The 72,089-nt window shown below is 41.8% G+C and overlaps 3 protein-coding genes across 14 annotated transcripts; all 3 read left to right on the forward strand.

Moving 5' to 3' along the window:
• The first annotated feature begins 1,409 nt into the window (after positions 1–1,409).
• On the forward strand, positions 1,410–9,232 carry LOC139375155 (cytochrome c oxidase assembly factor 8). The gene is made up of 5 exons (XM_071116670.1): positions 1,410–1,881; positions 7,671–7,868; positions 8,501–8,564; positions 8,669–8,759; positions 9,081–9,232. The coding sequence occupies exons 1-5, from the start codon at positions 1,735–1,737 to the stop codon at positions 9,196–9,198; spliced, it is 618 nt and encodes a 205-aa protein (XP_070972771.1). The 5' UTR covers positions 1,410–1,734; the 3' UTR covers positions 9,199–9,232.
• An 842-nt stretch (positions 9,233–10,074) lies between these two features.
• Positions 10,075–47,840, forward strand: LOC139375156 (kinesin light chain 1-like). 7 transcript variants are annotated; one of them, XM_071116673.1, is made up of 17 exons: positions 10,113–10,181; positions 10,678–10,775; positions 22,684–22,954; positions 23,225–23,455; positions 23,568–23,646; positions 32,015–32,243; positions 33,349–33,436; positions 33,947–34,048; positions 37,275–37,448; positions 37,595–37,694; positions 37,928–37,980; positions 38,425–38,492; positions 38,584–38,692; positions 38,931–39,095; positions 43,100–43,230; positions 44,841–44,907; positions 45,773–47,840. In XM_071116673.1, exons 3-17 carry the CDS (start codon positions 22,685–22,687, stop codon positions 45,836–45,838), a joined length of 1,932 nt encoding a protein of 643 aa, XP_070972774.1. In that variant the 5' UTR covers positions 10,113–10,181; positions 10,678–10,775; position 22,684; the 3' UTR covers positions 45,839–47,840. The 7 variants fall into 7 exon arrangements, with proteins under 7 accessions (XP_070972777.1, XP_070972774.1, XP_070972772.1 ...); XM_071116671.1 differs by lacking the exon at positions 10,113–10,181 and adding an exon at positions 10,369–10,386; XM_071116672.1 differs by lacking the exon at positions 10,113–10,181 and adding an exon at positions 10,369–10,386 and having other exon boundaries at positions 38,931–39,068.
• A 5,124-nt stretch (positions 47,841–52,964) lies between these two features.
• Positions 52,965–62,109, forward strand: LOC139375157 (zinc finger FYVE domain-containing protein 21-like). Of its 6 annotated transcripts, none has more exons than XR_011627756.1 (8): positions 52,965–53,152; positions 56,305–56,355; positions 56,554–56,722; positions 57,155–57,230; positions 57,422–57,513; positions 58,898–59,028; positions 59,209–59,700; positions 61,009–62,109. XR_011627756.1 is itself a non-coding variant. In XM_071116678.1 (8 exons), the coding sequence occupies exons 1-8, from the start codon at positions 53,027–53,029 to the stop codon at positions 59,242–59,244; spliced, it is 735 nt and encodes a 244-aa protein (XP_070972779.1). In that variant the 5' UTR covers positions 52,965–53,026; the 3' UTR covers positions 59,245–62,109. The 6 variants fall into 6 exon arrangements, 2 of the variants coding, with proteins under 2 accessions (XP_070972779.1, XP_070972780.1); XR_011627757.1 differs by having other exon boundaries at positions 59,209–59,651; positions 61,023–62,109; XR_011627758.1 differs by having other exon boundaries at positions 59,209–59,651; positions 61,090–62,109.
• The last annotated feature ends 9,980 nt before the right edge of the window (positions 62,110–72,089 follow it).

A 72,089-nucleotide genomic window follows, 5' to 3' on the forward strand; every position in this document is an offset into this window, starting at 1 on the left:
ACAGTCACTCCAAGAATATGGTTGCTAAAAGATTGAAATGGGAAAATAATGTAGGCCTACCTGTGAAAAAACTATGAAATAACTCCCCAATTCAGTCTTATGCAGACTATATATTTAATGTATTACATGAATGGTGACCACAGTTCTTCCGAAAATACATTTAAATAGTTTTTTTAAATGCGATTTTTCCACTCTGCTCCATGTATACAATGTATTGTATACAATGTATTGTATTTCAAATTTGGCTCCCAGTGTGGCTCGTTCCAGGGGTATTTTAACTCATCTGACAGTTCCTTCTCTGTATGTTCCTAGACTGTTACCTTCTAGCTCCCATCTCAAATGAGCATCATCTACAGGCCTATAAGACCTCCATCTGAGTCACCTTGGAGTCTTTTTCCAACTCATGGATTGTGCTCAGTAGTGCACAACATTGCCAAATCTGTTTTCTTATTGAACATATTCATGTAATTCTGAGCAGGAAGTCGCCCACTTTTATGATGTCAAACTGCTAACTCTATCTTCAAAAGTCCAAAGGCATCATTACAATTCCTTTAAAGTGCACCTTTCCTTCCTCAGTAATTACTGACTGATGACACATGATAGGACATGTCAACACACCGGCTCCACCAGATTACTTTTACCTGTCCAGTTATTTTGAAGTTCTAATCAGTGATGGAAGGGGGAAGGAAAGCTGTACCTAGCTACTTTTTGTAGAATTTTAACGGGGCTCCAAATGTTGGAAAGGACAATGATCCTCTTTGGAACAAGTGCACCGCTGGTCAACAAAGGACTCCCAGTCACCTCACCTGTCCCTTGACAGCAATTTTGCTCTCTGAGAACATAACATGTCAGTCAAAGTGCAATAAATCCACACATATGAATGAAAACATTACTGTGGCGTAATTTTTGGTTGTCTTTTAGGTACAAGCTAAATGTAGGCTAGCATGTAAGCTAGCTATCTAAGTTGTAGATATCTTAACGGTGTTAGCTAAATAAATCAATTTGAAATAATAGGGATAGCTACTATTATAATTTTTCAGGAATATATGATAAGCTACATGTCCTCATGCTTACCTGCATAACCAACGTACAGCCATAATAGGGAAAAGATCGATATAATGCTAAACATTACCAAGCACAACCACAATATGATATTTAGCTACCAGCTAGCTGGCTACTACTAGCTTTTTTCAAGGCGAATGCGATCACGGCTAGATGGTATACGGTTAAGGTCAAATTGATATATAAAGTTGAAAAAAATGTAGCATTTTAGTTAACCCAAATCCTTTTCCTAACCTTAACCTAATTCTCCTAAACTGCTACGTTAATTCTCATAACCTGATACGAAAAGTACATTCTGGACAATTCTGACTAACTGTATCCTATCTAGTCGATATCGTGGAAATACGAGGAATGACAGGCTGGCCAAAAGAGATATATGAAAGCCGTGTTGGGCGTTACATTAAATACACATGTGGACAATGCTAATAAATTACACTCGCGCTTCCGCAGACAAATGGTTATGTTAAAGATTTTGACTAAGTAAACAGAAAGACGTCGTGATATACCTTGGTCGTCCAACCTAATTTAAATACAGGAAGTACATGGAACGTTCTCTGTCAAGTGGTAGCGTTGCAAGTTGGTCACAGACGAACTAAACAGTGGCTATTTTCATGTTACTTACGTCTAGAATGTCGACGATGCTGTAAAATACATTGTAGAAGAGGCCCTGAAATGAGTGGCAAAACGACAGGATATTTTCTGCGGAGGTCACTATGGCCTTGTAATCTTTTAGGTCCATTGCATATGCGGCGCATATCAGCGAACGCCAGCCGTCGATGCAGTTCGAGTGAACCAACAAAGCAAGGGAACTCAGTGAAGGTGCGTGGGCCACTCACTAGCTAGTTTCTCATCAATGAGTTGATTTCATGTGCTTCTTTATTGCACGTCTCTGGTCTGAGTTTCAGAGACCTACCTCCAGAAGCATTGTTTGCTAATGTTGGTTGATGAGAATTTGTATGTATTTTATTTAACTAGGCAAGTCAGTTAAGATCAAATAATTTACAATGATTGCCTAGCAAAAGGCCTCCTGATGGGACGGGGGCTAGGATTAAAAATATAGGACAAAACACACATCACGATGAGAGACAACACTACATAAAGAGAGACCTAAGACGACAACTGCATGGCAGCAATTCATGACAACACAGCACAACTGTCAGTAAGACTGAGTCTTTGAATGAAGAGATGGAGATACAACTGTCCAGTTTGAGTGTTTTTTTGCAGCTCGTTCTAGTCGCTAGCAGCAGCGAACTGAAAAGAGGAGACACCCAGGGATGTGTATTTTGGGGATATTTAACAGAACATGACTGGCAGAATGGGTGTTGTATGTGTAGGATGAGGGCTGCAGTAGATATCTCAGATAGGGGGGAGCGAGGTCTAAGAAGGTTTTATAAATAAGCATCAACTAGTGGGTCTTGTGATGAGTATACAGAGATGACCAGTTTACACAGGAGTATAACGTGCAGTGATGTGTCCTATAAGGAGCATTGGTGGCAAATCTGATGGCCGAATGGTAAAGAACATCTAGCCGCTTGAGAGCACCCTTACCTGCCGATCTATAAATTACGTCTCAGTAATCTAGCATGGGTAGGATGGTCTACACCCTCAGAGGTACTAATCACACCAGTGGGGAGAGGGGCATTAATCTTACCAAAACCACATAACCTTGTTCTGAACATCTCCAAAACAAAGGTTAAGGGCAGAGGATGCTTGTTGGATACTAAGAAAGCTTTGTTGGAGAGCGTTTAACACAAAATACGGGGAGGGGCCAGCTGAGTACAAGACTATCATCTGCATATAAATGGATGAGCGAGCTTCCTACTGCCTGAGGAGGCATGGCTTAGTCAAATGGGAATCCTGACTTTATTAAGTGGTGATTAAAGAGCTCAGCCATATACTCCTATAACCACATCATCAACATTAAGGGACATGGGCAGCTGTGAGGAGGAGGGTTTATTCTCCAGATCTTTAACCGTTTTCTAGAACTAACCCAAGTGCACTTATTTCTCATTTGCCTGAATGAGAGCCAGTCAGCCTGAGTATGTGTGTGCTAGGGCTGGGCGATATGGCCAAAATATTATATCACGGTATTTAAAAAAAGAATTGGACGGTATTTTTAGTTTTTGAATAATACAAGTTTTACATATGCTTTATGATTAGTAAGTGATCCTAGGGAGGCAACACATACATTCTAAGTGATTTCAATGAGTCTTTCTCCTTTCTGATTGTTTTATACTGTTCAATTCAACTTCAACCCAAACTAATTTCAGCACTTATCATTTCTGCATTTCCTGCAGTGGTGTAAAAAGTACCCAATTGTCATAAAAGTAGATACGTTAATAGAAAATTACTCAAGTGAAAGTCAACCAGTAAAATACTACTTGAGTAAAAGTCTTAACGTATTTGGTTTTAAATATACTTAAGCATCAAAAGTAATTGATAAAATATACGTAAGTATCAAAAGTAAAAATTATTTTAAATTCCTTAACCAGATGGCACCATTTTTATTTACAGATAGCCAGGGGCACACTCCAACACTCAGACATAATTTACTAACCAAGCATTGGTGTTTAGTGAGTCCTCCAGATCAGAGGCAGTAGATGACCAAGGATGTTCTCTTGACACGTGCGTGAATTGGACCGTTTTCCTGTCCTGCTAAGCATTCAAAATGTAACAAACTTTTAGGTGTCAGGGAAAATGTATGGAGTATTTTCTTTAGGAATGTAGTGAAGTAAAAGTAGTCAAAAAAATAAAAATAGTAATGTATAGATACCAAAAAACGACTTAAGTAGTACTTGAAAGTATTTTTACTTAAGTACTTTACACCACTGCTCAATTGAGAATTTCCACACTGCCACATAGGGCTGCACGATATGGGCAAATGTATGGATATGGACTTATTTTTAACCAAATGTTGCAAATTAGAGCAAAACTGTTGGACTCAAGGAAATATAACTACTGTTCTAATTCTATAGTTAGAATAAAATGGTGGGAAATTTGAATACACTGTTTGAGATGAAAACGAATTAAAATACCAGGGAGGAGTTATTGTGACAGGGTAAGAACGAAATTGTTGATACGTGTTTCCTAGGGGACCCTATAAACGTTGGCTACCTTGCATGTTTTCTCTTAGCTACTTCATATAGCTAACATATTCCTCTTTGATTTAGAAGATACTGTTGCACAAAAATGCTAGTTTAGGTCAACACCATCACTGGTATTATCAGGTTGTATTAGCTAGCTACGTTTGCTTTTACTCAGTGAATGTATTAGCTAGCTAGATAGCTATTAGCATTAGCGTCTAGCAATTAGCGTCTTACAATATTTAGGGCAACTAGCTAAGATAATACAAACTAGCTGTTTGCTGATGTAAGAAACATAAACGAATAGTGTCATTATAATAATCATTATCATTATAATCAACTAAGAAGCAAAGTGAAAACAGCATTGTCATCAACATTGTTGCATGTGCTGCATTGACCATGCAGACTGAACGCAAGTGTCTCGTTGAGGAACCACAAATGCGCTCCTAGAGTGACAGGTGGCGTGGCTAGGTCTGTGTGGAAAGTAGCACAGAGAGAAAGAGCGAAGAGAGATGACTCAAGTAGCGAAGTAAACTATACAAATTGACATTACACATGGCGTATCACATTTAACAAACCAAACATTAAAATACCAGTATAGAAGGTAAAGTAAAAACCCAAACCGGTCCCTGCATCAATACCAGTATATCATAAAATACGGTATACCGCCCAGCCCTAGCGTATGCCGATCCTTTATCCAAATGGAATTCTTGAAGGGGAGTCGGTCGAACCAGGGGATGAACCTGTTTTTAATTATCATTTTCTTTATGGGGGTGTGTTTGTTAACAATACCACGGGAAATATTAAAAAAAGAAGGTACAAGCGTCTTCGTCAGAGGGGATAAAGCTGATTCTATACCAATTTACAGTGGCCAGGTCATTAGGGAAGGCTTGCTCATTAAAGTTTTTTTTAGCAAGCGTCTAGGACAGGTCGTTTCACTGAGCAGCCATTACGAAAACAAGCTGTAAAACAGTGATCGCGATTAGGATTCTTTGTAAGGATAACATCAATGAGAGTAGCCTTTTCTGGGTGTTTGGAGTCATGCCTTGTGGGATTGGTAATAATCTGAGAACGATGTAGGATTTGGTAAAGTGGTTTAAACACGTCCCAGTTTAGGCCACCTAGCAGGACAAATTCAGAGTGTAAGGGTCCAGGAGAGAGCGTATTCCTACTGCTAGTAACAAGTCATGGCATCATCATACACAATAGGGCGATTTAAAAAAAAAAAATTTTAAAAACTTCCTGCTTACAAAAATATTTGCCGAGAATCCTATTGCCTCTTCCTAATGTGAACATGCCTAAAGAGAGGGTGCAAATTGGTAAGGCCAATAGGGGTTGGCAGAATTGAATTGTTGATTTCTGTATGCAGGATGTCACTCTGCTTTATACAGTACCAGTCAAAAGTTTGGACACACCTACTCATTCAAGGGTTTTTATTTATTTAGACTATTTTCTACATTGTAGAATAATAACACATATGGAATAATGTAGTAACCAAAAAAGTGTTAAACAAATCAAAATATTTGATATTTGAGATTCTTCAAAGTAGCCATCCTTTGCCTTGATGAAAGCTTTGCGCACTCTTGGCATTCTCTCAACTAGCTTCATGAGGTAGTCACCTGGGATGCATTTCAATTGACAGGTGTGCCTTGTTACAAGTTCATTTGTGGAGTTTTTTTCCTTAATGCGTTTAAGCCAATCAGTTGTGTTGTAACAAGGGGTAGTATACAGAAGATAGCCCTATTTGGTAAAAGAAGAAGTCCATATTATGGCAAGAACAGATCAAATAAGCAGAGAGAAACTACAATCCATCAGACATGAAGGTCTTTCAATCTGGAAAATGTCAAGAATTTTGAAAGTTTCTTCAAGTGCAATCGCAAAAACCATCACGCTCTCATGGCCGCCACAGGAATGAAAGACCTAGAGTTACTTCTGCTGCAGAGGATAAGTTCATTAGTTACCAGCCTCAGCAATTGCAGCCCAAATAAATGCTTCACAGAGTTCAAGTAACAGACACATCTCAAGATCAACTGTTCAGAGGAGACTGCGTGAATCAGGCCTTTGTGGTAAAATTGCTGCAAAGAAACCACTACTAAAGGACACCAATAATAAGAAGAGACTTGCTTGGTCCAAGAAACACGAGCAATGGACATTAGGCCCGGTGGAAATATGGCCTTTGCTCTGATGAGTACAAATGTGAGATTTTTGGTTCCAACCGCCGTGTTGTTTTTATGAGACGCGGAGTAGGTGAAAGGATGATCTACGCATGTGTGTTTCCCACCGTGAAGCATGGAGGAGGAGGTATTATGGTGTGTGGGTGCTTAGCTGGTGACACTCAGATTTATTTAGAATTCAAGGCACACTTAACCAACATGGCTACCACCGCATTCTGCAGCAATACGCCATCCCATCTGGTTTAGTGGGACTATCATGTGTTTTTCAACAGGACAATGACCCAACACACCTCTAGGCTGTGTAAGGGCTATTTGACCAAGAAGGAGAGTGATGGAGTGCTCCATCAGATGACCTGGCCTCCACAATCACCCGACCTCAACCCAATTGAGATGGTTTGGGGTGAGTTGGACCACAGAGTGAAGGAAAAGCAGCCAACAAGTGCTCTGCATATGTGGGAACTCCTTCAAGGTTGTTGGAAAAGCATTCCTCATGAAGCTGGTTGAGAGAAAGCCAAGCGTGTGCAAAGTTGTCATCAAGGCAAAGGGGGGCTCCTTTAAAAAAAATATATTTTTTTTCTCCCCGGTTTCTTTTCAATTTCGTGGTATCCAATTGGTAGTTAGTCTTGTCTCATCGCCGCAACTACCGTACGGATTCGGGAGAGGCGACAGTCAAAAGCCGTGCATCCTCCGAAACACAACCCAACCAAGCCGCACCGCTTCTTAACACAATGCCCACTTAACCCAGCCTCACCAATGTGTCGGAGGAAATACCGTGCACCTGGCGACCGTTTCAGCGTGCACTGCGCCCAGCCCGCCACAGGAGTCGCTAGTCGTCCCATCGCGCACATCCCTGCCGGCCAAACCCTCCCCTAACCGGACGACGTTGGGCCAATTGTGCGCCTCCCCATTGGTCTCCCGGTCGCGGCCGACTGCGACAGAGCCTGGACTTGAACCCAGAATCTCTAGTGGCACAGCTAGCACTGCGATAAAGGCTTGATACTTTGAAGAATCTAAAATGTATTTTGATTTAACACTTTTTTTGGATACTAATGATTCAATTTGTGTTATTTCATAGTTTTGTCTTCACTGTTATTCTACAATGTAGGCGTGTCCAAACCTTTTACTGGTACTGTATAATGTCATAAAACAAAGCTCAAATGATGCAAGGCGCTACCAGGCTATACTGTTGCCTAATAACCAAACCCCCTCAATAAGAACATTGCCTGGCTTTAAATATTGAATTGATATGAGGGGATGGTTAAAATACATCCTATGTGTCATCCCCTTTGCTGTGTACTGTCTGTTTATAGAAGTAACATGATTTAGGATGTTTTATTTATCTTTTAAACAGAGATCCCAGTTCATCCCAGCTGCTGAATCTAAGCATGACTGGGTTGGTCCCCCTCACAGGCTGTCAAACCTGCGACCAATCATATACCACATCCCTGAGAATGAGACTGAATTGGAGAAGCAGCTTAGAACCTTGAGGCAAGAGACGGAGGATTGGAACCATGCATTCTGGACCAATCAGAATATCACTTTTAACAAGGTTTGCTTCCTTAATTATCCATTTACTCAACAGTATCCTTAATTATCTGTTGACTCATCTCAGAGACACCTAACGCAGTAGTGCAATCACAAATTATTTACTACTTAGCTCAGCTGTTGTTGTTACACTTTTTCTGTGATTTTCTTATTGATTTTACTTAATTTCAGTAGTCTCTGGCTAGCATAAGCCTCATTGTACCCAAAATGAAATGTAATCGAAGTTGTAACTGCCAAGCTAAGCAAAAACCCATCAGTAAATGTGTATTGAGTTAGCTATAATAGATTATAAACTGGGTGGTTCAAGCCCTCAATGCTGATTGGCTGAAGGCTGTGGTATATCAGACCGTATACGATGGGTATGGCAAAAAATTACTTTGTACTGTTGTAATTTCATTGGTAACCAGTTTATAATAGCAATAAGGCACCTCTGGGGTTTGTGGTATATGGCCAATATAGCATAGGTTAGAATTTAGACAACACATTTTGTCCACCAGAGGGCAGCACTTCACTGATCTCAAATATTGAGGTAAATATATATATATTTTTCCAGTACTGTAGTAGTGTAGACATTTTTTAAATGATTATTTTTTTAATTTGTTTCTGTTCAAAGGCTATTTCTGTTTTCTCATTTAGGAGAAGGATGCCTTCGTCCTCTCACAACTGAAGGAGAAAGGCTTGACTGAGAGAGATGAGAAAGGTTAGCTGATATTGTGATTTGAAATGATGAAGGATATCAAACTGATGGATGACAGGGGTGGTTGGAATGTGTCTTAATGTTTGTTGTTCCTTATATTTTCTCAGGAAGGAAAAGGGCTTTAAACAGTGAAGAAATGGCAGTCTTTTACAAACATTTCCTGGATGAAAACTGCATAAGACATGCCAATTACAATAAGTAAGTTTGGGAACTATTGCTTACAGTTCATCAAACAGGTGCAAAAGGATGCCCTGTATCTTCCTACTGGTTAATGGGGGGTGAGATAGCAGGTCATCAATAGCAGGTCTTGAAATATCATTATTAATTAATGTGATATAACTCATGCACAGAGTCAAAAAAAAAATGTATTGGCCCTTTATTTAACCAGACATTAACTAGGCATTGCTGTATATGTAAAACTAGTATGTGCATAAGCAAGCCATTCTGTGAATATAATGAGTTCTCTCCTATTTATTACGGTATTGTTGTCTCTTTTCCCTCCCTTCATCTCATTGACAGGGATTGGTACAGACGTAACTTCACAATCACCTTGCTTATGGGCAGAGTGGCTTTCCACAGCGTCTGGAGAACGCTTGCTGAGAGAAGAGGCTGGAAGAAAGGCGGCCCTACCACATGATACTCCATTAAATACGTTATCTTCTATTCTCTCACCTTAGTGTTTGTCTTTTATTTGATTTGGTGCAACAGTTGAGTGAGGAACTCCCACAACACTCCCCCCACCTGTCATGATAATACTTTTACTAACCCAGTCATTTGTTCTAGGATCGGGAATGAAAAGAGAACAGAAGAGGGTTAGACATCTAATAAATAGGGGGGTGCTTATATTTGTCCTGTTTCACATATGTGCAAGTGTGTAACTTGTACAAGTGTATGTGTGTGGTGTGAAATGTAAAAGTTTGTATTTATTTTTTGCATATCCCTCTCCCCCTGAGACACCCTCAGAGAGTGGCGTCACACCCAGGGCTCAGACATTATTGATGGTGACATTGGCACAATTAGGGTAAAGTGCCATGCACAAGGGCATATCCTCAGATTTTTCACCTAGTCAGCTCAGGGATTCGAACTAGCAACCACTAGGCTTCCTGCCACCCAGTTTTATATTGTGGTTTTGATTGAATGACAGCACTTTTGTGCATACAATCATTCATTCAAATTGATGGCAATACTGTATTACTCTAAATAAACCTGGCCTGAAGTAAATGAAATCCCTCACGTGATATAATCGGTGATGCTAGCCAGAGACGGTATAGAAACCATCTAAAATCTCTTGAGTTTGCTATCACAATAAATGTCAGTGTCACTGCCAGTTTAATCTGAACTGGATGACATCATGATAAATGAAGGGGAGTTGGGGCGCGAGGACTGTGACGCTAAAGACAGTACATTGTGAAGATAGGCTAAAACTGCTTCTCCAAAAGAAATCCCCGTTCACGCTTGTAGGCGACGTTGGCTAGCTAAACTCATGCGTAGACACGTCACCGGGTCTACTCTCGTCTAGCGTCGAACTGCGCATGTGTTGGCCGTTAAATCAAAGGCACTCCTTCAATATAAAGCTGTTTTGACGAAAAGGAGAACCTGTCCGTTTATCACTTTCACGAGGTTTGACTAATATAATGTTTAACTACGTAATACATTGGCTCGAATTTAGGTTGTGCCTTTTATATTTTTAGAAGATTAACAACTAAGGAATAATTTTTTTTCACTTCTCTTATTGACTTCTCGAACCCCAACCTGGGCTGTTTGGTCTGTTTCGCAAGCGTTCCCAAAGTCTCGCGATGTTGCGCCTCTGAGTTTAGAAACTATGGTAACGCCATTTTCGCCCAGCAGTTCAGTAGCCAACAAATGTGTTTCTAGAGATATAAGACCAAGTTAAATGAAACGTTGTCTATTTAACATGAAAGATCATGTAATAATTTTTTGGTTCAGATATCACTTCCCGTACATGTAGCTAGCTAGTCACCGATGATGCAGCGATAAGCAATAAAGCCGTGACAGCTACCTGTGGTCAGTCAGGAAGAACAGCGCAAGAGACAAGACAAGCTTCGTTTCTGTTCTCGCAAAGTCGATCTAACAAAAACATAACTTGTTGTTTCAGAATATATACAACATTTCAGTGTTTTCAATCGGAAACTGCATTGAAGTCGGACTAACTCCTCACTGTACTGTGTTGGGCAACGGATGTCCAACAGAACGGTAAGGTTTGACTACCTGGGACTGGGAGTCTGTCACTGGCAGCTAATTAACGTTAGCTAGCTACGGACTGATGCCGAGATTGCGTCTAAAACAATCTTTTTCTGTTCAATTCACACAAGTCAATTTTTGTAATTCATCTGACAAATGTTTTCTTGTTGACACTTGTTATTGACTTCTCATGAGATTAGGTTGCTAGGACGATTGAGGAAGCTTGTTATGCTAGCTAGCTAACGTTAGCTGCTATAACGTTATTAACCAGTAATAACCACGCACTAGGCTGAACTGCGGCTAGGTAAGTTTGAGGACACTGAACTGGTTCTACAGGTTCATCAATTTATATAATTGTTAACTAGAAAACTGAGAAGGGGACCTTACTGAAAACACCAGTTCAGTTGGCCAAATATCCATACATGTTTGTGTTCTTACCCAGAGCTACTTTTATTTCGATGCCTGCTTGCCTAGCCTAGTGTTGATGGTTTTCATTGAAATTCACAATTTATTTAACCAGGCAAGTCAGTTAAGAACAAGTTCTTATTTACAACGACGGCATAGGAACAGTGGGTTAACTGCCTTATTCAGGCTGCAGAACGACAGATTTGTACTTTGTCAGCTCGGGGATTCGATCTAGCAACCTTTTAAACTAGGCTACCTGCCATCCCAATGTTATATCGCTTGGAGGAAGGACTCTTGTGCCCTCTGAAAGCGTGCCTATGTTGATGAGGGGGTATTGTACTAAACTCCACTTCATTGTAAAGGAAGTTTCACACAACTACAGAGGACAAGCATAGGTACAAGGTGGGCGTTTCCTTATATATTATTATTAAAAATATTGACATTAGGTGAGTCGATGTATTCTGCGCTAGAGTCAACAAAACCTGGTCTCGGCTCCACTCCTTGGTGAAGTTACTCAGAAAGGAGGATGCAGATGCTGTGTTGGCCAGGGATACTGAGACCAGTGTATTTGGGCTGACAGCTGGGGGTTTGAAAGTCAGGCCCTGCTGAAATGTGGCAGTGAATGTTAATTATACTAGGCTGCTCTTCAGTAGGGGAGGCATGCCAACAGTCAGGTCTCTGCTCCCTTTCCCCTTGTTGGTGGTTCAGACTTCACTCTGTGGTTATTTCTGGTTTGAGGTGAATATGTTTCTGGCTGGTGGGCGTACACACCCACATGCTGCAGACCCAGAGGAAGCTGCCATCTATAACGTTAAAATGTGGATGCTGTGTTGTGCGTGAGATGTGACTCTCTCTGTTTCTGTGTGGTGTCTGGTTGGGTGGAGAAGTTTCTCCCAGCAACCTCGCTCCTGAGTCATAGTTGATGATTATCAGCTTTCACATCGCTGACTAACCCTCTGAGTAGTCTTACAATATCTACATCTTCATGCAAGAATGTCTGTACAAGCACTGGTTAGTTCCTCTTTTCTGCAGATTTTTTTTCTTTCTGTGCCTATTGGGTAATGAGTAAGGGTGTGTGTGCATAATCTTAACTGTCACCTAACTTGCTGCAAGGAAAATGTTGACATCCTAAAGCAAAAAAAAATGTTTTTACATTTAAAACCTTAAGACTGAGAAACTCTGAGATGATGATGGTGGTGGTAACTGTTGGTGATTTCACGCAGACAGGTCTGGAGGTGCCTTCCGGGCAGCTTTCTCACTTGGCTCATACAGCAGCAGCTTTGATACCCAATTAGTATGACGAAAATGTATGTTGGTCACCTGTGGTCTATTTGCATTCTAGACATAGCCTACTGTATTCATTCATTCCTTAAATCCATTCAACAGCTTGTTCTGCAGTATTGGGCAGGGAATCGGTTGAGGATCCCACCGCTTCTCTGAATCTCCATAACAGCACAAAACTGACTCCAGGGAAGTGCTTGAACGAGTTTAACATCGCTTTGAGAGCACTGAGTCCCCCCGGGCTACGCTTCAAGCCAGATATTTACATTTCAAACGATAACATCAAAATACTTCCCTCTCCTTCCCTACAGTGCTTTTTGTTCTGGGTTTCATAAGAAGAAAGAAAAACTAGACCATGTAAATAGAGATCTACATGGGACTGATTTCTTAATTCAGCTCCCGCCCGCACCAGCAGCATTTCATACCGCACCAGCCCACTCCCCCCTGCTCCCGCAAGAACTGGTCCCGAACCCATCCCTCTTAGGAGCTGGCCGATTTTCAGATGGAGACAAATATGGGTGATAAATATTTATTTCTATGCAATGTAGTAAACTATAGCCTAATCATATTTAGGATAGAGCCTATAAAATCGGTTGACCGATATTATCAGCCGCTATTAGCCTTTCACATAAATATTTGTAGCAGTATTATATATGTAACAGTATAACTTTAAACCGTCCCCTCGCCCATACCCGGGACCCTCTGCACACATCAACAACAGTCACCCAAGAAGCATCGTTACCCATCGCTCCACAAAAGCCGCGGCCCTTGCAGAGCAAGGTGAACCACTACTTCAAGGTCTCAGAGCAAGTGACGTCACCGATTGAAACACTATTTAGCGCGCACCACCGCTAACTAAGCTAGCGCTTCACATCCGTTACTTAAACATAGAATAAACAAATCCGTCTGCTCATTTGCAGCCATTAAAAAAATAAATTCAATGGTTGCCTGAAGAGGGCGCTCTACGAGCTGTTCATGTCACAACGTAAGAGAGTGGTCATGGTGGTTTGACTGTGACTGGTTAGCCACAGCCAGCCTATTCAAATAAGTAAATAATCAAAAGTACACTTCACCAAGCAAGCAACTCTGACCTCATGACATTCTTATTTACTTAACGTTAGCTAGCTAGCAAGCAGTCTGTGCTACTTATGTGCTGACAGTGTACTGGCGCCAAAGTGATAAAGAACACTTACTGTCTGAGCCTATTATGTTAGCTAGTGGGTTTATTTAGTTTTCTAAAATATGCAATCTGCAAAAAGCAAGAAAGTTGGCACAGATCGATCATTCAGGCCATGTGCTTGCATTAATGATGACATAAGTAGTTAACATTACCTAGCTAGCTAAATTAAAATGTGTGACTAAAACCAGTGCTGTAAGGATTTGCCTGTAATCTTAACAGAACATGCACATCGAGGATGCAATGACGTGTGTCCTTACCGCGCACTTTGAAGATGTTAGTATAACTGTCGATTTTACTTTTCCTCAGCCAACAAGACGAGTAAGTTTCAAGTCAGTTTCAAGTTTGGCGAAGCACATTTTCACCATAAATTCACCTTTATAATAAAGAATTCCATGCATCATTGCTTTTGTAGACTTTTATACGATAATATTCGTATTGTGATGAGTAGATTGTATAGTCATAACTTAGACTAATAATATAATTCAATCACTGTTTCGCAAAAAAGACTGTTCAATGCATGGCTGAGCGCGTATTGCGTAGAGGCCTGAGCTATATCAGATACGTTTTCTTTGCATGGGAGAAACAAATTTCATGCAATTCTACTTCACTTTCTGCTCATCTCTCCAGTCATAATCTTTTTTAATATGACAAATTACAGAGTAGCCTGCTTCGCTGACACTGACAAACAGATCAATAAAAACGATGTTAACCATGATAAGACTACGATAAGGGGAGACACAAATATAATATTACGTCCATCTAAACTGGAGGAGGAAATTATTATCCAAAAACAAACTTTTAAGTGGCACTGACCCATCAATGATAGCCTAAATAGTGAATATGCGCAGTGAGCACTCACCGGGGATATGACCGATGCTCTCTGTTGGTGCCAATAAGATGTTTTTCGCTCAATTAAGTTTAGAATTTTGCTAACTAAAATACAGATTAGTATTTTCATTGACTTCTCTTTACAGCAATAGCCATTTGCTTTCCAAACTATATTTTCCTGTGATTACATTTTTAAATAATGCGATATGCCTACTTTTCACTGAAAGTCGCTACTCTACAGTCATCTATTTGGCATTTGCCATGTACGCTTCGTAGGTTCGCTTTGTAGGTGATGCAATTAAAAACAATCCACACCTTAGAGGAAGCTAATGATCCGCTGTGTCCAAATCATGCTTTAGTAGCCTATTGTGAATTATTTGATTTATTTATGTATAGACAGTTGTATGCTAATTAGGCTATAATAATTTTGGCAATTGGAGATAAAATGAAGATCAGATAAAATTTTATGACCAATTTATGCAGAAATTCAGGTATTTCCAAAGGGTTCACATACTTTTGTATATATAGTGTACAGTGGAAAGAAAAAGTATGTCGACACCACTGCTATTTCAGCCACACCCATTGCTGACAGGTGTATACAATTTTATGCACCGCCATGCAATCTCCATAGACAACCATTGGCTGAAGAATGGCCTTACTGAAGAGCTCAGTGACATTCAACGCGGGACCATCATAGGATGCCACCTTTCCAACAAGTCAGTTCGTCAAATTTCTGCCCTGCTAGAGCTGCCCCGGTCAACTGTAAGTGCTGTTATTGTGAAGTGGGAACGTCCAGGAGCAACAACGGCTCAGCCGCAAAGTGGTAGGCCACACAAGCTCACAGAAGCTCACTGTTTCCCAAGATGGCATAGCAGTTAGACGTCCTTTGTCGTTGTCTTGTCGTGTCCCGTATATATATTTACACCTTTATTTACACCTTTCTTCGCCTATATTTACACCTATCTTTTAAAAATATTTTTTCCCAAAAACTCAACTTCAAAACACTCTCCTGCAACCCGCCTCACCAATTAAAAAAAAAATAGTATTTATTTACCTCAAATCTGAAATCCACAATAGAAGCTAACCAGAAACTAACCAGAAGCTAACCAAAAGCTAGCCAGAAGTTAACCAGAAGCTAACCAGAAGCTAACCAGAAGCTAGCCAGAAGCTAGCCAGAAGCTTGCCAGAAGCTAACCAGAAGCTAGCCAGAAGCTTGCCAGAAGCTATCCAGAAGCTAGCCAGTTTAGTGGCTAACGTTAGTATTCAGCTAACCACGGTTTGTGGTCATCAGCTATCCTTTAGCTCAAATCTATCGCCAGTTTTGTACAACGCAACTCAGACCAGAATATACCGGACCTATTTTTCTCTCCATATCCCCAGATTTCAACCGCAAGCTCTGGACATTTTCACCTGGATCTCGCAGGTTGCTAGCTGCTATCCATGTGACTATTGGCTTACGTCGATCCCGGAGCAAACATCAATTATTCCGGAGCTAGCCAGTTGAAGAGTTCCATCAGCCACTCCTGGGCTACAATCACCTATCCGGATCACCTATCCGGCCTTCATGACTGGACTACCAACGTTATCTGCCCGAGGGAGTTATCCAACTGGCCCCTCGGTCGCGACGTTACCTGAACGCCCATCTGCGGCCCGCTAATCGTTAGTTGTCTTATCGGCTGCTATCTGAATATGTCTATTCAGACAAATTTTCTTGGGTCGTTATAACTATATCTATTTTGCCAATTGGATTAATCCCCTCTACCACACGGAACCCCACTAATCTACCGACGGAAACGCACGAGGTGGCTAAAAACAGACCTCCATCCTATGCTAGCTTGCTACCGATGGCCCGGCTAGCTGTCTGAATCGCGCGACCCCAACCAACCTCACTACTCACTGGACCCTTATGATCACTCGACTAAACATGCCTCTCCTTAATGTCAGTATGCCTTGTCCATTGCTGTTCTGGTTAGTGTTTATTGGCTTATTTCACTGTAGAGCTTCTAGCCCTGCTCACTATACCTTATCCAACCTTTCAGTTCCACCACCCACACATGCGATGACATCACCTGGTTTCAATGATGTTTCTAGAGACAATATCTCTCATCATCACTCAATACCTAGGTTTACCTCAAATGTATTCACATCCTACCATACCTTTGTCTGTATACCTTGAAGCTATTTTATCGCCCCCAGAAACCTCCTTTTACTCTCTGTTCCAGATGTTCTAGACAACCAATTCTCATAGCTATTAGCCGTACCCTTATAATACTCCTCCTCTGTTCCTTTGGTGAGGTAGATGTGAATCCAGGCCCTGCAGCGCCTAGCTCAACTCCTATTCCCCAGGGGCTCTCTTCTAAGTTTGTTTTATTCACTGCTTTAGCACACTCTGCCAACCCGGATGTTCTAGCCATGTCTGAATCCTGGCTTAGGAAGACCACCAAAAATTCTGAAATTTTCATCCCCAACTACAACATTTTCAGACAAGATAGAACGGCCAAAGGGGCGGTGTTGCAATCTACTGCAAAGATAGCCTGCAGAGTTCTGTCCTACTATTCAGGTCTGTACCCAAACAATTTGAACTTCTACTTTTAAAATTCCACCTCTATAAAAACAAGTCTCTCACTGTTGCCGCCTGCTATAGACCACCCTCTGCCCCCAGCTGTGCTCTGGACACCATATGTGAACTGATTGCCCCCCATCTATCTTCAGAGCTCGTGCTGCTAGACGACCTAAACTGGAACATGCTTAACACCCCAGCCATCGTACAAACTAAGCTTGATGCCCTCAATCTCACACAAATGATCAATGAACCTACCAGGTACCACCCCAAAGCCGTAAACACGGGCACCCTCATAGATATCATCCTAACCATCTTGCCCTCTAAATACACCTCTGCTGTTTTCAACCAAGATCTCAGCGATCACTGCCTCATTGCCTGCATCCGTAATGGGTCAGCGGTCAAACGACCTCCACTCATCACTGTCAAACGCTCCCTGAAACACTTCAGCGAGCAGGCCTTTCTAATCGACCTGGCCGGGGTATCCTGGAAGGATATTGATCTCATCAGTAGAGGATGCCTGGTTATTTTTTTTAAATGCCTTCCTCACCATCTTAAATAAGTATGCCCCATTCAAGAAATGTAGAACCAGGAACAGATATAGCCCTTGGTTCTCTCCAGACCTGACTGCCCTTAACCAACACAAAAACATCCAATGGTGTTCTGCATTAGCATCGAACAGCCCCCGTGATATGCAACTTTTCAGGGAAGCTAGAAACCAATATACACAGGCAGTTAGAAAAGCCAAGGCTAGCTTCTTCAAGCAGAAATTTGCTTCCTGCAACACAAACTCAAAAAAGTTCTGGGACACTGTAAAGTTCATGGAGAATAAGAACACCTCCTCCCAGCTGCCCACTGCACTGAAGATAGGAAACACTGTCACCACTGATAAATCCACTATAATCGAGAATTTCAATAAGCATTTTTCTACGGCTGGCCATGCTTTCCACCTGGCTACGCCTACCCCGGTCAACAGCACTGCACCCCCACAGCAACTCGCCCAAGCCTTCCCCATTTCTCTTTCTCCCAAATCCAGTCAGCTGATGTTCTGAAAGAGCTGCAAAATCTGGACCCTTACAAATCAGCCGGGCTAGACAATCTGGGCCCTTTCTTTCTAAAAGTATCAGCCGAAATTGTTGCCACCCCAATTACTAGCCTGTTCAACCTCTCTTTCGTGTCGTCTGAGATTCCCAAAGATTGGAAAGCAGCTACGGTCATCCCCCACTTTAAAGGGGGACACACTCTTGACCCAAACTGCTACAGACCTATATCTATCCTACCCTGCCTTTCTAAGGTCTTCGAAAGCCAAGTCAACAAACAGATTACCGATCATTTCGAATCCCACCATACCTTCTCTGCTATGCAATCTGGTTTCAGAGCTGGTCATGGGTGCACCTCAGCCACGCTCAAGGTCCTAAACAATATCTTAACCGTCATCGATAAGAAACAATACTGTGCAGCCGTATTCATTGACCTGGCCAAGGCTTTCGACTCTGTCAATCACCACATCCTCATCGGCAGCCTCGACAGCCTTGGTTTCTCAAATGCCTTGCCTGGCTCACCAACTACTTCTCTGATAGAGTTCAGTGTGTCAAATTGGAGGGTCTGTTGTCCGGGCCTCTGGCAGTCTCTATGGGGGTGCCACAGGGTTCAATTCTTGGACCGACTCTCTTCTCTGTATACATCAATGATGTCGCTCTTGCTGCTGGTGAGTCTCTGATCCACCTCTACGCAGACGACACCATTTTGTATACTTCTGGCCCTTCTTTGGACACTGTGTTAACAACCCTCCAGGCAAGCTTCAATGAAAAGGGTTTCCATGGCCAAGCAGCCGCACACAAGCCTAAGATCATCATGCGCAATGTCAAGCGTTGGCTGGAGTAATGTAAAGCTCGCTGCCATTGGACTCTGGAGCACTGGAGCAGTGGAAACGCGTTCTCAGGAGTGCTTCACCATCTAGATATATCTGGGTTTGGAGGATGTCAGGAGAACGCTACCTGCCCGAATGCATGAAGCCAACTGTAAAGTTAGGTGAACGAAGAATAATGGTCTGGGGCTGTTTTTCATGGTTCGGGCAAGTCCCTATGTTCCAGTGAAGGGAAATCTTAACGCTACAGCATACAATGAAATCCTAGGTGATTCTGTGCTTCTGACTTTGTGGCAACAGTTTGGGGAAGGCCCTTTCCATTTTCAGCATGACAAGGCCCCTTGCACAAATTGAGATCCATACAGAAATGGTTTGTTGAGATTGATGTGGAAGAACTTGACTGGCCTGCACAGAGCCGTGACCTCCACACCATCAAACACTTTTGGGATTATTTGGAATGCCGACTGCCAGACAGGACTAATCGCCCAACATCAGTGCCTTACCTCATTAATGCTCTTGTGGCTGAATGGAAGCATGTTCCTGCAGCAAGGTTCCAACATCTAGTGGAAAGCCTTCCCAGAAGAGAGGAGGATCTTATAGCAGCAAAGGGAGCCCTTGATTTTGGAATGAGATGTTCGACGAGCACGTGTCCACATTCTGTTTGTCATGTAGTGTAGTTGCTTTTTGATGGATATCCTGTAAACCATAAATAAAATGTTCGTAATGTATAGTACCGGTCAAAAGTTTTAGAACACCTACTCATTCAAGGATTTTTCTTTATTTTTACCATTTTCTACATTGTTGAAGACATCAAAACTATGAAATAACACATTTGAAATGGTGTAGTAACTAAAACTCTTGGCATTGTCTCAACCAGCTTCACCTGGAATGCTTTTCCTACAGTCTTGAAGTTCCCACATGTTGAGCACTTGTTGGCTGCTTTTCCTTCACTCTGCATTCCGACTCAGGTCAGGGGATTATGGAGGCCAGGTCATCTGATGCAGCACTCCATCACTCCCCTTCTTGGTAAAATAGCCCTTACTAAGCCCAAACCAGATGGGATGGCGTATCGCTGCAGAATGCTGTGGTAGCCATGCTGGTTAAGTGTGCCTTGAATTCTAAATAAATCACAGACAGTGTTACCAGCAAAGCACCCCCACACCATAACACCTCTTCCTCCATGCTTTACGGTGGGAAATACACATGCGGAGATGATCCATTCACCCACACCGCGTTTCACAAAGACACAGCGTTTGGAACCAAAAGGCTCCAATTTGGACTCCAGACCAAAGGACAAATTTCCACTAGTCTAATGTCCATTGCTCATGTTTCTTGGCCTAAGCAAGTCTCTTCTTATTATTGGTGTCCTTTTAGTAGTGGTTTATTTGCAGCATTTTGACCATGAAGGCCTGATTCACAGTCTCCTCTGAACAGTTGATGTTGAGATGTGTCTGTTACTTGATCTCCATGAAACATTTATTTGGGCTGCAATTTCTGAGGCTGCTAACTCCAATGAACTTAAATTCTGCATCAGAGGTAACTCTGTTTTCCTTTCCTGTGGTGGTCCTCATGAGAGCCAGTTTCATCATAGCGCTTGATGGTTTTTGCGACTGCACTTGAAGAAACTTTCAAAGTTTTTGAAATATTCCGTATTGACTGACCTTCATGTCTTTAAAGTAATGGTGGACTGTCATTTCTCTTTGCCTTTTTGAGCTTTTCTTGCCATAATATGAACTTGGTATTTTACCAAATAGGGCTATCTTCTGTATACCACCCCTACCTTGTCACAACACAACTGATTGGCTCAAACGCATTAAGAAGGAGAGATATTCCACAAATGAACTTTTAACTTGGCACACCTGTTAATTGAAATGCATTCCAGGTGACTACGTTATGAAGCTGGTTGAGAGAATACCAAGCGTGTGCAAAGGGTGGCTATCTGAAGAATCTCAAATATAAAATATATTTTGATTTGTTGAATGCTTTGTTTTTGGTTACTACGTGATTCCATGTGTGTTATTTAATAGTTTTGATGTCTTCACTATTATTCTACAATGTAGAAAATAGTAGAAATAAAGAAAAACCCTTGAATGAGTAGGTGTTCCAAAACTTTTGACCAGTAGTGTGTATTTTATATTTTGTTAAGAAATCTGTTAAGCCGTTGGAGCACAATTTGTAAAATATTTTTTTATGTATTTTTCATTCCACCTCTTAAAAAAACAATATATTGGCAGATATAAATCAAATTGTTTTGGTCACATACACATATTTAGCAGATGTTATTGCAAGTATAGCGAAATGCAATATCGGTAATCACTACTTTTGCCTGATCCCTAAAACCTGATCCTTAACCAGGCTCTAATTTAGGAAGTTAATTTCCTTGGAAAGATAACTGCCCCGTGCCTCTCCGTCCATGCATAGGCCTACTCTATTTAATTGAGAACACTTGCACACCTGATCTCGCACGCCCAACTAGGAGAGGAGAGATAGGATATAGCCTATCTTTTTAGGAGTGTGATGATTTGCAGGCAGAGACAAGTAAATGGGTAATCAACATTTATTGAAAAGGGCAACGCTCGCTCAACATGGTATGTGTGTGTTGCGCCTTTTCAATTATATATTTTTGATTGCACCTCGACTTATGTTGGTTGAGCGCCCTCCACTTCTTTCCATTATCAATATTTATTTACAGACACTGTAGTAAACTATAGCGTAACATTTAAAGCTGCAATAATGTAACATTTTGGGCGAACTGACCAAATACCTATAGAAATACGAGTTATAAATCTGTCATTCTCATTGAAAGCAAGTCTAAGAAGCGCTAGATGTGTTCTATGTGCGCTATTTCTATGCTTCCAGTTTCATTGAGACCACATACTGTATAAGAGGTTGGCTCCTGAACTTGAAGCGGCGAGGTGGGTTTTTCTACGGCTGGCCATGCTTTCCACCTGGCTACCCCTGGCTACCCCTACCCCGGTCAACAGCACTGCACCCCCACAGCATCCATTTTTGTGGGTTAAAACTCATTCTGGTTGACTGGGCCTGGCTCCCCAGTTGGTTGGCATGGCTGCCAAGTGGGTGGGCTAATGTCCTCCCAGGTCCACCCACCCATGGCTGCACCCCTACCCAGTCATGTGAAATCCATAGATTAGGGCCTAATGAGTTTATTTCTGACTGATTTCCTTCTATGAACTGTCACTCAGTAAAATCTTTGAAATTGTTGCATGTTGAGTTTTATATTTTTGTTCAGTAAAGGTAGAGAACATTGAACAGAACAAGGTTATGTCAATAACGACATTTTGACAAAAATGCAGATAGAACCTTCTAGACCCAAGCGCTTGATCTGTCCAGATATCTACATTGTCAACACCACAGCTGGGCTCTGTTTAAACTGACAGACAGACAGGCAGCAGTCAGAGCAGAAGGTCTTCCAATACATCGCCCAGGCGCTCCTCTTTCTTTTCTCAAAAGCCCTGCTTGCACACTTTGTGCAATAAACCTAGTGATTTTACCACGCAGAAACAGGTACACTGAGGCGCATATTGATTAAGAAATGCTCAATAGATAAGAGTAGGCTGGATGCTGGAAAGGCTGTCTGATGATAAAATGTAATATGCCGCACAACTGTGAGGACGGAAGTTAAGATCAAGCAGAAGTTTATTAGTCTGTAACACATTGGGATACAGCCAGGAGTAAACTGATATGCATATGCATTTAGCAACAGTGAAATAGAGGGCTAGGGTATTCATACTTCTACATTTTTAACTAAATCCATTCCTCTTCTGTGTGACTGCTACAGGATGCGTGAGAACATGTCTGCCATGGTGTGTGTGAAGGAGGAGGAGGAGGACCCTGGGGAGAAGCTGTCCCAGGATGAGATCATCTCCAGGACCAAGCAGGTGATCCAGGGCTTGGAGGCTCTAAAGCAGGAACACAACTCCATCCTGGAGGGCCTTCTGGGCACGCTGCACTGCTTGAAGCAGGATGACCAGGGAGTCCTGGTGGAGGAGAAGTCCCTCATGATCCGCAAGTCCCTGGAGATGCTGGAGCTGGGCCTGAGCGAGGCACAGGTTAGTACACTGTATAGGTCTAGGCTACACGCCTCAGGCTGGGGGAGAGCTAGAGCCCTCTGGGATCTAATCTAATGAACTTTCAAATTAGACAGCTAGATGGAGAACCCACAGGCACCTACCACCTAAATGACCTGTGTCAGTAAATCAGACTACAACCAAGGATTATCCATGAATTATTTACTACTAGTCTTCTCAGTGTTCTTCCGCACCCTTTGGACCTCTTGCCCAGTTGCCTCACCCCTAAACCCCTCGCTGTGTTTGGTCCAGGTGATGATGGCGCTGTCGGGCCACCTGAGCTCGGTGGAGTCGGAGAAGCAGAAGCTGCGGGCACAGGTGCGCCGGCTGTGCCAGGAGAACCAGTGGCTGAGGGACGAGCTGGCAGGCACCCAGCAGAAGCTGCAGAAGAGCGAGCAGAGTGTGGCTCAGCTGGAGGAGGAGAAGAAACACCTGGAGTTCATGAACCAGCTGAAGAAGTACGATAAGGACCTGCTGCCATCGGTGAGTTAACCCACACACACACACAGACTGACTCACACCACCGCATTTCATTTGCCTGGTTTACACTGAATGACAATAACAATCATCTGTCCTCCCTGTTTTCCTCTGTTAGGAGGAGAAGGACTCTGACTCCAGTAAAGAGAATCTGGATGATCTGTTCCCAGACGACCAGGATGACCAACCTCCAGGCAGTGAGTCTTCTTCTTGTACCCATGTCTTTCTCTGTTCCTCACCTCACGTTTCCTCTCCTTGTTCCTACTTCCTACATTCCCTCCCCACTCCCTCCAATACATTAACTAGTCCATTTCTCCTCCTGTTGGTCTGAAAGTACGTATCACTATGAGCTTTAAAGTGCTATTAGTCAGAGCTGGTTGAGTGTGGAGGCAGGCCAAATGGAAATGGACCCAGTGAGCCAGATCACACAGTCACCAGGTTGGGTTCACTCCAGCAACCAGCATGTACATGAGAGGATCTCAGGCAGAGGGACAACACCCACTCCCCACTAAGCTGGGCATTTATTGACAAAATTAAGCAAAGGGGTCCTACGTACAATATCGTATAATGATCCTACACAGAACCACTTCCAGCAAATGGGTAAAAAAGCATCATTAATCTGCATAAGTAACATATTGCAGGGATTTAAAGGGTACATCTCCAGTAATTGCTCCACCACATAGAGAGCTAATAAGATGCAGACAGGGATATGGAGGAGGGAGAGAGAGAGAGGAGCAGGATCTCTCTAGTCCTTTGTTGTGTTTGTATTGGGCTGTTAATACTTTATTTTATTCCAAGTTTCTGCCTGCTTAATGAGCACAATCTGAAGAGCGAGAGGGAACGAAAGAGAGGATCAAAGAAAAGAGTGGGTCGTGCCAGGAAGCTCTCCAGAATGCGGGGGAGGCAAGCGTCAAATGCTCCTGAGTGCGCTCACATTAATCCTGCCCCCACATGAAGCAGAGCTGACTGAGACAGGGCTCTGTGTCTGTCTGTGTAGTGTGAAGTGGATTAGACTCCTCTCCTGTCCTGACTGGTACCTCCCTGAAATACTCTTATGTCTTAGGTCCCTCTCACTGCAGTGGTGGAGATGGTTTAATTGCTTGTCTCCAGCTACACTAGGATTACAAAAGTATGTGGACACCCCTTCAAATGAGTGGATTTGGCTATTTCAGCCACACCTATTGCTGACAAGTGTATAAAATTGAGCACAAAGCCATGCAATCACCATAGACAAACATTGGCAGTAGAATGGCCTTACTGAAGAGCTCAGTGACTTTCAATGTGGCACCGTCATAGGATGCCACCTTTACCGTCAAGTCAGTTTGTCAAATTTCTGCCCTGTTAGAGCTGCCCCGGTCAACTGTAAGTGCTGTTATTGTGAAGTGGAACCGTATAGGAGCAACAACGGTTCAGTGGTAGGCCACGCAAGCTCACAGAATGGGACCGCTGACTATTGTATAATTATTATTATTTTTAAAGGTCTTAATTTGAAGTTTGTAGCGCATAACAGTTGTCTGTTATCGGTTGCAACCCTCCCTACCGAGTTCCAATCTGCCTCTGGAAGCAACATCAGCACAATAACTGTTCATTGGGAGCTTCATGAAATGGGTTTCTATGGCCGAGCAACCGAACACAAGCCTAAGATCACCATGCTCAATGCCAAGCGTCGGCTGGAGTGGTGTAAAGCTCGCCGCCATTGGACTCTGGAACAGTGGAAACGTGTTCTCTGGAGTGATGAATCACGCTTCACCATCTGGCAGTCTAATCTGGGTTTGGTGGATACCAGGACAGCGCTACCTGCCCGAATGCATAGTGCCAACTGTAAAGTTTGGTGGAGGAGGAATAGTCTTCTGGGGCTGTTTTTCATGGTTCGGGCTGGGCCCCTGAGTTCCAGTGAAGGGAAATCTTAATGCTACAGCATACAATGACATTCTAGACGGTTCTATGCTTCCAACTTTGTGGCAACAGTTTGGGGAAGGCAATTTCTTTCATGTTTCAGCATGACAATGCCCCGTGCACAAAGCGAGGTCCATACAGAAATGGATTGCAGAGATTGATGTGGAAGAACTTGTCTGGCCTGAACACAGCCCTGACCTCAACACCATCGAACACCTCTGGGATGAAATGGAACACCGACTACTAGCCAGGTCTAATCGCCCAACATCAGTGCCCGACCTCACTAATGCTTGTGGCTGAATGGAAGCAAGTCTCCACAGCAATGTTCCAACATCTAGTGGAAAACCTTCCCAGAAGAGTGGAGGCTATTGTAGCAGCAAAGGACGACCAACTCCATATTAATGCCCATGATTTTGGAATGAGATGTTCAGGTGTCCACATTTTTGGTCATGTAGTGTAGATGGAGCATAGCTAGTTTTTTTTTAGGTAGTTACAGTGTAGTGAACGTTTGTTCCTGTCCTCGCATATATGAAGTGAAAAGACCATGACAAGTGACGTGTTTGTGAGTGACCTTTTTGCAACGCAGCGCTACCTTTTCACGTCTATTGGATATGTTTGGCTTTGCCTAGGGCTGTGACGATCATGGAATTTTGGATGACCGTAATTGGCCAGCCAAATGAAGTAATTAATGACTGTAATAACCGTTCCTGACTGCATGTGCTGCCATAGAAATAGAATGAATAGAACGGGAATTCCCATTCAAGTCAATAATGGGTCAATAATGGGTTGGCAGTTTGTCACGAGTTACCACAGCCACAATGTCAGGATTGGTTATATGAGTGAAGGGAAAGCAGCCAACAAGTGCTCAGCATATGTGGGAACTGGTTGAAGCTGGTTCAGACAATGCCAAGAGTGTGCAAAGCTGTCATCAAGGCAAAGGGTGGCTATTTGAAGAATCTCAAATATAAAATATATTTGGATTTGTTTAACACTTTGTTGGTTACTACATGATTCCCTATGTGTTATTTCATAGTCTTGATGTCTTCACTATTATTCTACAATGTATAAAAAAGTAAAATCATGAAAAACTTGTGGTGTTCTAAAACCTTTGTGTATATTGTAAAAAAATCTTGCTTTTTGGTCTTAATTTAAGGTTAGGCATAAGGTTAGCATTGTGGTTAAGGTTAAGTTTAAATTAAGATTTTAAGAAGTTCCTTTGTAGAAATAGGTGGGGTTTAGCCATAATCATGACTTTGTGGCTGTGCTAACTATTGACAACCTGTCACGCCCTGACCTTAGTTATTTTGGTTTTCTTTATTATTTTGGTTAGGTCAGGGTGTGACAAGGGTGGTTGGTTTAGTTTTTTCATTGTCTAGGTGTTTTTGTCCTGTCTATGGTTTTTGTATATCTATTGGGTTTTGGTATGTCTAGGTAAATGGAGGTCTATGGTGGCCTGAATTGGTTTCCAATCAGAGGCAGCTGTTTATGGGGATCCTATTTAGGTTGCCATTTTCCATGTTGGTTTGGTGGGTTATTGTTTATGTGTAGTTGCATGTCAGCACTCATGTTTATGGCTTCATGTTCATTTTGTTATTTTGTTTAAAGAAGAATGTATTCATCTCACGCTGCGCCTTGGTCCCCTCGTTATGACGAACGTGACACAACCAGAACGGGCTCAACCGCACGAATGCCCGGCAGTCCCGTCTTCAGTTAGCTGTTTGTTCCTCACAAAAATAATACAAATATATAGTGCCTTCGGAAAGTATTCAGACCCCTTGACTTTTTCCACACTTTGTTAGGTTACAGCCTTATTCTAAAATGTATTCAATTGTTTTTTTCCCCTCATCAGTCTACACACTACCCCATAATGACAAAGCAAAAACTGTAAAAACATTTTTTTTAAAGTTTGCTAATTTAAAAAACGTATTAGATTTAGGTATTCAGACCCTTTAGTCAGTACTTTGTTGAAGCACCTTTGGCAGCGATTACAGTCTCCAGTCTTCTTGGGTATGACTCTACAAGCTTGGCACACCTGTATTTGCGGAGTTTCTCCCATTCTTCTCTGCAGATCCTCTCAAGCTCTGTCAGGTTGTTCGGGGAGCGTTGCAGCACAGCTATTTTCAGGTCTCCAGTAGAGGATGACCGATTAATCGGAATGGCCGATTATTTAGGGCCGATTTTCAAGTTTTCATAACAATCGTTATTTTTGGACACCAATTTGGTAGAGTTGTATTTTTTTTGTTTGTTACACCTTTTATTTAATCTTTATTTAACTAGGCAAGTCAGTTAAGAACACATTCTTATTTTCAATGACAGCCTAGGAACGGTGGGTTAACTGCCTCGTTCAGGGGCAGAACGACAGATTTTTACCTTGTCAGCTTGGGGATTCAATCTTGCAACCTTACAGTTAACTAGTCCAACGCTCTAACCACCTGCCTCACGAGTAGCCTGCCTGTTACGCGAATGCAGTAAGCCAAGGTAAGTTGCTAGCTAGCATTTAACTTATCTTATAAAAAAACAATCAATCAATCATAATCACTAGTTATCTCCACATTGTTGATATTACTAGTTTATCTAGCGTGTCCTGCGTTGCATATAATCGATGCGATGCGTATCGTTGCTCCAATGTGTACCTAAGCATAAACATCAATGCCTTTCTTAAAATCAATACACAGAAATATATATTTTTAAACCTGCTTATTTAGCTAAAAGAAATCCAGGTTAGCAGGCAATATTAACCAGGTGAAATTGTATCACTTCTCTTGCGTTCATTGCATGCAGAGTCAGTGTATATGCAACAGTTTGGGCCGCCTAATTTGCCAGAATTCTACGTAATTATGACATAACATTGAAGGTTGTGCAATGTAACAGGAATATTTAGACTTATGGATGCCACCTGTTAGATAAAATACTTAACGGTTCCGTATTTCACTGAAAGAATAAACGTCTTGTTTTCGAGATGATAGTTTCCGGATTTGACCATATTAATGACCTAAGGCTCGTATTTCTGTGTGTTATGTTATAACTAAGTCTATGATTTGATAGAGCAGTCTGACTGAGCGATGGTAGGCAGCAGCAGGCTCGTAAGCATTCATTCAAACAGCACTTTAGTGCGTTTGCCAGCAGCTGTTTATGTCTTCAAGCCTATCAACTCCCGAGATTAGGCTGGTGTAAACGATGTGAAATGGCTAGCTAGTTAGCGGGGTGCGCGCTAATAGCGTTTCAAACATCACTCGCTCTGAGACTTGGAGTGGTTGTTCCCCTTGCTCTGCATGGGTAACGCTGCTTCGAGGGTGGCTGTTGTCGTTGTGTTCCTGGTTTGAGCCCAGGTAGGAGCGAGGAGAGGGACGGAAGCTATACTGTTACACTGGCAATACTAAAGTACCTATAAGAACATCCAATAGTCAAAGGTTAATGAAATACAAATGGTATAGAGAGAAATAGTCCTATAATTCCTATAATAACTACAACCTAAAACTTCTTACCTGGGAATATTGAAGACTCATGTTAAAAGGAACCACCAGCTTTCATATGTTCTCATGTTCTGAGCAAGGAACTTAAACCTTAGCTTTCTTACATGGCACATATTGCACTTTTACTTTCTTTAGTTTCATTATTTAAACCAAATTGAACATGTTTCATTATTTATTTGAGGCTAAATTGATTTTATTGATGTATTATATTAAGTTAAAATAAGTGTTCATTCAGTATTGTTGTAATTGTCAGTATTACAAATAAATGTAAAAAATCGGCCGATTTAATTGGTATCGACTTTTTTTGGTCCTCCAATAATCAGTATCGGCGTTGAAAAATCATAATCGGTCGACCTCTACTCTCCAGAGATGTTCAATCGGGTTCAAGTCCGGGCTCTGGCTGGGCCACTCAAGGACATTGAGACTTGTCCCGAAGCCACTCCTGCGTTTTCTTGGAAATGTGCTTATATCCCACAGCATGATTCTGGCACCACCATGCTTCACCGTAGGGATGGTGCCAGGTTTCCTGCAGATGTGAAGCTTGGCATTCAGGCCAAAGAGTTCAATCTTGGTTTCATATGACCAGAGAGTCTTGTTTTTCATGGTCTGAGAGTCATTTAGGTCTGAGAGTCATTGGTGGAGTGCTGCAGAAATGGTTGTCCTTCTGGATGGTTTTCCCATCTCCACAGAGGAACTCTAGATCTCTATCAGAGGGACCATCGGGTTCTTGGTCACCTCCCTGACCAAGGCCCTTCTCCCCCGATTGCTAGGTTCGGCCGGGTTGCCAGCTCTAGGAAGAGTCTTAGTGGTTCCAAACTTTTTCCATTTAAGAATGATGGAGGCCACTGTGTTCTTGGGGACCTGCAATGCTGCAGAAATGTGTTGGTACCCTTCCCCAGATCTGTGCCTCGACACAATCCTGTCTCCGAGCTCTACGAACAATTCCTTTGACCTCATGGCTTGGTTTTTGATCTGACATGCACTGTCAACTGTGGGACCTTATATAGACAGGTGTGTGCCTTTCCAAATCATGTCCAATCAATTGAATTTACCACAGGTGGACTCCAATTAAGTTGTAGTTACATCTCCAAGATGATCAATTGAAACCGGATGCACCTGAGCTCAATTATAGCAAAGGGTCTGAATAATTATGTAAATAAGGTATTTCTGTTTTTTATTTTTAATACATATGCAAACATTTCTAAAAACCTGTTTTCACTTTGTCATTATGGGGTATTGTGTGTAGATTGCTGAGGATTTATTTATTTTTAATCCATTTTAGAATAAGGCTGTAATGTAACAAAATCTGGGAAAAGTTAAGGGGTCTGAATACCTCCCGAAAGGCACTGTATATACATACACTCAAAGGCCGTTTTATTAGGTAGACCCATCTAGTACTGGGTCGGACCCCCCTTTGCCTCCAGAACAGCTTGAATTCTTTGGGCATGGAAACGTTACTCAATTGGTAGCAAGGGACTTAACGTGTGCCAGGACAATATTCCCCACACCATTAGACCACCGCTGTGCCATTGACACCAGGCAGGATGTGGCCATAGACTTATGTTGCTTATGCCAAATCCTGACTCTGCCATCAGCATGACACAACAGGAACCGGGATTCATCGGACCAGGCAGAATTTGCCCGTGCTTAGCTGCATTCTGTTTCTTTTGTATCCTGAAAAACTCCCAAGTCCTTAACGATTACAAGCATACCCATAATATGATGCAGCAACCACTTTGCTTGAAATTATGGAGAGTTATACTCAGTAATGTGTTTTATTGGATTTGCCCCAAAACATAACATTTTGTATTCAGTTTTTGCAGTATTACTTTACTGCCTTGTTGCAAACAGGATGCATGTTTTGGAATATTTTGATTCTGTACCGGCTTCCTTCATTTCAATTAGTTCAATATTGTGGAGTAACTATGTTGTTGATCCATCCCAAGTTTTCTCCTATCACAGCCATTACAGTAACTGTTTTACAGACAGTAACTGTTTTAAAGTCACCATTGGCCTCATGGTGAAATTCCTGAGCGGTTTCCTTCCTGTCACGCAACTGAGTTAGGAAGGACGCCTGTTTCTTTGTAGTGACTGGGTGTTTTGATACACCATCTAAAGTTTAATTAATAACTGCACCATGCTCAAAGGGGTATTCAATGTCTGCTGTTTACATTTTTTCCCATCTACCAATAGGTGCCCATTTTTGCGAGGCATGGGAAAACCTCTATGGTTTTTATGGTTGAATCTATGTTTGTTTGAAATTCACTCCTCAAATGAGGGACCTAACAAATACTGTAATTGTATGTGTGGGGTGCAGAGATGAGGTAGTCATTCAAAATTCACATTAAGCACTACTATTGCGCACAGTCCATGCAACTTATTATGTGACTTGTTATCAAATGTTCAACTCCTGAACTTATTTAGGCCTATTATTTAGGCCTAGGCTTATTTTTGCCATAACAAAAGGTCTGAATACTTATTGACATTTCAGCTTTTCATTTTTAATCCATTTGTAAACATTTCTAAAAAGTATTGTGTGTAGGCCAGAGACACACAATCTTAATTTAATCAATGTTAACACAACAAAATGTGGAAGAAGTCAAGGGGTGTGAATACTTTCTGACTGACCCTATGTGTATATATTTATTTTGACGGTTATTTTATTTTTTTATTTTATTTTCATGACGGCCTTCATCCATAACCGTCGGTTACACAGTAATTGTGCCAGCCCTAGCTTTTCCATGCTAGTCAATAGAATTTGTCATTCTTGTCGCGAACTTGCAAACAGTCTTAGCTCTATGGAACACCTGGGATCGTTTGTTACTGGAGAGACATTTTTGGTACTTTGGGTGTGGTGGTGAGGGTTATTACTGCAGAGGACCACTGCTTCTTCAGCCCATTGGCCCTCCTTCAGAGTCAGTACAGAGCTGTGGGCCTCTAATGAGAAACCCAATCAGGTGGTTTCCAGACCTCTTGCGTATAACACACACACCTCAACCATACATATTTTCACACAATCTCTCATGCAGTGATATGAGACATTTGGATGGTTTCCCGACCCAACATACTTCATATGTGCCTGTACAGTGTCTCAGTTTCTCCACTCTACCAGTCATTTTGTGTGTGAGTGTGTGCGTGTGTATAGTTTGTTATGTTAACCCCTCGCCCGCCCCCCTCCTCCTCTGTGTGTCTCCAGTCCAGCAGCCCCACGGTAGTGCAGCAGCAGCCGCCGCCCAGCAGGGTGGCTATGAGATCCCGGCTCGCCTCAGGACCCTTCACAACTTGGTGATCCAGTACGCCTCCCAGGGCCGTTACGAGGTGGCCGTGCCCCTCTGCAAACAGGCCCTGGAGGACCTGGAAAAAACCTCCGGACACGACCACCCTGACGTGGCCACCATGCTCAACATCCTGGCCCTAGTCTACAGGTCAGCCTGGGGAAGGGGCTCTGGGGTGGGGAGGTGGGTCGTGGTGGTTGGTATTGGCTGTGGATCAATTATAGTCAATATACACTGAGTGTACAAAACATTAGGAACACCTTCCTAATATTGAGTTGCACCCCCTTTGCCCTCAGAACAGCCTCAATTCATTGGGGCATGGACTCTACAAGATGTCGAAAGCGTTCCACAGGGATGCTGGCCCATGTTGACTTCAATGTTTCCCATAGTTGTGTCAAGTTGGCTGGATGTCCATTGGGTGGTGGACCATTCTTGATACACATGGGAAACTTTTGACCGTGAAAAACCCAGCAGTGTTTCAGTTCTTGACACACTGAAAACCGGTGAGCCTGGCACCTACTACCATACCCAGTTCAAAGGCACTTCAATCTTTTGTCTTGTCCATTCTCCCTCTGAATGGCACACATACATTCCATGTCTCAATTGTCTCAAGGCTCAAAAAGTCCTTCTTTAACCTGTCTCCTCCCATTCATCTACACTGATTGAAGTGGATTTAACAGGTGACATCAATAAGGGATCATAGCTTTCACCTGGATTCACCTGGTCAGTCTGTCATTCCTAATGTTTTGTACACTTGGTGTATGTTTGATCCTGATTCGACAAGATGTCAGCTTGTATAGTAAGAATTGTCAGCTGCTAGTTCTGGGAAATGGGAAGAATCATTGATTGCAATGCATGTTTTTAAACCTGACAATACTTAATATGGGTCTATCCAAGACAAAACATTCATCCATAACAAAGGGTTGTGTTGGACAAAATGGTTATTTATGTGGGGAGAGACTTGGTTATGATCCCCAAGGTTGTCAAACTTGTACTTGAGACCCCGTGGCAGTGATGTAGTCAAGTCACTAAACCTCGAGGTCGAGTCCGTGGTGTCCGAATCATTTATACTTGAGTCCCTTGGTAGTGCTAAAAGTAGCTTTCCAACAATATGAAAATCACGACTTTAGTCCGAGTGAAGTCAGAGTCCTGGACTCAAGTACTACAACACTGCCCTGTGGTAATAGGCCTCACTGTCAGAGAAACCACGGTAACATGCCCCATGAATCCTCTCTTTTTCTCTCTCCTCTATCAGGGACCAGAACAAATACAAAGAGGCAGCCACCCTGCTGAATGACGCTCTGGCGATCAGGGAGAAAACTCTGGGCAGGGACCATCCAGCGGTGAGTGTGGTTTCTCATCAATCTGTGTCTCAGCAGTATGTTTGTAACCAGCCAGGCAGGAAGGTCCACTAACTGTGCCGACCTCAACAGGCTTGTGTCTCTGACTCTCCCTGGACCTCCAGTTCCTTCAGTGCAGACTCAGAGCAGCAGAGGTTAGGCTCTCTATCACCCCCTCGTGTCTGTCACATGTGGGCCCCAGACCACCCTAGTCTAAATCAAAGGTCACTGTGGGTCCCTCTGTGGTCTCAGTGGTCTGGTGGTCTGAGTGATATACACGTGGTGGAGATTTATCCTGCTGATTGGGATATAATTAAATAGCAGTAATCACTTCGTGCCTCCCCTCTTTGTCTTCCTCTCATCTGTCGGTTACACCTCTAATTGGTTAAATTCACCAGATCAGTTGCACTCTGCTGCCGTGGTTGAGCCTTGTGGACACTCAATTATACATGCACAGATGATTTAAGGCTGTCCTAAGAGTGTTTTCTTTCTATTTCTGTGTGTGTGTGTCAGGTGGCTGCTACACTCAACAACTTGGCCGTGCTCTACGGGAAACGGGGGAAGTACAAAGAGGCGGAGCCACTTTGCAAGCGGGCTCTGGAGATCCGGGAGAAGGTGGGTCAGAGGGCACTGGTCACTACAAGGAATTGTGGGAATGGAGTGCTAACACTGCAGAACACTCCTGATTCCTGCTCCTCTCCAAATATATCTTGCTCAAGTTTCAAAGAACTTTGCTGTTCCTTCGAAAGTTTTCCTCTTAGTTAAACACAACTTTTTAAACTTATTTTCTGTCTATATGCTCTCCCCTGAATTCGCTCCCTCCTCCCAAGCCTCCCTATAGCTTTGTGTTGTTCAAAGAGGAACTGTGACTTTGGAGAGAGTTAAGTCCTGGGAGGGTTCATTATTTTTGGCTGCACAAAATGGGATGCTTATAAAGGAGAAGCTCAGCAGTCCTGGAGATGCAAAGTGCAGTGTCTCTATTTATCCATCTCCCTTTCTGTTTCACTCTCTCCCTTTGTGCCTTTTCCTCTCATTCTCCCTCTGTGCTAAGAATGACACGTCTACTCCCTCTGTGATGTCGTCTGTGCTAGAGCTTAAGGACAGCGGATACATTTTATTTATATTCTCCACTTCTTAAACTGATGATAAAGCTCTCTCTTGAGCTTAGAGATATGCCACCCAGCTTTCGGCAACAGAGGAAGGAAGAAGGCTTTGCTGATGCAGGAGGAATTTTCCTGCAGTTCTCTCTTTTAATAGCAAGCGCTTTTCCCACTGTGTGAGCTGCCTCAGTCCTTGGTTTATCCCTAGGGATGAAGATTAGGAGGAGGAGGGAGGGACTCTCTAAAAAGTTCCCCAGTAACATGCACTAGCCTGGTCTGGAGTTCAAAGAAGCACTCCTCAATAAAACTCTCTCAATATATCACCCAGACCTAGCAGTTGTTTCCTTTTTGAAATTCCATACTTCTAATGATGTTAACAGTAAACCCTTTAAATCCACGTAGAAGCTTCACAGGAGAGAGGGGGAGTGAGACTTGTATACATTCAGGTTGCTATTGATAATTCAGAGAGAAACCGTCAATCAGAGTAGAGCTGGACGACATGGACAAAAATCACAATAAATTGCCTGAATTGATACGATAACGATAAATAGAACGATAAGTTTATAATATTAATCTGCACCACAGTTTTTTTTTTCATTATCCTTTAAACTACTACTACTAGTTTGATGGTTGTAGCCGTCAATTGTCCCATTAACAATCACCCGTATTAGTAAATGTATTTATTTTAAAACTTCTCTAGTATAGTCTACTTATCATAATAAACGATATCAGCAAAATGCCTGCGACTAAGTGTTCATTATGGTCGGTATCGATCATTTTTGGTTTATCTTCTCAGGTCTAAGTCAGAGAGACTACCTCCAAATGACTACCGACCCGTAGCACTCACGTCTGTAGCCATGAAATGCTTTGAAAGGCTGGTCATGGCTCACATCAACACCCTCATCCCAGAAACCCTAGACCCACTCCAAATTGCATACCGCACCAACAGATCCACAGATGATGCAATCTCTATTGCACTCCACACTGCCCTTTCACACCTGGACAAAAGGAACACCTATGTGAGAATGCTATTTATTGACTACAGCTCAGCGTTCAACACCATAGTGCCCTCAAAGCTCATTACTAAGCTAAGGACCCCGGGACTAAACACCTCCCTCTGCAACTGGATCCTGGACTTCCTGACGAGCCGCCCCTAGGTGGTAAGGGTAGGTAACAACACATCCGCCACGTTGATTCTCAACACGGGGGTGCGTGCAGAGGTGCTTGCTCAGTCCCCTCCTGTACTCCCTGTTCACTCATGACTGCACGACTCCAACACCATCATTAAGTTTCTTGATGACACAACAGTGGTAGGCCTGATCACCGACAATGATGAGACGGCCTATAGGGAGGAGGTCAGAGACCTGACCGTGTGGTGCAAGGACAACAACCTCTCCCTCAACGTGATCAAGACAAAGGAGTTGATTGTGGACTACAGGAAAAGGAGGACCGAGCAAGCCCCCATTCTCATCGACAGGACTGTAGTGGAGCAGGTTGAGAGCTTCAAGTTCATTGGTGTCCACATCAGCAACAAACTAACATGGTCCAAGCACACCAAGACAGTTGTGAAGAGTGCAAGACAAAACCTATTCCCCCTCCGGAGACTGAAAAGATTTGTCATGTGTCCTCATATCCTCAAAAGGTTTTACAGCTGCACCACCGAGAGCATCCTGACGGGTTGCATCACTGCCTGGTATGGCAACTGCTCGGCCTCCGACCGCAAGACACTACAGAGGGTAGTGGGTACGGCCCAGTACATCACTGGGGCCAAGCTTCCTGCCATCCAGGACCTCTATAACAGGTGGTGTCAGAGGAAGGGACTAAAAATGGTCAAAGTCTCCAGTCACCCAAGTCATAGACAGTTCTCTCTGCTACCGCACTGCAAGTGGTTCCGGAGCACCAAGTCTAGGTCCAAGAGGCTTCTAAACACCTTCTACCCCCAAGCCATAAGACTCCTGAACAGCTAATCAAATAGCTACCCAGACAATTTGCATTGCACCCCCCCCTTCTACGCTGCTGCTACTCTCTGTTATTATATATGCATAGTCACTTTAATAACTCTACCTACATGTACATATTACCTCGACACCGGTGCCCCTGCACTTTGACTCTGTACCGGTACCCCCTGTATATAGCCCCGTTATTGTTATTTACAGCTGCTCTTTAATTATTTGTTATTCTTATGTCTTGCTTTTTTTTGTTGGTATTTTCTTAACTGCATTGTTAAGGACTTGTAAGTAAGCATTTCACTGTTGTATTCGGCGCATGTGACAAATAAAACTTGATTTGATTTAATTAGCAAGCCTCTCCAACCCAGGCCTCTGTCACTCACTGTATAGAGGGAAGGAAGATCATAATTTCTATGCTAATGAGCAGTGAGCCTCTCACTCCTAACTCCCAGTCTCTGTGTGTCTTTCTCTCAGTGAGTCAGTCAGAGAGACAGAGTTAGCCCTCAGCTCTGTCCTCCTTCCTCACCCAACCCCTTAATGACACCTCTCCTCTCCACCAGCTCTGCTCTGACTTCACCCGCCTATCTAATGGTCCAGCCAGATCACATAAAGTACAGAACGGAGACTATTATTCTATCCAAAGTAATGGTGATGGGGTCTCTTTCTGTTGTTATAAATATTCCCTTTTCATCCTTTCACTTTGAGATGCTTTGATTAGCGTGAACCATTATTGCTTTATTACTCCCTGTTTTGTTATATTAACATGGCCTCCCCCCATCTTCTCCTGCCCAGGTTCTGGGTAAGGACCACCCAGATGTGGCCAAGCAGCTGAACAACCTGGCCCTGCTGTGTCAGAACCAGGGCAAGTACGAGGAGGTGGAGTACTACTACCAGCGGGCCCTGGAGATCTACCAGACCAAACTGGGCCCTGACGACCCCAACGTGGCCAAGACCAAGAACAACCTGGTGAGAGGGTCACATAGGGGTTAAGAGATCACTGGCTTTGTGTGATGACTGCACATTTTAGAATGAGTTATGAGAAGAAGAGTTTCTGACGTTTTGAAGGTCATATTCTTACATATTCATATTCGGTCTCTCTCATCCTCTCACAGGCGTCTTGTTACCTGAAGCAGGGGAAGTTCAAGCAGGCTGAAACTCTGTACAAAGAGATCCTTACCCGCGCACATGAGAGGGAGTTTGGCTCTGTAGACGGTAAGACACACACAGCAATCAAGTATCGTCTGTCGTTTGATGTAAAGGTGAATGTTTTCACGCTGCTGTCATCATTTTAGTTGAAAAGCTTCTGAAAACAACAATGACCTTTCCTTTGAATGCTCTAATGGTTTGAGCCAGACCATACCCTGCTGTCTGCCTGAATGTCAGTCAATATTTTCTTTTGACCTGCGTGTGTCTGATGGTTGGTTGTTGTTTGTCTCTGACTGCAGATGAGAACAAACCCATTTGGATGCATGCGGAGGAGAGAGAGGAACAGAGCAAGGTGAGAGATTGTGTGTGGTGTGGATGATGGAGAGTCCACTTTCACTAAGGACCCTGGTATTAGTCACTGCTGATGCTGTGGATTAACTTTCACAACTGACAGGGGAAAGTGTTTCCGTCATGGTGTGAAAGGTTTATCGATTTAGACGGCTGAAGAAGAAATCGTGACCGACCGTAATCTCTCAATTTACCACCACTAAACACTCTAAACACTCATGTATTTTGGTGCCGCATTAACGATCTCTCAAATCAGCTAATTTCATATTTTCATATCTGATGTAATCCAAATCTCCTTTCATGGTTCCGTGTAATTTGTCAAGAATTAGCTGGAATATTTAGGCTGTTAATTAATGACCAACCATTTTACTATGGTGGTAGATTTCTGTCATTAGCGTTTCAAGTCCTTAAATCCTGACAACTGATGGATGTGGTGGTTCATCTCTAGGGAAAGCAGCAGGACGGCTCCCCGTTCGGAGAGTATGGAGGCTGGTACAAAGCCTGTAAAGTAGACAGGTCAGTATTAAGTATGGAAACTATAGTGGTATGCCTATGGTCCTGTATGTGATTACATTAGTTCATGATGTGTTTATAATGTCTGCCCCAGCCCCACAGTGACCACCACCCTGAAGAACCTGGGCGCCCTCTACAAGCGGCAGGGTAAATTTGAGGCGGCAGAGACCCTAGAAGAGGCCGCTATGCGTTCCAGAAAACAGGTGTGACCACTGTCCTCTTCTGCCACTTACCTGCCTGAATAATAGATTTGCCAGCCCAGGGTCATGTGAAACCGGGTATGTGAACAGACTGGAGGAGTATCGTTGGTCCAGCTGTCTAAACTGAAATACTAGCAGGTCTTGGTTTTCATCTGTTGTAAACCAATCCATAACAAAATCCAACACATGATGCGATGTTGATCACTGAGAGTGTGTGTGTGTTTCCTGTCCACATGGCCAGGGTCTGGACACGGTGCACAAACAGCGTGTGGCGGATGTTCTGAGTGAGCCAGAGGCGCGGGAGAAGCAGTGGAGCCGTGAGAGCCTGACCTCCGACGCCACGGTCAAGTATGAGAGTGGCCCGGACGGTGGCGAGGAAGTGAGTATGAGCGTGGAGTGGAACGGGGTAAGTACAGTACACAGCCCAGGCCACACACAGGGAGTAGGAAGGGGTACAGACACACCCCTTAGATCCTCCTAGAGAAAAGCCCAATTGGGATGGAAAATATTTGATATGATTGGCTTTGTGATTAATATCTCATCTGATTTCTCAATTTGCTTTGAAAACGTCTCTAGAAATGATCAATGTTAAGATTATACATTACAATTGATGATTTATTTAATCTACTAATGAGCAGTGAACAGTGGCTTTTGTCAAGGAGGATATTACTGAACATTTAAAGTTATTTCTTACCTACTCTTAAAGTGCATATCCTCTACAACTTGTCAATTATTTGATGAGGACTGAGTTGCCAGTGGTAACCTTGGTGGTAAATGTCCTAGATTCTATATGACTCCATATTATTTGTGTGATAGCTAAGGTTATATTGCTGATTGACTGTCTGGCCAGTTTGTAGTTATAATCACCTCCACTGTTCTACACTAATGCTTCTAGTCTACACTCATGCTTCTAGTCTACACTCATGCTTCTAGTCTACACTCATGCTTCTAGTCTACACTCATGCTTATAGTCCTCATCTGAGTGAACACTCCAGCTGCTTACATAAAATTACTTATCAGACCTTTGTGCCAGCAAGTTACTGTGTCTAGTATAGAAGCCATATGTTTTGTATGGTTCTATTTTGTTTTCAGCAAACAGTATATTGCACACAACAAACTCGTCCTTTCCATGCATTAGTCTGACAACTGTATGCTATTCTCACTGGCTCTATCCGATTACTGCAGTAAAGTCCTCTTGGTCACAGCATATGTTTGCAAATCACACCACACTCTCTGCTGTAGTCTGCTATTCAGAACTGCCCTGCTCCCATAGCAACAGTAGCCGTAGTGCCCAAGACAACCAATCAGCATCTCCTCCTTGGAGTCCCCTGCCTGCCTGGTCTGCCCTCAGCTCAAGGCTCCGGGGAGACTGGGCTCAGGCACATTCGTAACCTGTGTTCTCTACTGTACTGCTCACCTATTGGACTGTCTCAGTCAGACACTAACCTGTGTTAAACAACACCTCTGTCGCCATGGTGACTCATTCATGTTCTCATCACTACTGATGCATGTGGGCTCTGTACTGTACATCTTCAATGTCCCTCTGACACTTTCATCATGTGTGTTTGTGTTTATTGTACTGTCTGTACTGTATGTGCCTCTCCTGCCCATTGTGTGTGTGGCGTGTAGTGCTGAAACCTCTGTCAGACACACATAGTACATACTGGTAAGGATGGATGGACAGACTTATACATGTATGATGATGGTGATACAGTACCCCTGCTGTCTTTTTCTCTGCATCCAGTGGCAGGTTATTACCAGTCAGAGTGGTGGGACAGCATTCAACCTGTACAATCTGTCCCATTATTCTAGCTGATTCTGAGTGTGTATTTACTGTCTGTATCCCTTTGTCTGTGCATGCAGTGCTGTGGTGGGCTAACTTGTTGTTTCCTCTCTGAGTAAAGCCTGTACTATTGTGTCTGTAAGTATGATTTAAGTGTGCTAGAAGACAGACTGTTCCCCAGACACAGTATCTCTCCAAGAATACCCCCTTCACTTCTGCTTTGTTTGGGTGGGTTCTGTCACCCACTTTAGTCCTATTTTCCATTTTGTTTGTCGTCTTTTTGGGGTTTTCCGGAGCTTTGATTTGATTTGCCAATGGATGAGCCTCAGGTCCTCTGAACATGGCAGTGGAAAATGGCTGATGGCTTTGTACAGGGAATTGACTAATGTTTATTATAGAAACCTAACTGGGTTAGAACACACAGGCAGTCGTTTTAGTTTATTTTGGGGTTATAGTCACATTGTTGGTTGTTTTGTGGATTAACTTCACAGTTTTTTTAGATCGGCTGAATTGAGCCTGTTATATTCATTAACTATAGTTCTATTCATTCACTTTCCAAATGACACAACTACCGAATTTACCATCATGACCAGGACACTGATTAGCTCAATACTGGCTAGGACCTCAGTGTATTGAGAGATACTTTAACTGACCATTTAGGCTCTGAAGTCATATGAGCAATTCCAAATCCATGCTGCCTTTGCATCAGTTGGATGCACTTGATAAGGGATTCAAGTGCCATAAGGACTGATTTAATTCACTCCTCAATTAGTTTTTAGGCTACTGTTTTTACTTTACCCTATGGTCCCTGGATTTGTGTGGTTGCTTATAGTTTCATTTGCCCTATAAATCTCTTTAGCTGTTGCTAATTTTGAGCGCTGATGCCTTCTGCAGTTGTAAAGCACCGCCACAGCCCTACCTGGAGAAATACTGTCTCTGTAGGGGAAACACTGGCTGACCACTGCTGTCTGTCTGACTTGCTCTGCTTTCCTTCTCTTCCTCATTTTCTCACTTTACTCTACCTCATCTTCATCTCTGTTTTTCAATACCCTCTTCTGCCTCTCTTGGTATTCCTTTAATTTGTCTCCCTCTCTCTTTCTTTTTTCCTCCCTCTCTTCACCCTGTCTGACCGGCAGGCATAATCCCAGATGCCTTGTTGTGGTTCTAAGTACTTGTCTTCTGCATGACGGACGCCAGCTCGCCTGCCACCCCTCCAGCTTTGCAGTTGTGTCTTCTCTTCAGGCTCTTCTCTCCTCCTCTGGGCTGTCTGTCCTGTGACTCTACTGGGCCAAGCTGTCCCTAGTTCTATCCTCCTATCCACTGTCAATGGGACCAGGGGGGCTGGGCTCTGTCTCAGAACCAAACCAAGCCACTCCTGCCTCCTGCCATTACCTTATCTTGCTCTTTGCTGTACTTAAATACTCTGTCTCCTCACTCTATCTGTTCTATCTCTCAGTAGGGTGTGTGTGGTGTTGCGTTTCCAGCATTTACTAGAAGTAATGATGCATACCGGTCTGCTTTTGCTCGTAGTGATTTAACTAACATACTGTGAATTCTATGAGTTGGTGGCATGATCATCATCCTGTATGCTCCCTCAGAGTACCGTGGTGGCTCTAGGCTGCTGTCGAGTTTCTTTAGTAGTGTTTGATCCTATGCTCCATATGGTCCTATTGATGTCAAACTTAACGGTGTTGTCATGTCCTGATCAGGAGGGAGTGTCAAAAGACAATGCAGCTCCTGTGTATACAGAGCCAGATGGTGGGAAGGGATGGGGAGTGTAGAGGGGGGTATAGGACAGAGGAGTGGGACATGCCTTACTCTGCAGAGTGGAATCTGGACACTTCTCTTCATGGCTCCTACTAATCTACTCTGTCCTGTCTGTGCTTCTTATAGTATGTATCTCTTAACTTCTAATAAAACGTAAGTCTTTGCTCACCCACATCTTTGCCTGTAGCTTCTTTGTGTGCTCTCTCTCTTTCTGTGTGTGTGTGTAAAACGGGGTTTGTGTGTGTGTGTGGTTGTGTGTGTGTCTAAATCTTGATGGTAGAGGTCAACTCCGGGACCATGGTAAAGTGACCCGTCCTTCTTTTCCTTCTCTTCTCCATGGTGGTGACCTAGTGGACAGGTCAGAGGTTAGGGGTCAGAGCTGTGTGAATAACCACAGAGCATGAAAACCTGTTACTCCAAGATCTGATCAAACATAGCAGGATGGATATTGCTACCTTGAATGAATAAAGCATGAAAACCTTTAGAAGGAATTTACATTGCTCTGCTCTGTTGACCCAAGAGAACTATTATGAGCATAACTTTATACAATGTTTTTGGAGGGCTTCTCTAATTTCTTTATAGCATCATTTCTGAATAGCGCACGGATGAGCCCGACATGTTTTGTCTCAACAGAGAGTCTAATCGGATGCACATGCAAAAACAAGCACATGCACAGTCCATCACATATGCAGACAGAAGAAGTTGCTGAGCCAATTCTCTGTATTTTGATTGTGTGTGTGCGTGCGTGCGTGCATATCTGTACTGAGTGTGGGGGTGTGTGCAACTCTGCATGCATGTTTGTCTCTACCTGTGTGTATGCAAGATGTGAGTGTGAAAGTAACCCTCTGACCTCTCATCAGGACGGTTCCGGCTCTCTGAAGCGGAGCGGCTCCTTCAGTAAACTCCGTGCCTCTATTCGCCGCAGCAGTGAGAAACTGGTCCGCAAGCTGAAGGGCGGCAGCTCACGGGAGTGGGACCCCAAAAACTCTGGGTAACTATTCTCCTCACCTTTGACCCCTTCATGCACAGTTAGTTAAATAAAGGTTAAATAATATTTTTTGTATCTAACCTTTATTTAACTCTGCAAGTCAGTTAAGAACAAATTCTTATTTACAATGATGGCCTACCCCAGCTAAACCCTAACCCAGATGATGCTGGGCCAATTGTGCTCCACCCTATGGGACTCCCAATCACGACCGGTTGTGATACAGCCTGGAATCGAACCAGGGTCTGTAGTGACTCCTCTAGCACTGAGATGCAGTGCCTTAGATCGCTGCGCCACTCGGGAGCCCCAGAAAAGACTATGCCACCCTGCTCCTGGAGGGATCTCTACTCTGCTGTGGGTTAACTCTGGTGTAACTCTGAGTCCTGTTTGGCACAGCTAATGAACCACTAACTAACACATTCAAGAGCCTGTTACTTGTGCATTTTCACTTTCATACACTATGAATGCCACATACTGTGACTGGTACAGACTATTACTGGCTCAATGTCACGCTGTAGAAACAGGGTACTATTCCAGACTACATTGCCTGTGTGGATATGTCCAGTGAGGGAAGTGCTTTGAGCTGACAGGCAGAGCAAGTCGGACTGATTCTGAAACTACAGAGGACTCCGACTCCTAGTGCCTCAGTCAGCAGTGAGCTTCTCTATTTTATGTCCTAATCATTTGTATAAAAAGTAACATCTGCTTTAAAAATAATAATTGTTTTTCCACAAAAATAGTGAACTAGGCCATTATTACTCCTGTATGAGCAGAGAAAAATACTCACATATGCACAACGCAAAACAACTTCCCGCGGCCATGTGTACACAGAGTACTCTGTCAGCTGTGAGGGACAATCTGGCCTAGAGACAGGACTAAATAGAGAATGATTAAGAGCTCTAGATGACCAAACTACTACTAATTGCCTGCTTTGAAATGCCTGCATATGAAAGCCATATTTTATTTTATTTGTTTTCCTTTTTTCACCATTTTTAAACTACATTTTCAAAACAAGGTGCAAATATCAGTGTTTTTTTTGGTGAATTTATTTTTGTCTGCATGGGAATTTTGTTTTATTTTAATATTCTAATACATATCTATGCTGTGTTTTTATTTCTGACTAATAAACTTTTCCAAGTGAATGGCTACTGCATGCCTCATCTGTTTGTTGACATTCTGTTTTCTGACTCATTTTCCTCTCTTCTGCTCTTTCTATCCCTCAGACCATTTTAACGTTCCTAACTCTTTATCAATGACGATTTAACCCCATTATGATGACCTTTCTAATCCAGGAGACAGTAGAGCGCTGTATCAACAGAATTTAATGAATTTGGCACCGAATACTACTCCCTTTAATCAATTTGTTGTCACTCTCTCTTCAACTTTTGTTAAGTGTGTCCTTTAACCCATATGTTATGATTTAGCTCATAGAGATGGCTTTATGTATTTGTGTCGGGGCATTGTCTGGGGAAACTAACCCGTGAGTGAGTCTCATTTTTGTTATTAACCCACATACCATCTTCATGGGCCATATGTCCCTCTCCTCACCCCTGACTCTTGACCCCTCAACCCGGCTCTCACTGACATCTCCTTGCATGCCACTGTTCTGGGTGCAGCATGAAGCGAGCCAGCTCACTGGGTGTTCTAAACGTGGTGGACAAGGCTACCGGAGACCTCTACCAAGTAAGGAGCCTAACTGTCTCTCACGCTCCATCTTTCACGTCACTCAATCTTTCCCCATTTTTTTTTCTGGATCTCTTCTCCCTCACCATCCCCTGTGTTTATCTTCCTCCCTCTTTCTTACACACTACTCTCAGACTTTATGAAACAACAATTCCCCAATGGTCCTCTTGGTTGTGATCTGTGGTCAAGCTGTCCCTTGCCCCTGTCCACCTGTGCAGTCCTCTCAGAAACTGGTCACTAATGTAATGACTAACATGTTTCTCATTGTGTGTACACTAATCAATAAGCCCTTAGTCACAACTCACAGTAATGAATGATGTGCACGGTAGATGTAGGAAATGATACCTTTTGACAGTTGATTTATGTGGCTGCAATGAGGAAATTAGACTTAAGGTGAACCAGGTATAGTAGTCTGTAACCAGATGATCAACAGCAACCATTCAAAATTCTACTTGCAACGTTCTACATGAATTGACTCCAATGTTAATCCTTTTATAAACTGACTGCTATCGATTGTTCACCACGATAAATCTGACTGGATTTATTTGAGACCATGGTACCATTCTACATGGTGGGATATTGGTTCTGCCAACCTACCATACGATAAGGGTGTGACTGCAGAATACAGTAGTGCACCAGATTTCAGCATACTGGCATCTCATTTATATTGTATACTACATTCCCCCAAATACTTCAACAGTAATCAATCATGAACCCTTCATGTCTGTATTCCATATTCAAGCAAAACAGACCTTTTCTCCATGGAAATGTGAAGGATATTTTGTCTGTGATGTGTGCATGAACTGTTTCTCTTTAGTTCTTCAACCTATTCTGAACCCTATGCCCTCTCTGCTGCCCACTCTAGGAGCGAAATAATCATCTGAGAAAGAGTCGTGACCTGAGTGCCAGCCACACTGACCTGGCGCATTGAAGGTCGGAACTCAGAATGTCCCAGTGGAGAAGTGACAGAGGTCATGGGGTCAGTCTCCTAAACAACCCCCTCCCTGTTGTAGGTATACAGCTGGCTGCAGTACGTAGGTTTCACAATCTCATTGCACTTTGATCTCATCACTGGTTTGCTTAGGTGTTTTAATTGAAATGTTTTCTCTTTTTTTCTATCAATATATATATATTGAACAACATGAGATGAGTTATAATGAACGACAAATGTATAAATAACGCTAAGTCAAGTGTAAATGCGTGTGTGTGGATGTAAGTATGCACCTATATTTTATAGTTAAGTGCTCAAATGAGAGAATGTTCATTTTTGTATTTTCTGTGTGTGTGGTTGCTTTGTCCTACCTTACCTCCACAGATCTAAATCGTAACTTAAATCATTTGGTTATCACTTGAATGGAATATGTGAGCAGTTCAGGAGGTCCCAATAGGGTACTTAACTCTGCTGTCTTACCCCCTTTCATCCAAATGGATGTCCTGTGTGTTCTTATTGAAGTGCTAGATGTGCTTGTTGTATTAAGTTGTATGTTTTACATTTGGGTTGTGTAAATTATGGTTTATTTTATTATCTTATTTCTTTGTATCAGAGGTCTTGAAATGGATAGCTCTGCTTCTAGTTTCATGATGTTACTGCAATTTCAAGAGACTGCTCAAAATGTATGTGAAGTTATGAGTCAGGATCGTTCTGTTGGCACATTAAGTATACCCGGTGGATTTCTCAGGATTGTCACAGAACAGAAGATGGCTAGCGAAGCTAGTTTTGATATATACTGACTGCACTAGATATTTAACACAAGAACCTGTTACAATCAAATGCATTTTCCAGTAATAGCATAAAAATATTGTTACAATCTGGAGTAAAGACATTGTTTACTAATTTGTACCAATCTGTTTCTGTATGTTGAATGATGAATCAAGAGTAAGACTATGTATAAAGAGTGAAATTAAGCTGAAGTATTTGGACTTCATTAGATTAAATATCCAACCAAAAATTTCAACAAATGTTTTTATTGATCCATTATAGGACTTGCTGTCACTCCCACATTTACATAGTTTTACTTTGTTCTCAAAACTTTCAAGTTAACGTTTGCTCGTTTCCGAAGCGTGCCTTTTTTATGTCCACAGACATGATCCTACTGACATGGGTTTGGATTGCTTGTTGGGTGGACTGTTAATGTGGTCTGTTGATGGGGATGTGTGATAGCGTTCTCTTATGTAAGGAAGGTGACTGTTACATTTGACTTCAGACATCATAGGCCCAGGAACTTCCCCAGTCCCTCACCAGGATGACTTAAAGAAGGGTGAAACATTACTAATTAGAGTTAAATTGACCAGACCGGTTACACTATCCAAGGAACAGGACCTATTTTTATGATAAACAAGTAAGTTGTCATGAGCAGAGGGAACCATGGAGTAGTGAGTCATTTGCAAGTAATCCTATGAGCAGTGGTAGAATGGCTGCGTTTACACAGGCAGCCCAATTCAGACCTTTTTTCCACAAATTGGTAGTTTGGCCAATCACATTAGATCTTTTTCAGGGCTGATCCGATTGGTCAAAAGACCAGTAAATAAAACAAATATCAGAATTAGGCTGGCAGTGTAAACGCAGCTTCTGAGTCACTTGAGGTGGTGCACAGAATCATGGAGAAGGACAACACGCCCTGAACTAGTGAAACACTGCTGGGAAATCTTAATGATGACATCACCCTATTATTTGTGACACAGTCAATGCACCAGACTGTCCAAGTTAACTTTTTTTTGTTTGGGGTTGGGCTTGAGTGTGTGTATGTTTGGAAATGTCCTGGGCTAGACTGGCAATAAGAACACAATTGGTAACTATCCAAACTTCCAGCCCCTTTCCCTTAGGATGACTGCTGTGCTGGCTGGATCCCTTTAGCCTGAACTGTGGTGAAGTGTTTGTCCTGAAAAAATATATTATATGGTATAAATTGTTTGAATAAAACTATACAAATGTTTTTCTTAGTTTCTCTATCATTCTTTGGTCTGATAAATGAGCATGGTCACGGAGCAGAGCATGGCAGTGGAGAAACACAGGAGAATTATTGTTCTCTCAGCGCCCCCTACAGGATTTATTAAATCCAATGACTATGAAATCTGTAATCATCATACAAACACTTCAAAAGTGATCATGTTTGAGGGAATCTAAAATCTTGAATGAGTCTTGAACAAATAGAAAAAATATACAATATTAGAATGCAGGTGGATTGTTTGGGATGAGGTGGCTGGGAGTACATCAGACATTTCCCTGAAGTATGTGTGGTGCCTCCACTCATCTCACTTCAGTCTTTCGGTGGACCCAAGCTCCCCAAGTAGAGCCCCACCAGCCACTATACTTACATTTAATTAACAAGGTATTACACACTGACAACAGTATTTAAGTGGCAGTCTCCAATGTAAACTCAGCAAAAAAAGAAATGTCCCCTTTTCAGAACCCTGTCATTCAAAGATCATTTGTAAAAATCCAAATAACTTCATAGATCTTCATTGTAAAGGCTTTAAACATTGTTTCCATGCTTGTTCAATGAACCATAAGCAATTAATGAACATGCACCTGTGGAACGGTCATTAAGACACTAACAGCTTACAGACGGTAGGCAATTAAGGTCACAGTTATGAAAACTTAGGACACTAAAGAGGCCTTTCTACTGACTGAAAAACACCAAAGGAAAGAGGCCCAGGGTCCCTGCTCATCTGTGTGGATGTGCCTTGGGCATGCTGCAAGGGGGCATGAGGACTGCAGATGTGGCCAGGGCAATAAATTGCAATGTCTGTACTGTGAGACGCCTAAGACAGTGCTACAGGGAGACAGGACAGACAGCTGATCTACCTCGCAGTGGCAGACCACAAGTAACAACACCTGCACAGGATCGGTACATCCGAACATCACACCTGCAGGTCAGGTACAGGATGGCAAGAACAACTGCCCGAGTTACACCAGGAACGCACAATCTCTCCATCAGTGCACAGACTGTCCGCAATAGGCTGAGAGAGCCTGGACTTAAGGCTTGTAGGCCTATTGTAAGGCAGGTCCTCACCAGACATCACTGGCAACAACGTCGCCTATGGGCACAAACCCACCGTCGCTGGACCAGACAGGACTGGCAAAAAGTGCTCTTCACTGACGAGTCACGGTTTTGTCTCACCAGGGGGGATGGTCGGATTCACGTTTATCGTCGAAGGAATGAGCGTTACACCAAGGCCTGTACTCTGGAACGGGATCGATTTGGAGTTGGAGGGTCCGTCATGGTCTGTGGTGGTGTGTCACAGCATCATCCTCCCCCTCATGTGGTACCCTTCCTGCAGGCTCATCTTGACATGACCCTCCAGCATGACAATGCCACCAGCCATACTGCTCGTTCTGTGCATGATTTCCCGCAAGACAGGAATGTCAGTGTTCTGCCATGGTCAGCAAAGAGTTATGTTCATACAAATATTTACACATGTTAAGTTTACTGAAAATAAATGCAGTTGACTGTGAGAAGACGTTTTCTTTTTTTGCTGAGTTATTTACAATGTATCTACAATGACATAACCCACAGACCTTTGGTACATTAGGAGAGGAGTTGGAGCTTAAAAGCCCTAAAAAGGCACAGTGCCTCAAAGTACAAAGAACTTGCTTTATGTTTTTTGTGTGTCCTCTGTAAATGTTTGCTCAGCCTACTTATTCACGCTTTCTATATATGTAATGTATACAATAACTATGTATTCATACTATGACTCCCATATCCATGAGATGTCCACTGTGCTCTTTTGACAGGTCTGATAAAACAGTTTATCTGATTCTTCAAAGATGGACGGAACAAACAAGGTTAACTTTGATTCTATTTAAGTAAATGCCAACAACTACAACATATTACATGGAATCTGCACGGGCTCCATGATGGCAAAAAAAAAGCATACGATTCTTGAACATTTAAAGCAGTTGTGGTCTTCCTGCAAGAGTTACACTTTTTTAGCTATACTTTTTTTAGATAGATTTCAAGCTACAGTATATCAAACCCAGAAAATAACTATTATTTTAGCAAGAGACCTAAATCCCACATTCGGCAACTGACATAGCAATAAAAAAGGCTAATTTAAGGAGCCTCCAAAGAGGCTGAAAAATGTCATCTCTACAAATAATTTACAAGACACCTGGAGATTACTATTCCCAACAAAAGACTACTCCTTTGTTTATATATATTTTTATAAGAAAACCGATTCAGTAAGTGACTACATTTTTATTTCCAAAAATGAACTCAACAATATACTGAGTTAAAATAATCCAGGACATAGTAATATTGGATCATTCTCTGGTATCATGCTTAGTTACAGCAACAGAAAATACACTAACTGACAGGATATGGAGAATGAACAGAGTGCATCTTCAAGACCAGACATTCATCAAATAAATTAACGAAAAAATAAAAGACCTTTACCATTACAAATGTAGACATAGAGGACAGACATAATTTGGAATGCTTTTAAGGCATACATTAGGGGAATGATAATTTAATCCAAGTTAGAAATTGTAATTATAAAGAAAAACAAATCACTATCTTAGAAAAAAAAAAGAAGATTTACAAGGTAGAAGAAAATACAATGTCGGAAATTAAGCAGGAATATGATAGTTCACTTTTGAAGAGAGCCAACAGCTACAGGTTAAACTCAAATAAAGCATACTATTTAATGTCAAATAAACCTGGTAAACACCTAGCAGCCCTTACAAAATGAATACACGATAAACTTGTTATAAATTGAAAAGATACAAATGCTTTAATTAGAAACAAAAACACTATTAATAAAATTCTTAAAAGCCTTATGAAAATCAATATAAATCAGAATTAAACAACAGTTGGACTGATCCTACAGCCTTCTTAGGCTCATTAACCCTGAAGCAACTATCAGCAGACAAAAAATTATCACTAAAATAGAAATCACCCGAAAATAAATATTAGAGACTGTTAAAACATTAAACAGGGGGAAAAGCACCAGGTATGGACAGCATTCCCATAGAATTTTATTTGACAGCCTGGGACAAAGTAGAGGCTGTATACTCAAATGACAACACACGTCACTCAATTCAGTGCTTCTGAGTTCCATGTATCAACCAGTTATATTAAAACCATGAGAATCTGGAGTCCCCTGCAGATTACAGACCCATAACTTTCCTAAATTGACAGTAAAATAACAAACCTCATAAGCAACAGAATAGCAAAAGTCTTACCAGACTTGATATATATTAATCAAACAGGATCTATTAAAAATAGACACTTACAAACAAATACAAGAACATGTTTCAGTATAATAAAATATGCTTAAAAACAAGATGTAGACTTATCAATAATGGCTGTTGATGCCGAATAATAGGCTTTTGACTGTCTTGAATGGCCTTTTCTATTCAAAACTTTGGAAGCCTTTAACTTTACAGCTGAAATAATACATTTCATATACAAATATTATAGAAATATCCTAAAGCAAAAATATACACAAATAATAAATTATCTGATTAAAAAAAGGGCACAAGACTGGGATGTCCTCTCTTCCCCTCCTTGTTTGCATTGGCATTTGAACTGCTTGCAGACAGGACCCAAACGTAACAGGTATCAGTGTTGGTAAACATAAATATAAACTAAACTTATTTGCCGACGATCTTCTGATATAACTGACTAATATTGAAAACTCAATGCACCTTTTAAAAAATATTTTCAGTATACTCTAAAATCTCAGTAAATAAAATTAGAGTGGGAAAAACTTAAATAATGGCAATAAGGGGGAAAAAATCATGATCTACAGCAATCCCTTAAGTGGACCACAAAAAGTATGAAATATTTAGGATGCTTAGTAAGTGACGACAACAAACAACAACATATATATAAAGATAACTTTATCCCATTAATCAACAACATGAAAGCAGATATAATTAAATCGAACCATCTTCCCATGAATCTTACTGATAGAATAAACATCTTTAGAATGCATGGCTCCCAAAGTTTTTATATTTCATTTATTTTTAACAGACTATATGGCCAAATAAAAATCTGAATAGCCAAGTTTTACATATCAACTCGCCACACATGCACATGTTTATCCCCAGAATCTTTTAACATGTCTGTTTTCAACGGATGGCGCTAAGAACAATAACATATGAATCGTTAGAATACTATAACAAATGGAAGAAAAGAAACGGATTCTAGAATGCCCAAAAACCACACCCCATGGAACAATCATTGCATAGTTTTTCAGAATTCAATGATTGGCCCACATGGAAAACTACAGGCATAGAAACCGTAAATTGCTTTTTTATTTATTGGTTGCATGTATGTCTTATAATCAAAAGAGCATGTAGGATTTTCTATTGCAAAGAAATTGTTTCATGAGCAAAAACTGGACTTTTTTGACTGGCACAGCCAATGGTTGGCGTCATAAAGCCAAACAACATCACTTTGCGTTTGCTCCAGTTTTTTTTTTTACCTTTATTTCAACAAGGAACACAGACTGAGACCAAGGTCTCTTTTACAGTTGGGCCCTGCGTATACATGTTTACACATACAGTTTATGTACAATGATTAAGAAACTACACAAGACAAACAAAACGATCACAGATAACACAAAAAAATACAGCAACAGATTACATTTACACATAGGTTATTCCCTAACAGCACAATAACTTGCATTACCCGAAACAGTTACAAGCAATACAAAAATAAAAATCCTCCAATAAATATTTAAAATGGGCAAGGGGGACAAGAGTCTCAAGTTTAAGTTTAGTCTGCAGGCTATTCCATAGGCAAGGAGCGTAACAGGAAAAGGCAGCCCTACCCAACTCTGTGGAAATCGCATGGGCCTCAAGTGTAATCCATGCTTGAGACCTGGTTTTAGGAATTATAATTCTAATATTGATGAGTGATGATAAATAAGAAGGTAGCTTATTCAGAAGTGCTTCATGGACAAACACGAGAGCATGTTGTTCTCGTCTCACGGACAGCGAAGTCCAACCCACATTTTGATATAAAACACAACACAGTTCATCACATGACATCCGTGATTTTACTCCACGTCTTTATATTGGATAACGGCTATGTCAATCAATTAAATGGGCGTGTCTTTGACGTATGGGCGGATTTTTAATTTATTTTTTATAATTGCTGGTTGTGGAAAAATGTCTTCAGTGCCTGATGGCAAGAAATTGGTTCGAAGCCCAAGTGGACTTCGAATGGTCCCGGAGAATGGAGCGTTTAACAGCCCTTTTTCGTTAGATGAACCTCAGTGGGTCCCGGACAAAGAGGTAAGTGACTATTAGGGCTGAAATAACAAGAGGGCAACGCCGCTCAGACAAACGGACTTGGCCCCTGAACTGGGCGTTGCATACTTGCTGTGCTGCTGGCCACTGTCCGTACAGTAGGGTCAAATATTTGTATAACTAGCTAACCTAAGTTAGTAGACCAGACTCATTGTTCTATCTGGTAGGGTTGTCACTAACTAGTTACCACAGTCACAATTGTCTATTGTAAAATAAATAATGAAAACAAATTTGTTTAGGCATAAGGATAACGTTAGCAGTGTGGTTAGGGTTAGGTTAAAATATAATTTTAAGAAGATAATTGTAGAAATAGCGGGGTTTCATTTTAACAGTGCTCTGCAGTTTGCTAACTGTAAATGCCAAGAGCTACCGGTAGCTAGCCACAGTTAACGTTCTAAAGTAGGCAACATGGAGCCATCACTAACGTTACAGGAGCTAACGTTAGCTAACAGTATTTTGCAACACCAACAGGGTCTGCCAAAATACAGAACAAAAGCTGCCACCTGCCTCGGCAAGTAATTGCTGTTCATATGACGGCAAGTTAGCTTAAAACCTTATTTCTCGCCTTCTCTGCGAGATGTACACATGCCAGTGGTCCATGATCATGGGTCTACATTTGAAAGCACTGTTTACTGTCAGTGATGCTGCCCTGGACTGCAAGAGAATGTCAAATAAAGGGAACAATGGAGGGTGTGAGTGAATGAATGTGGGGGATGGGCTTGGGACATGGCTGTGTGATGGACTACAGTAATCCATCCCAGCAGCTTCACACCTCCCTGCCTCTACACCTATGTGTGTTTGAATGGTCACAGTTTAAGATGTGGTGGTATTAAAGTAACTATTCTATGAAATATGATCGATTTAATTAACTACAATTCATTTTTTCCCCTTCCAGATAATGGTAATTAACCATGTTGAATATGTTGAATGGGGGGGGGATCAAAACAGTTAAATCTGGATTGTTTTAGTCAAAAGTATTTGATGTATTGTCAATAACAATTATTTTTGTGCTAGTTAGCTGTACCTGGACCAAAACTCCAGTATTTTTTCTAAATAGCATGTTCTCCATCTTTTTAAATAGGGAGACAATTAGTTTTCAGCACTTATTTCCATGACATCAAAACTTGTTTTCTCATGAAATATGTTAAGTAATATGTTTGGAACATTGAATTGCAATAAAATCGGTATCAAATTAGGGATGCACCAATATTACATTTTTGGCCTATTCTGGTATTTTCCTTGACAAAAAAAACAATACCGATATTTACAATTTCAGCAGCCTTTTAAGCATTCTAGTACAGTTAAATAGTTAACACACACACACAGCAGTCTAAGGCACTGCTTCTCAGTGCAAGAGGTGTCACTACAGTCCCTGGGTTGAATCCAGGCTGTATCACATCCAGCTGTGATTGGGAATCCCATAGGGCGGTGCACAATTGGCCCAGCGTTGGCCGGAGTAGGCCGTCATTGTAAATAAGAATTTAACTGACTTGCCTAGTTAAATAAAGGTTACGCACACACACCACACTGACCAAAAAGTTATTTTGTTGGCATTTTCACATGTCCCCATTACCAGTAAATCATAATCAAAACTTATTTATTTCACTTACTTGCTGTGCTGTTTCGTTGTTCATTTGTTCAGTCTCAACCAGGATTTCATCATACATGTCAAGCAGTGAAGCTTCAGCTCTGTCCGGCCTCTCTTCTGTCCGTTTCCATCTTGTCCAGCTGTGTATGTAACATTTCACGTAAAACCTGTTTCTTGTCTGCATCGAATCACTTGTTCACAGCCTCGTACTTTTGTAAGTTTTAACCCCACAGTCTTTCGGCAGTTTTGTTGAGCAGGCCTTTCAATGCCATGACAGAGGGTATCACGTCTGCTTTTCAATGCCATGACAGAGGGTATCACGTCTGCTGCAGATGCAGTTGAGCTTATTTCTCAAGTCAGTTGTTCAAATGGAACTAGGAGGGTGTTCATGTTTCAAACATGTTCTCAAATGCCATTGAAATGGCAGCAGCGGTATGAGAACCAGCACATTCTTAAACATGCAATACGGCTTTCCTCTGTACGAAATCCTCGTCGACCCACTGTTGTCAGACTCAGCATGCTCATGGGGCTGACATCGCTGGTCCAAATGTCAGTCGTGAAGCTAATACCAGTGACACCCATAACAAGTAGCTCATAGATGTGCATTATAACAATAGTGTGTAACTCCGGTAGGACAACATCTGAAAAATAGTGCCTACTTGGTAGTGTGTACCGGGGTTCGAGGTGCTCGACCAGTCGGCGAAAGCCAACATCATCCACGACAGATTGGTTGATTGTCAAGGGCAATGAATTCCATTATTTTGGCGTTAATGGATTTCGCCTTTGAGTTGTCTCGGCTGAAATGTTCTTACTCTTTCAAATGACTGCTCACTTTAACTTGTTTAGTTGTTGGAAGTGTGCGCTTAGTATTTTTCTACTTTTGTTCTGTTGCTCTATTTTTCATGGCATCATTACATCATCTACTTGCTTTATATAGGTATGCATGTCAGCGTTGACGTCGGTTTTGCACATTGGCACTAGACATCGGGCCGATTTCGATATGCTCACCGATGTATCGCGCATCCTATATCGAATCGCAATACATATCGTATCGGCACCTAAGTATCGTGATAACTTATCGGGAGGTCCCTGGCAATTCCCAGCCCTAATGGTAAAAAGCAGCTTTTCTGAGTTGGAATAGTGTGGGCATACACATGTCATGAAAAATATTCATGTAAGTAGACTGATGATTGGCCAGCTCTTCCTGAGGAAATAGCAAGCATTTTTTAAAACATCTGTCTGAGATATGTGTTTGAGTTGGTGTTTTTTTCCTCCAATTTCTGCTTTGGCCACATGAGTAAATGATGAGTCAACAACATTATTTGGGTATGAGTTTTTTTTAAGGTGATATTTTCATTGGACAGTTACTTTAAAACAGTCAGTGTTACCTTACAGTCTGGGTTTATGCTACTGTGAGGTTTGTGATGATTGTGTTATTGGAAGGGAGGTCTTTTGGTAATCCATTTAAACTGTGATTGAGGTTGTTGTGTCCATGTTTGAACTTGAGTGAACTAACTAACTGTTGGCTAATGTCCTGTTCCTCTTACAGTGCCCAAGCTGTATGCAGTGCACCAAAAAATTTGACTTCCTTACAAGAAAGGTTTGACTTGCTTTACTATGATCCCATAATATCAGATAAATTACAAGTTATAGGCCTAGGCTTTACCTGACTGTGGACCCAAAATGTTTTTGTAGCCCTTAAATGCTTTTGCACAGTTAAGATCTCTGAATGGGACTGTGCATTCCTTCTTTACCCTCATCACTCCCTCTGCATTCCTTCCCCTGTTCTGTTGTTCAGCACCACTGCCGGCGGTGTGGCCGGTGTTTCTGTGATAAGTGCTGTAGTAAGAAGGTGACTCTTCCCCGGATGTGCTTCGTTGACCCGGTCCGGCAGTGTGGAGAGTGCAGCCGGGTCTCCCAGAAGGAAATGGAGTTCTATGACAAACAGCTTAAAGTGCTTATGGGAGGTGAGTTTAAAGGGAAGAATCAATCGTGTCAGGAGGACACCCAAACACACAGACCTGTCTATGTCAATTAACAGCTGTGTGTGTATAGGGCGGTTAGTGAGCCGGGCTAGCCAGTGTGGTTCTAAATAGACTCCTCTACACTGCATCACCCAGCCAGGCCCGTAATGAAAAATCCATTAGCGGCATGACGAGATCCAGGGCAAGGGCTGGTTGCAGTGGCAGGGACATACTGTGGGGAGGGGAACTGGAGACAAAGCCTTGTAGCATGTTGGACTAATGGGGCCCTGTTAGCATGGTCAATCAATGCTGTATTCTTAGTATAACACCAGTGGACTGGGACTTATCTACAGTTTGATGGATTCTTAGTGATTTTTGATTGGCATGCTTTTTTGATTTGACTCATTGGTAACATTACTACTTTGTCAAACTCAGGTGGTACATTTATTGTCACTTTGGGCACCTCCGAGAAGTCTGAGACCATGATGTGTCGTCTCTCCAACAACCACAGGTATCGTGAGTGTTTTATATTTCACACTGGCACACAGGAAAAGTATCTAGAATGGAGTCATTTAGGTTAATGCTGAAAGTACATGCTTTGATAGAACCACTAGAAAAATACACATTTTTCACCTGAAAGACTTTCAGTACGTCCCTTTGTCTCAACTCCTCTCTTGCTCTTTTATTTCTCCCTCTCCTCAGGTACCTCTTCTTAGATGGGGAGAGCCATTTTGAGGTGGAGCTGTCTCGGATCTCCAGTATGCAGGTGTTGACAGAGGAGTCCACCCCCGAAGGTAAGGCTCTGGATCAGATGTCCTCTGGTTGTTAACACAGCCTGGCTTTATCTCCCTCAGTACGAGAGTACAGCAGTGATACAGTGCAGCTTGTTGAAAGCTTATTGATCAAGAGACATTATGGCTTCCTGTGGGTGGAGGAACTATCTCTCTCCTATTTATGACCAGAAGTGTAATCATAAATCCACAGTAAAATTCTGATTACTTTGTCTCGTCATTGTATTGATTTGAAACCCCATAACTGATCCAACAGCATGGTAAGTTGGTGTTGGTACCTGACTGTTTCCTCTCTGCTATATTATTAACACTCTCTCCCTCTCACCCTGCCACTGGGCGGCCTGGCCCTTCTGCTTTTGGCCTTAGAGAATGACATTCACACTTACACCAGTCTGCTGGACAGTCAGTATATCTCTGAAGGTTAGCACTGTTATATTCCCTTGCCCCCCATTCTCCCTTATTCGTCCCCATCTTATCTTCATCTGCCTGCAGAGTTTGCTATTGATAAGGATGCCTTTGCCATCATTGTACATGCATTTGATATCAGTGGTAGAACAAAGGCAACATCCTTAAAATCCTTGTGGTATGCATGCTTCCATGGGGGGATATTATGTGTGTGATTATTCACCCAGAGTGAATCTCATTGCCCCTCTGCCTGTGACCAGGATCATGTTCATTAGGGCACACCATAGCAAATGTACATTGAGTGTACAAAACATTAGGAACACCTTTCTAATATTGAGTTGCATTGACTTTTGCTCTCATCAGTCTCAATTCATCAGAGGATGGACTCTACAAGGTGTTGAAAGCATTCCATGCCTCCCACATTTGTGTCAAGTTGGCTGGATGTCTTTTGGGTGGACCAGTCTTGATACACAAGGGAAACTGTTTAGCGTGAAAAACCCAGCAGCGTTGCAGTTCTTGAGACTCAAACCAGTGTGCCTGGCACCTAATACCATACCCCGTTCAAAGGAACTTAAATATTTTCTTTCCCATTCACCCTCTGAATGGCACACATACACAAACCATGTCTCGAAGGTTAATAAAGCACGACTTTTTAAGCCGTTTCCTCCCCTTCATACACTGATTGGAATGTAGATTTTAACAAGCGACACCAATAAGGGATCATAGCTTTCCCCTGATCAGTCTGTCATGGAAAGAGCAGGTGTATCTAATGTTTTGTACACTTACTGTAAGTTCTCATTTTGTTAAGTCTATTGCTAGGTTTCTTTATCATTTTGTTTGTTATTATGTACGTTTCTCGCAAAGTTCATTAGTTTGAACATCCGGTAGCTGTTTTGGTTTCAATCTTTGCTAAAGCCTCAAGTCTATACAAGTATAGTGAGTGTGTTACTGAACCTTGCCTAACTTTGTGTTTTGTATCCAGGTGGAAACTGCAGGGCCAGTGGCATGTTGCTCCACTACAAACCAATGGGCTCTCAGGACCCCAAGCAGCTACGCATGGAGGCAGCAGAGGACAAGAAAACCGCCTCCTCATGGCTTGCTGCCATGCACAAGGTACACCACCATAACAGTCTGGCTTGTTTTTTAATAGGAATGTTATATTTGACTTAAAATGTTACTGGACTGTATGGTGTGATATCCAAGCTTCAGATGCGCCATTGCGTACTGTGTGTGTATATGGCTGAAATAGTTATTTTGTATAGCTCTGCCTGTACTACATCTGTTCCCTAACAGGGTGCCAAACTGCTGTATGAAGCTCGGGACCAGTGACTGGGTTAAATGCGGAAGACACATTTCAGTTGAATGTAATCAGTTGTACAACTGACTAGGTATCACCCTTTTCCCTTTCATTGCTAAGATGACTAGAGAGTGAGATGGCACAGACCAAGTGTTTTCTTTCCTACCCTTAAGTCTCTCATTCTCTAAATGCAGACAGCGGATTTTAGCCACACTTCACTTGAACTATTTGGCCAATAACCCATCCTAATACTGCCATCTATGTAATGCTATAATAGACATAAGACACTTGGCATAACCCTTTCCCTTCACCACCATTAATGTGACAAATTACCTTTAAAGCATTATGTAGGGTCTGTGACACATAGTTCAAGTGAAGTTTCTTTATATATTCTGTCTATGCTCTGCTTTCAGTGCTGACAGATTATTCACTGATTCTAGTGAAATATACACTACCGGTCAAAAGTTTTAGAACACCTACTCATTCAAGTGTTTTTCTTTATTTTACTGTTTTCTACATTGTAGAATAATAGTGAAGACAAACTGAAGTAACCTATGGAATCATGTAGTAACCAAAAAAGTGTTAAACAAATCAAAATGTATTTTATGAGATTCTTCAAATAGCCACCCCTTTGCCTTGACGGCTTTGCACACTCTTGGCATTCTCTTAACCAGCTTCACCTGGAATGCTTTTCCAACAGTCTTGAAGGAGTTCCTACATATGCTGATTTGGTTGAGATCGGGGAATTGTGGAGGCCAGGTCATCTGATGCAGCACTCCATCACTCTCCTTCTTGATAAAATATCCCTTACACAGCCTGGAGGTGTGTTGGGTCATTGTCCTGTTAAAAAACAAATGATAATCCCACTAAGCCCAAACCAGATGGGATGGCGTATCGCTGCAGCATGCTGTGGTAGCCATGCTGGTTAAGTGTACCTTGAACTCTAAATAAATCAGACAGTGTCACCAGCAAAGCACCCCCACACCATAACACACCTCCTCCATGTTTTACGGTGGGAAATACACATGCGGAGATAATCCGTTTACCCACCCATCTCAAAGACATGGCGGTTTGAACCAAAAATCTCCAATTTGAACTCCAGACCAAAGGACAAATTTCCACTGGTCTAATGTCCATTGCTCGTTTCTTGGCTCAAGCAAGTCTTTTCTTCTTATTGGTATGGGTTTCTTGGTAGCAATTTAACCATGAAGGCCTGTTTCACACAGTCTCCTCTGAAGAGTTGATGTTGAGATGTGTCTGTTACTAAAGCATTTATTTGGGCTGCCATTTCTGAAGCTGGTAACTCTAACTCTACCTCTGCAGCAGAGGTAACTTTGGGTCTTCCATTCCTGTGGCGGTCCTCATGCGAGCCAGTTTCATCATAGCGCTTGATGGTTTTTGTGACTGCACTTGAAGAAACTTTTTGAATTTTTCCAGATTGACTGACACGTCTTAAAGTAATGATGGATTGTAGTTTCTCTAAGCTTATTTGAGTGGTTCTTGCCATAATATGGACTTGGTCTTTTACCAAATAGGGCTATCTTCTGTATACCCCACCATCTTGTCAAAACAACTCATTGACTCAAACGCATTAACAAGGAAAGAAATTCCACAGATTAACTTTTAACAAGGCACACTTGTTAATTGAAATGCATTCCAGGTGACTACCTCATGAAGCTGGTTGAGAGAATGCAAAGAGTTTGCAAAGCTGTCATCAAGGCAACGGGTTGCTATATTTCAAATAAAAAATGTTTTGATTTATTTAACACTTTTTGGGTTATTGCATTATTCCATAGGTGTTATTTCATAGTTGATGTCTTCACTATTATTCTACAATGTAGAAAAGTCTAAATAAAGAAAAACTCTTGAATGAGTAGGTGTTCTAAAACTTTTGACCAGTAGTGTATATGTATGTATACACAGTTTGTGAAATGCTTTAAATTTAATACCATGCATTGGATTTTTGTATAAACTATTTTGTTAAATATTCCTATTTTAACACATGCTGTGTATGTACTTTTTACTGCTAAAGTATTCATAGTTTTTGTAGCACTTGTATACTTTGTTTTTTTTTCTTACAAGATGACTTAAACATTTTGTTCTCATGTTGGCTGGCTTTGCTTATAAATTAATTGCACAACCTCAACAAACTAGCCCTTTAATATAAGGGTAAACTGAAGTATGAAGCAACACTTTTACTCTTCAGTTTTGTTTGCTTATATCCAACTTATTATGCTTCACATACCAAACAAAATACTTAAGAGGCTTTCATTTTTGACCAAATTTTGAAAGTTAGTGGTATTCTATGGTTTTACCATTTTGGATAAAATGACAAATTTGACATGAGTACTGCTCACATAAGAAGGCTACACTCCTTAATCAATTGTATTAATTTGGTAAGAGGCATGTTGAAATGGTGTTTGCTGGATGTGTTTGAGGCATTGTGTGTCAAGAAATGGCATTAATATGGTAATTCACTTTAAAGACCTTTTGTAGTCTTTGCTTAGTTCACAAGGATGTTCTCTAGGATGCATTTATTATTTGAAATCGTGTAATCTTTTATACATCCTTGCCCTATGGTTCTGAAGTGATCTACAGGCCTATTTGAATGCCCTGATGCTGGACATGGAATCTGTTGCTGCATGATGCAGCAGTATTTGAGATGGATAGACTCAATTCTTTCTGTTCTCTACATTGTGTTCATTCAAGATGAAATTGGAAGTTTTGCACTAAATGGCATTGTCAAATTGATACATTCAGAAGTTATGAAGTACCACTGCACTTTATGGTCTCCCTTTTTACAATCACTGACCTAATAGTAATTCTATTACTGTTTCTAATTGTGTGTCAATGTTCTCTTATTGTTAACTCAATAAATTAAAGTGTTTGTAATGGTATCTTCTCATAACATTTGTATTTACAAATCACAGAACCCATGACAATGAAAAGTGCATTATTAAATGAAAGGTCAGTAATTCATTTTGAAACACCAATTTGATTGGCCCACGGGTAAGGTGGAACAGTACACATGGGACAGCAAGTGTACTCATCTAGCCCTGATAGTCCTACATTACAAGGTCAGAGCAATACATTAGACATGTAAACCACCTTTTGGACAAATATCTCCTGTTTAGAATTATATTATGACACTGAAAAGCAATATGTCACCAGAGCCATGTATTTAGATTTGGGCTGTCCATTTAACCTTTTTTTTTTTTTTTTTTAATCGCAGGTTTTGCTGTGATTAATCATTTGCTAAAATGTAGCTATAGTTAGATTTTTTTTATATACAAAAAGCGTTACAAGATTATTGACGTCTTGATTTGTCCAATGTAGTGGTTAGCAAAATCTAGTAAATTGTTAAAGCACACTTTCTTTAACCTTAATTCTTATGGCTAGGCGTTCCGCTAGCGGCACACTTCGACAACATTCCGCTGAAAAGGCAGAGCGCGAAATTCAAAAATATTTTTTTGAAATATGCAACTTTCATACATTCACAAGTGCAATACACCAAATTAAAAATAAACTTCTTAATCTACCCATCGTGTCTGATTTCAAAAAGGCTTTACAGCGAAAGCACACCATATGATTGTTAGGTCAGAGCCTAGTCACAAACACACAGCTATTTTCCAGCCAAAGAGAGGAGTCGCAAAAAGCAGAAATAGAGAAACAAATGAATCACTAACTTTTGATTTTCATCAGATGGCACTCATAGGACTTCATGTTACACAATACATGTATGCTTTGTTCGATAAAGTTCATATTTATATCCAAAAATCTGTTTACATTGGCGCTTTATGGTCAGTAATGTGCCTCAAAAATATCCAGCGAATTGTCAGAGCCACATCAATTTACAGAAATACTCATAATAAACTTTGATAAAAGATACAACTTATGCACAGAATTATAGATATACTTCTCCTTAACCTGTTTGGGATAGGGGGCAGCATTTTCACGTTTGGATGAAAAGCATGCCCAGAGTAAACTGCCTGCTACTCAGTCCCAGGCGCTACTATATGCATATTATTAGTAGATTTGGATAGAAAACCCTCTGAATGATGGCTGTGAGTATAATGGAACTCATATGGCAGGCGGAAACCTGAGAAAAATCCAACCAGGAAGTGGGAAATCTGAGGTTTGTAGTTTTTCAACTCTTGGCCTATCGAATACACAGTGTCTATGGGGTCATATTGCACTTCCTAAGGCTTCCACTAGATGTCAACAGTCTTTAGAACCTTGTTTGATGCTTCTACTGTGAATGAGTCAGAGGTCTGCCAGAGAGCCATGAGCTGGTCATGTGAGAGTTCGCTTGAGTTCCATGGCATTTCTGAAGACAAAGGAATTCTCTGGTTCGAACATTATTGAAGATTTATGTTAAAAGCATCCTAAAGATTGATTCTATACATCGTTTGACATGTTTCTATGAACTATAATATAACTTTTTGAACTTTTGCCTGGACCTTGTGAGTTTGGATTTGTGGCCTCGTGTCATCCGGGTTTGGCTGGTGTAGGCCGCCATTGTAAATAAGAATTTGTTCTTAACTGACTTGCCTAGTTAAATAAAAATACAAAACTTAGCTAATTAGCATTCCATTTTGTAGGGGAATATATTGATAAGTCACTTTCCTAGAGATTTACACGGTTATCAAAACGTCATGCCAGGGTAAGCCTACACGAAAGTGTTTCTAAAATCCCCTATGGGAAAAGTGAATGGTGGAAAAACGATTGGAAGCAGTTCCTCCTCCTATGATATAATGGTAGTCCGCAAACAAACGTTAAAGGTGCATGCCGCCACCTACTGTGCTGGAGGGTGTGGTCAATCACTGTTTACATCATTAGCTCCACATTTCTAAATCCTCCTACCTAACTCAGTACTTCTAATAGACCCTTCCCCATTCTCAAAATCCCTACCAACCTCAATGACCCTGCACTTCAATCTTTCCCTCTTTAAGATACTTACAATATAACATCACATGCTCCACCGTTTCATCGACTACTCCAGACACAAACTATTCACAAGCTTGCCAACCAGATGTAATGACAAATTCAATGTACAAAGTCCTAGATGCAATCGAGCAAACTTTCTTCCTAATCTGACTTTAAAATATTGTTCTACTGACCTTTCTTTGGAGAGCATATAAATAATGGCCCTTGGGCTCAGAGTGCCATCTCTTCTGCCACACGTCTATCAAAATGGCTCTCATCTTACATTTGGCCTCACCTCATTAATATCAATCATATCTCATTTCAAAGCTCTTTTGGTTATCTGGTCTACAATTTAATCCCCTTTGGAACCATTTCCTTGTTTGACCGTTAAGTTTTATGGGTATTATGACTCATTCTGCGCTACTCGATTGCATAGTTTGTTTTTGTTTTAAGAACTAGAAGCATAGAAATAGCATACATAGAACAGACCGCTTCTTAGATTTGCTTTCAATGAGAATGACACTTCTATAACTCAAATTTCTATGGTGAATTTGGTCTCTTACTCAAAAAATTACACATTGCAGCTTCAAGTGTATAGATGATCTATTTTGGATCATTTTTTTTTTGACAGTTTTTTAAAAACGCTTTCAAGCAATGCGATTAATCACGATAAAAAAATTTGGGGCGGCAGGGTAGCCTAGTGGTTAGTGTTGGTTAGTGTTGGACTAGTAACTGGAAGGTTGCAAGTTCAAACCCCCGAGCTGACAAGGTACAAATCTGTCGTTCTGCCCCAGAACAGGCAGTTAACGCACTGTTCCTAGGCCATCATTGAAATTGATTTGTTCTTAACTGACTTGCAAGTCAGTTAAGGTATAAAAAAAACTCTGACAGACTCTGCCTGTCACAAGACAATGATTTAGAGTCCTGTCTCTTTAAAATGACAGAACGTTGTATTCAGTGACGTAGACTGATACATATGAGCATAATAATGAGTGTTGTTTTTTTAATATATACTGGGTCAACAAATATAATTGAATATCACGTATAAGGTAGGAACTAAATTATCTCATGACATTTCTCTAATAAAAGGATAGAGAATTATAAACGCTGGGGCATATCACCCACAAGACCAATCCATTTCTCAAGTATGAAAACGCACATGTTAGCGATGTGGATTGATCAATATTTGTATGGTATTTCACTGGCTAGTTCCATAGGCAGAAATCCCAGGGGGACGGGGGGGACACGACGCCCCCATCCTGGGAAAAATATGATTTGTCCCTCTCCAATATATCACTGTAAACATAACGATGTAATTTCAATAATATTAATAATACGCAATGAAAGCACTTGTGCTGATTAGAGACACTTAATAGCGCGTTTTTAAGTTTCAAAAGATTACGACCCCCCCCCCCGCCCTTTGCCTCACAATGGTTTGATCCACTGCCAGTTCTTTAGCTGGCAATGTAGTATCTACTGTCTGAAAGGCACTCAATGTACGTAACTGACGTGAGGATAATTAAGTCAACCGCGCCATAGCAATGTTTTTTTTATTTTTATATTTGCAGGGGTCACACACACACACACTAGCTGAATTTGCAGAGCTAGCGCGCAAACTAAAGCGAACATTAACTATCAAGCTAGCTAGTACCTATTTCATTTATGTGGCGTCGTCAAAGATGGAATCTTTGCTATTGTCAGTTTATTCCAAGATCAGCATGCAGCTGTAGTGCTTCAAAGTCCCTGTGATAAGGTTAGCGATAAACTGAATTCCAAACTGAACAGAACTACACTCTCTTCTACCATTGTCTTATATATATTTAATGGTCTCGCTGCAAAAGCTAAATTGTCGCTAGTGAACTTTTAATTATTTTTTATTTAACCTTTATTTAACCAGGTAGCAAAGATTATAGCAAACACCACAGAAACGGAATTGGTGCTCGCTAGCTTTACAAATTCAGCTATTGTTGGGAGCCAGCCAATATGAAACAAACTATATTAAAATTACAAAAGGTTGCAGCATATGTTGTGTAAATGTGTGTGTGCAGCCAGCCAGGTAGAAGAATGGCAGAAAAAAGTAAAAAGACGGACATCAGAGTATTTTTCAGTACACTAAAACGCAAAGTTAGAACTCTAGTAGCCTAATATCTCAAAGACTAGTTGATTAAAATGTTCAGAAGAAATAAGTGAAATGCTAATGGCAATGTTTCACAATGATGTCATTAGGAAGAGCAGGCAACAGATGGCACACAGACAGCAGAGCTGGGGACAGATGGGCAGGGACAGACTGGCAGAGCAGGCAACAGATGGCACACAGACAGCAGAGCTGGGGACAGATGGGCAGGGACAGACTGGCAGAGCAGGCAACAGATGGCACACAGACTGCAGAGCTGGGGACAGATGGGCAGAGCAGGCAACAGATGGCACACAGACAGCAGAGCTGGGGACAGACTGGCAGAGATGGGGAGTCTCAGGTAAGTTTGTTGAGTCTTTGTTTGGCAACATTATGAAAGGTTCTCCATTTTTTTTACTTGTAAAATAGGGACATAATTGGAAAATGCCATGGATACACCAGTATAGGGGACAGTGTCACAGCCACGGCAGGACCAGGTGTCAACCTTGTTGCCAGCTGCACCAGTATAGGGGACAGTGGCACAGCATTGTCCAGTTACCTCAGTGATGGCACAAAACCATATCAGCCACACCCACAATTTTAAAGAACCGCAAACTCTTGCCAACAGAGTGTTGACGTTTCAAGAGAGAAGGTTTGGCGATTTCCCCTGGCTACATTATAATCCATCATTAAAAGGAGTGTTGTGTTTTCACTGTAGCCAAGGGTTTTCAAGCCAGCCATCTTTTGGCCAAAGAGCAGATGCTGCCTTCATTAGTGCAGGATTTAGGAACTGGAGAAAAGCCATTGAAAAATTCACAGCACATCAAAACTGCCAAACCCACCGCCACTTTGTAACTGTAACAGCACACCAGCTAAATCCAATCAGTGTCCAGTTATCCAGCGTGTGGAGTAAACAGCAGGAAGACCTAAGGCATTGCTTGATGAAAATTGTTAGTTCGGTGCTGCATGTAGTAAGACAGGGACAAGTCTTTAGAGGCCACACGGATGACAGTGGGAAGTTATACCAGCATTTGAAACTTAGGGCCGAAGAGGATAACCCCATTTTACTGAAGTGGTTAACAGAGCGTACCACAATGTACACAGACCCCAAAGCACAGAATAAAATTCTGAACATCATGGCCAATACAGTCATTCGAGGCATTGCAGCTGAGATCAGGTCTCTTCCGATTGTACAGTTTTCATTCATTGTTGATGGTACTCAAGATGTCTCTGGTGCTGAACAGGAGAGTGTCTGTCTGCGTTATGTTGACCATGACCTTGTCCCTGTGGCAACTGATGTGTTGTTGGGGCTCAATTTGCCCATGTCTGGCTTACATAGGCAGAGTTACGATGGTGCCTCAAACATGGCAGGAAAATATACAGGTGCACAGGCAATTGTGAGGAGGCAGCAGCCATTAGCCCTCTATATCCATTGTGGAGCACACTGTGTAAATCTGATTACACAGGCTGGCTGCTCAGCCTCCCCACTGATCCGGAATTCCCTTTCCTGGGTCCATCAGTTAGATGCCCTCTATGGCCAGCCTCTGCTGTTCTTGGAGAGCTTGAATGTCTAAACAGTTCACTGCAGAAGAAAACTCAGACTGTCTCTGGTATGCAGGCTGCAGTCGAGTGTGTGCGGTCATCTCTTAGGGGCACGAGAAATGACGAAAGCTACCTTGCACTGTATGAGAAAGCAACAACATTGATTGACTCTATTGAATCCATTGAGACACACTCGAGACGATTTGCTGGCAAACCAGTGGATCACTATAGGGCAGATTTTTTTTACATGTTGGATGGTGTAGAGCAGGGGTGTCAAAGTCAAATGGACGGAGGGCCAAATAAAAAAATCAGCTACAAGACGAGGGCCGGACTGTTCGAATGTTCATTGAAAAAATTTTAAATGACGCATATAGTCTAGTGAACCTAATTGAACCTACTGAAAACCTAACAAATATATTACAATATGATCAGATAAATAAAGCAATATTTTCTTATGGCTCTGTCAGTAATCTTTAATTTTCAACAGACACAAAAGACAAATTTCCTTTATATAAATATCCCCATAACATGAACATTAAATGAAAGAAACCGGTATTCAAGGCACCATCAGTAGACTATATTTTCTATTTTAGCAAAAGTGGGCTAAATTTACTTCAAAGAAAAAACAATAATAGCAATTTTCTATCATCCACTCAACTGAAATATTTTTAAAATATAATTGGATTGAAATACAAAAAAATAAAGTGCAAAAATCTATTAATCAAAAACAACACTTTGTTTAAGGAGAAGTAACATGCAGTGAAAACAAATATTAAATTTTAACTTTTAAACTTGAACTGAGTAAAAACTCTAAATATGTGATTGCACAGTAATGTTCACTTGTTTGAGGTTGAGGGTGATACTTGGTGGTGTCCCATCTTTTCCACAAGTTCATCAATGTTCGGGGTAAGGCTCTGAGCTGAAGAAATCCTCAGAATTGAGTGGAGGTGTTCAGCAGTAAGTCGACTTCTGTGTGATGTTTTGTTCAGGTTCATCAAAGAAAACAGTTGTTCACACAGGTATGTGCTGCCAAACATAGACAACGTTTGAGCAGCCTGGATGCGCAGCTGGGGCATTGTGCCGGGGAGGAAACGGGCGAACTCCGCAGCACCCACTGCCGCATATTTTGCCCTCAGTGCATCATTGCATTGGAGGTCAATAAACTCCATTTGGAGGTTTGGTGGTGAGCTTTCCACGTCAACAGCAAATGGGTTACCGAGCAGTTCCAACCTGCTTTTTTGTGCTTCAAAGTCAGCAAATCGGCGTCGAAAGTCAGCGGCAAGCATACCTATTTTATCAGCCAACTAACTGTGTGCTCGGGAACGCACTGGTAGAGAGCTTCTCTTTCATGGTCTGGCAGCTGGGAAAGTGGCTCAAATTTTCTTTCCGCATCTGCGTCTCCCACAGAGTCAGTTTGGTTTTAAATGCCTTCACTGTACTGTACATATCAGAGATGACACGATCCCGACCCTGCAGCTGCAAGTTTATTGCATTCAGATGACTCGTAATGTCACACAGAAAAGCCATTTCACACAGAAACATTTCGTCTCGGAGTTGTGTTGTGTCTTTCCCTTTGCTGTCCAAGAACAGACAAATCTCCTCACGAAGCTCGAAACATCTTTGAAGCACCTTTCCCTGGCTTAGCCATCGCACCTCTGTGTGATAAGGCAAATCACCATGCTCCGTTTCTAACTCCGTCAGAAATGCCTTGAACTGGCGGTGATTCAAACCTTTGGCTCTGATAAAGTTAACTGTGCGCGTGATGATGCTCATTACATGCTCCATTTTCAAGGCTTTACCGCACAACGCTTCCTGGTGTATGATACAATGATAAGCTGTCAGCTCACCTGTCGCGTTTTCCTCTTGCATCTTTTCCCGTATCTTCGCCACCAGTCCGCTCCTGTGTCCACACATCGCAGGTGCTCCGTCGGTTGTCAAACCCACGAGTTTTTCCCAAGGCAGCTCCATCTCATTTACACATCTTGACACCTCTTCATACAAATCATGCCCCGTAGTTGTGCCATGCATAGGACGTAAAGCCAAAAACTCCTCTGTCACGCTTAGGTTGGAGTCCACTCCGCGGATGAAAATTGACAACTGGGCAATGTCAGAAATGTCGGTGCTCTCATCCACAGCCAAGGAATATGCAATAAAATCTTTTCCCTTTTTCACAAGCTGCTCTTTTAGATTGATGGACAACTGGTCTACTCTCTCGGCAATGGTGTTTCTGCTCAGACTCACATTTAAAAAGAGTTGCCTTTTTTCTGGGCAAACTTCGTCACAAACTTTAATCATGCAGTTTTTGATGAAATCCCCCTCCGTAAATGGCCGGGCTGATTTAGCGATCTCTTCTGCCAAAATAAAACTGGCCTTGACAGTTGCGTCCGCGTGTGTGTCCGCGTGTTTCGTTTCATAATGTCGTCTCAGATTATACTCTTTCAGTACCGCCACACTTTCTCCACACAGAAGACACACAGGTTTTCCAGCTACCTTCGTGAACATATACTCCGACTCCCACCTTGTTTGAAACCCCCGGTTCTCAGTATCCACCTTCCGTTTTGCCATTTTTGATGGGTATCTGAAAGTTAATTTTACTGTGATGCTGACGACTGCTGTGCCAATAAATATTGAAATGAAGCAGCCTACTGCTCGGTGCGTCACCTTTGCATTGTGGGAAATGTAGTATTGGTGCGTGTAAAAGATCTGCGGGCTGCCGGCTTGCTGCGGGCCGGTTCTAATAATAAATCAAGATCATCCCAGGGGCCGTAAAAAACCTTCTTGCGGGCCGGATGTGGCCCGCGGGCCTTGACTCTGACATATGTGGTGTAGAGGTTCAGTTTGGTGACCGTTTTGACCAGGACAGTCTAAACGTCCTGCTTCTCACGGGGGAGTTGGATGAGTCTCTAGATCAGTACACAGAACTGAACATAGATTCTCTTTCAGTGCAGATCCCTCTCTTTCACAACAAATATCCCTGTAGCAGCAGGCGAGAGGCAGCAGAGGTCCTCAGGAGGCTTCCAGTGGAGGTGCGGGGGTTGTTTGACCAAGTTGAGATGCTGATCAGAATTTTGTTTGTGGTGCCAGTATCTTCATGTGAGGCTGAGAGGAGTTTCAGTGCACTCCGCAGGTTAAAGACTTGGCTACGGGCTAGCATGGGCCAAGAGAGACTGAACGGCGTAGTTGTCTGTAATGTACATAAAGACAGGCTGGACAGTCTCGAGGGAAAATATCTGCCAGCAATTTGTTGGATCCATTGAAACCTGCAAACATATGTTCTGTTCTTTTGTTCAGTAGTGTGTATAGCAGTGGTTCTCAACCTTTTTTGGGTACTGGAACCACTGCATATTTTGAGACAAGGCAGGCAAGGTTTTGAGCGGTCCTCAGGGACCTCCACCCCCACTATATTATATGTAAACTTACTGAAAACCTTGTGGTACTGAATACATTCATTACATATTTTTTTTTTCACGGACCCCTTGCAATTAGTCCATGGACCCCTGTTTGAGAACCCCTGGTGTAATTGATATTTCTTCTTTTGTTTAGTAGTTTTCAGTTTTTAGTACATGACAGTACACTTACAAATGATTTATTTCATGTTATTTTATTTAAAATTGCAAACTTTGTGCGACATACTTGTCCATAGCTGCTGTTTGAAGAGTTGAGACACTGACTGAAGGATATTTTGGTTGATTTATTTGGGTTATTTATTGAAGTAGTTACTTTGCTTTTAGAACTGTACTTATTTTAATATTTTTGTTATTGTAAAGATATATTGTAGTAGACTCAGGCCAGTGGCACATATTTAATGACTATATAAATGTATCAGAAAAAGTCAATTCAATACGGAGACCAACTTTGTGATGGTTCTCAATGGAGATTCTTTTAAATGTGATCACACCATGTTCATTGTATTTATGAAAACTACACCCATACAGTGTACAGTACCTGGCCTTTCTGGGTATTGCTGGTTGTAAGTAGAAATACCTGCATACATACTGGACTGATAAGGAGCACTGCTATAACTATTATTATTATTAGTATTATTATAATGATTTAAACATTTGAACAAGTTGGGACAACCCTTCAGTTAACTACTGTACCTATCAATTATCCAGTTGTAGGAATTATGGTTCCCCAATATACATTTAACATATTACAACGTATCCTGTACATGACCATCTGATCATTTATCACTCCAGTGTTAATCTGAAAAATTGTAATTATTCACCTACCTCCTCATGCCTTTTGCACACAACGTATATAGACTCTTTTTTTTTTCTTTTTTTTCTACTGTGT

This window comes from Oncorhynchus clarkii, chromosome 19 (genome assembly GCF_045791955.1).
Source record: "Oncorhynchus clarkii lewisi isolate Uvic-CL-2024 chromosome 19, UVic_Ocla_1.0, whole genome shotgun sequence".
Taxonomy (NCBI): Eukaryota; Metazoa; Chordata; class Actinopteri; order Salmoniformes; family Salmonidae; genus Oncorhynchus; species Oncorhynchus clarkii.

Bases quoted from the DNA above. Each gene is read 5' to 3' on its own strand.
- LOC139375155 (XM_071116670.1), top strand. From the start codon at position 1,735: ATGAGTGGCAAAACGACAGGATATTTTCTGCGGAGGTCACTATGGCCT. The intron at 1,882-7,670 runs GTGCGTGGGCCA...TCTTTTAAACAG, and splicing joins AGCAAGGGAACTCAGTGAAG to AGATCCCAGTTCATCCCAGC. The intron at 8,565-8,668 runs GTTAGCTGATAT...ATATTTTCTCAG, and splicing joins GACTGAGAGAGATGAGAAAG to GAAGGAAAAGGGCTTTAAAC.
- LOC139375156 (XM_071116671.1), top strand. The intron at 10,776-22,683 runs GTAAGGTTTGAC...TGACTGCTACAG, and splicing joins AACGGATGTCCAACAGAACG to GATGCGTGAGAACATGTCTG. The intron at 39,096-43,099 runs GTAAGTACAGTA...ACCTCTCATCAG, and splicing joins TGAGCGTGGAGTGGAACGGG to GACGGTTCCGGCTCTCTGAA.
- LOC139375157 (XM_071116678.1), top strand. From the start codon at position 53,027: ATGTCTTCAGTGCCTGATGGCAAGAAATTGGTTCGAAGCCCAAGTGGA. The intron at 53,153-56,304 runs GTAAGTGACTAT...TTCCTCTTACAG, and splicing joins AGTGGGTCCCGGACAAAGAG to TGCCCAAGCTGTATGCAGTG. The intron at 56,723-57,154 runs GTGAGTTTAAAG...TGTCAAACTCAG, and splicing joins GCTTAAAGTGCTTATGGGAG to GTGGTACATTTATTGTCACT.